At 43.8% G+C, this 72,089-nt stretch overlaps 1 protein-coding gene across 2 annotated transcripts; it reads right to left on the bottom strand.

Annotated features, from left to right (window-relative positions):
- Positions 1–23,751: 23,751 nt before the first annotated feature.
- Positions 23,752–49,449, bottom strand: LOC109880215 (follistatin-A). Of its 2 annotated transcripts, none has more exons than XM_031816602.1 (6): positions 49,195–49,449; positions 47,594–47,785; positions 47,144–47,362; positions 46,482–46,706; positions 30,270–30,500; positions 23,752–25,409 (listed from the first exon to the last, which is right to left on the bottom strand). In XM_031816602.1, exons 1-6 carry the CDS (start codon positions 49,286–49,288, stop codon positions 25,303–25,305), a joined length of 1,068 nt encoding a protein of 355 aa, XP_031672462.1. In that variant the 5' UTR covers positions 49,289–49,449; the 3' UTR covers positions 23,752–25,302. The 2 variants fall into 2 exon arrangements, with proteins under 2 accessions (XP_031672462.1, XP_031672463.1); XM_031816603.1 differs by having other exon boundaries at positions 23,752–25,750; positions 49,195–49,405.
- Between the last annotated feature and the right edge of the window lie 22,640 nt (positions 49,450–72,089).

The raw sequence follows: 72,089 nt of genomic DNA, 5'->3' as shown, positions 1-72,089 counted from the left end.
CTCTACACTCTAACCACTAGGCTACCTGCCTCCTCTACACTCTAACCACTAGGCTACCCTGCCTCCTCTACACTCTAACCACTAGGCTACCCTGCCTCCTCTACACTCTAACCACTAGGCTACCTGCCTCCTCTACACTCTAACCACTAGGGTACCCTGCCTTCACACTCTAACCACTAGGCTACCTACCTCCTCTACACTCTAACCACTAGGCTACCCCCCAAGTGTTCAGTTGGCAACGCAACAATGATGTCATTGGAAACACTTATTTTCCTCTGTCTTTTTTTAGGCAGGGTAGCCTAGTGGTTAGAGTGTAGAGGAGGCAGGGTAGCCTAGTGGTTAGAGTGTAGAGGAGGCAGGTAGCCTAGTGGTTAGAGTGTAGAGGTGGCAGGTAGCCTAGTGGTTAGAGTGTAGGGAGGCAGGGTAGCCTAGTGGTTAGAGTGTAGAGGGGAGGCAGGGTAGCCTAGTGGTTAGAGTGTAGAGGAGGCAGGTAGCCTAGTGGTTAGAGTGTAGAGGAGGCAGGGTAGCCTAGTGGTTAGAGTGTAGAGGCGGCAGGTAGCCTAGTGGTTAGAGTGTAGAGGGGAGGCAGGGTAGCCTAGTGGTTAGAGTGTAGAGGAGGCAGGTAGCCTAGTGGTTAGAGTGTAGAGGGGAGGCAGGGTAGCCTAGTGGTTAGAGTGTAGAGGAGGCAGGGTAGCCTAGTGGTTAGAGTGTAGAGGAGGCAGGGTAGCCTAGTGGTTAGAGTGTAGAGGAGGCAGGGTAGCCTAGTGGTTAGAGTGTAGAGGAGGCAGGTAGCCTAGTGGTTAGAGTGTAGAGGTGGCAGGTAGCCTAGTGGTTAGAGTGTAGGGAGGCAGGGTAGCCTAGTGGTTAGAGTGTAGAGGGGAGGCAGGGTAGCCTAGTGGTTAGAGTGTAGAGGTGGCAGGTAGCCTAGTGGTTAGAGTGTAGAGGAGGCAGGGTAGCCTAGTGGTTAGAGTGTAGAGGAGGCAGGGTAGCCTAGTGGTTAGAGTGTAGAGGAGGAAGGTAGCCTAGTGGTTAGAGTGTAGAGGAGGCAGGTAGCCTAGTGGTTAGAGTGTAGAGGAGGCAGGTAGCCTAGTGGTTAGAGTGTAGAGGAGGCAGGTAGCCTAGTGGTTAGAGTGTAGAGGAGGCAGGGTAGCCTAGTGGTTAGAGTGTAGAGGGGAGGCAGGGTAGACTAGTGGTTAGAGTGTAGAGGTGGCAGGTAGCCTAGTGGTTAGAGTGTAGAGGAGGCAGGGTAGCCTAGTGGTTAGAGTGTAGAGGTGGCAGGTAGCCTAGTGGTTAGAGTGTAGAGGAGGCAGGTAGCCTAGTGGTTAGAGTGTAGAGGAGGCAGGTAGCCTAGTGGTTAGAGTGTAGAGGAGGCAGGGTAGCCTAGTGGTTAGAGTGTAGAGGAGGAAGGTAGCCTAGTGGTTAGAGTGTAGAGGAGGCAGGTAGCCTAGTGGTTAGAGTGTAGAGGAGGCAGGGTAGCCTAGTGGTTAGAGTGTAGAGGGGAGGCAGGGTAGACTAGTGGTTAGAGTGTAGAGGAGGCAGGTAGCCTAGTGGTTAGAGTGTAGAGGGGAGGCAGGGTAGCCTAGTGGTTAGAGTGTAGAGGGGAGGCAGGGTAGACTAGTGGTTAGAGTGAAGAGGTGGCAGAGTAGCCTAGTGGTTAGAGTGTAGAGGTGGCAGGGTAGCCTAGTGGTTAGAGTGTAGAGGTGGCGGGGTAGCCTAGTGGTTAGAGTGTAGAGGTGGCGGGGTAGCCTAGTGGTTAGAGTGTAGAGGAGGTAGGTAGCCTAGTGGTTAGAGTGTAGAGGGGAGGCAGGGTAGCCTAGTGGTTAGAGTGAAGAGGTGGCAGAGTAGCCTAGTGGTTAGAGTGTAGAGGTGGCAGGGTAGCCTAGTGGTTAGAGTGTAGAGGTGGCGGGGTAGCCTAGTGGTTAGAGTGTAGAGGTGGCAGGGTAGCCTAGTGGTTAGAGTGTAGAGGTGGCGGGGTAGCCTAGTGGTTAGAGTGTAGAGGTGGCAGGGTAGCCTAGTGGTTAGAGTGTAGAGGTGGCGGGGTAGCCTAGTGGTTAGAGTGTAGAGGGGAGGCAGGGTAGCCTAGTGGTTAGAGTGAAGAGGTGGCAGAGTAGCCTAGTGGTTAGAGTGTAGAGGTGGCAGGGTAGCCTAGTGGTTAGAGTGTAGAGGGGGCAGGGTAGCCTAGTGGTTAGAGTGTAGAGGCGGCAGGTAGCCTAGTGGTTAGAGTGTAGAGGAGGTAGGTAGCCTAGTGGTTAGAGTGTAGAGGGGAGGCAGGGTAGCCTAGTGGTTAGAGTGTAGAGGAGGCAGGTAGCCTAGTGGTTAGAGTGTAGAGGTGGCAGGTAGCCTAGTGGTTAGAGTGTAGAGGGGAGGCAGGGTAGCCTAGTGGTTAGAGTGTAGAGGAGGCAGGTAGCCTAGTGGTTAGAGTGTAGAGGAGGCAGGGTAGCCTAGTGGTTAGAGTGTAGAGGAGGCAGGGTAGCCTAGTGGTTAGAGTGTAGAGGGGGCAGGGTAGCCTAGTGGTTAGAGTGTAGAGGCAGCAGGGTAGCCTAGTGGTTAGAGTGTAGAGGCGGCAGTTAGCCTAGTGGTTAGAGTGTAGGGGCGGCAGGGTAGCCTAGTGGTTAGTGTAGGGGCGGCAGGGGTAGCCTAGTGGTTAGAGTGTAGAGGAGGCAGGGTAGCCTAGTGGTTAGAGTGTAGAGGAGGCAGGGTAGCCTAGTGGTTAGAGTGTAGGGGCGGCAGGGTAGCCTAGTGGTTAGAGTGTAGAGGAGGCAGGGTAGCCTAGTGGTTAGAGTGTAAGGGCGGCAGGGTAGCCTAGTGGTTAGAGTGTAGAGGAGGCAGGGTAGCCTAGTGGTTAGAGTGTAGGGGCGGCAGGGTAGCCTAGTGGTTAGAGTGTAGAGGAGGCAGGGTAGCCTAGTGGTTAGAGTGTAGAGGAGGCAGGGTAGCCTAGTGGTTAGAGTGTAGGGGCGGCAGGGTAGCCTAGTGGTTAGAGTGTAGAGGAGGCAGGTAGCCTAGTGGTTAGAGTGTAGAGGCGGCAGGTAGCCTAGTGGTTAGAGTGTAGAGGAGGCAGGTAGCCTAGTGGTTAGAGTGTAGAGGAGGCAGGTAGCCTAGTGGTTAGAGTGTAGAGGCGGCAGGTAGCCTAGTGGTTTGTGACGTAGAAGTCCGTCACTGGCCGCGGGCAGCATTTGGTTCTTGAACGCACACACATATTCATCACTCCTCCCTGCGCCATTATACCATAAGTTAACAATGTGGGTCGACACACAATTTAACTTCTGTCTTGGTGCATGCATTATTATACTTATCAATGTTGTGGATGAGCGCATTGTTTGTTTGTTCTGTTCCTCTCTCTCCATCTCTGTAGCTTCTGGGTATGCTGGAAAAGGACCCGAGCTAAGGGAATTGGGTTGGCTTTATAGTGCCTGTCCCAAATGGCTCATTAATGCATATGGGCATATTGAAAGATATTGTCAGTAGTGATGTAATGTTGTAAATGTTATGTTGTGATATTGTTTAAAACCGTGTTGCAATGTATATCCTTTAGTATGTTTAGTTCATGGAAAATGTAGGTTTGTATTGTTAATTGATTAATTAATTAGGGTTAATTGTTCTGAGGGGAGGGGCTAGCCCTACAAAAGGAGCCTCTCTCCAGTCTCTAAGGTTTTTTGGGGGGATTGAGCTGTGGATGGGGCAGCATTGTTGTTAAGCTGTCCCATAAGGTAGACGTTGATGGCAGTACTGTTGTTTTCTGTTCCGGAATCACTTGTAAATAAACACCTTTGCACAGAAGAACTTTTGCGGTTCCGCCATCTTTTTATTTTTATAGAGGTTAGGTTATCCAGTTTAGCCATCTGGCCTACTCTACGTGACATGGTTAGAGTGTAGAGGAGGCAGGGTAGCCTAGTGGTTAGAGTGTAGAGGAGGCAGGGTAGCCTAGTGGTTAGAGTGTAGAGGCGGCAGGGTAGCCTAGTGGTTCGAGTGTAGAGGAGGCAGGGTAGCCTAGTGGTTAGAGTGTAGAGGTGGCAGGGTAGCCTAGTGGTTAGAGTGTAGAGGCAGCAGGGTAGCCTAGTGGTTAGAGTGTAGGGTGGCAGGGTAGCCTAGTGGTTAGAGTGTAGAGGCAGCAGGGTAGCCTAGTGGTTAGAGTGTAGAGGAGGCAGGGTAGCCTAGTGGTTAGAGTGTAGAGGAGGCAGGGTAGCCTAGTGGTTAGAGTGTAGGGGCGGCAGGGTAGCCTAGTGGTTAGAGTGTAGAGGCGGCAGGGTACCCTAGTGGTTAGAGTGTAGAGGGGGCAGGGTAGCCTAGTGGTTAGAGTGTAGAGGCGGCAGGGTAGCCTAGTGGTTAGAGTGTAGAGGAGGCAGGGTAGCCTAGTGGTTAGAGTGTAGAGGTGGCATGGTAGCCTAGTGGTTAGAGTGTAGAGGGGGCAGGGTAGCCTAGTGGTTAGAGTGTAGAGGCGGCAGGGTAGCCTAGTGGTTAGAGTGTAGAGGCAGCATGGTAGCCTAGTGGTTAGAGTGTAGAGGCGGCAGGGTAGCCTAGTGGTTAGAGTGTAGAGGCGGCAGGGTAGCCTAGTGGTTAGAGGGTAGAGGCGGCAGGGTAGCCTAGTGGTTAGAGTGTAGAGGAGGCAGGGTAGCCTAGTGGTTAGAGCGTAGAGGCGGCAGGGTAGCCTAGTGGTTAGAGTGTAGAGGCAGCAGGGTAGCCTAGTGGTTAGAGTGTAGAGGCAGCAGGGTAGCCTAGTGGTTAGAGCATTGGACTAGTAATCAGTAGGTTGCAAGTTCAATTCCCCGAGCTGACAATGTACAAATCTGTCGTTCTGCCCCTGAACAGGCAGTTAACCCTCTGTTCCTGGGCCATCATTGAAAATAATCATTTGTTCTTAACTGACTTGCCTAGTTAAATAAAGGTAAAATAATAAATAAATACAATTTCAAATCTGTTTGATGACATGCAGTTTGTTGTTCTTCTACTGTCATCTTTAATTAGCTATATCTAGACTAGGAAATCTCCATGTACATGCGCCATATACACCTTTACCTTAAAGTATACTATTATACAATATGAGTTTATGAGTTTATTTTTTATTTTTACAGGGACAGTGCACATTAATCAACGTTTCAGTAAAAGTGCCGGTTTTAGCCAGCCGGCTAATTTTCAACCGCAGTCCCTGGGCAGGTTATTAAAAACAATTACAATATAGACAATAGCAACATAGAACAAGCAAGACATAGCAACATAGGACAAGCAAGACATAGCATACAGACAGAGCAACATAGGACAAGCAAGACGTAGCATACAGACAGAGCAGCATAGAACAAAAAGCAGCAAGTCAAAATTCATAAAAGCAACAAAGTGTTTCCACACCTCACAAGCTACAGACAACAGACAACATGGAGAGCGGCAACACACAGCTAGGGACCATGTTCACAAATCTGATTGACCTTTAGCCATGTCTTCAAGCATTTTGTGAAAGTGTGATATGTGGTGCGGTTATGTGTGTCTGATGGCAGTGTATTCCAGACATGGGAAGCTCTCACAGAGAATGCAGATTTACTAAAGGTGCTTTTCCTTAGGGGAACTATACAGTCACCTCTCATGGCAGACCTTGTGGATCTGCTGCCATATGTCTGGGTTTTCTGTTTAACAAAAATATTGAGTGGAGGGGGAGCCAGGCCATTAAGGATCTTGAATACAAGACATGCGTCGGTGTATTGCACAAGATTTTCCCAACTCAAGAGCTCATGCTTTTGATGTAGATGTGACAATGATGATGGCTATTGGGCTTCCTATCAAGCACTTTGAGAGCCTGTTTGTAGACAGACTGAATAGGTTTTAATGTTGTACAGCAAGCTTGGGCCCAACTAGTCAAGCAGTATATAACAACCCAATTCATCTCCATCGTTCATGGAAGTCGATGGGTTATTTATAGATTATTATTATTCATCGATAACATTTCAACGACTGTTTCAATAGTAGAAAGGGAAGAAAAAAAACTCAGAAGGGAAAATGGCAACATTGAACAGTGAACCGTTATATTTTTGTATAAAATATCAACATGTTTTTTCTTTAATTTAGTGTGGGAGAGGTCAAGAAAGTGTGGAAGAGGTGGAAAAACTATTGTTATCCATTACTAATGATAAGCCACGAGGTATAGACAACCTTGAAACTATTGAGAATATTAGCCACCCTTATTTAAAGCCTAAAGGAGTGTGTGATTAAAAATAGTAGGCCTTCGCTTGCTCTAAAAACCGCCCAACCAGTTTGCTAAATGTTATCAGTAAACTGATGGAGAGGATTGTGTTTGACCAAATACAGTGCTATTTTTCAGCGAACAAGTGAATTACTGACTTTCAGCATGCATATACAGAAAAGGGCACTCAACTGTACCGACTCAGATGACAAATGATAGTTTAAAATAAATTGTGAATAAGATCACAGTTGGAGCTGTATTTTTTGATTTCAGTGCAGCCTTTGATGTTATTTATCATAAATTGTTATTGAAGAAACTCACTTGATATGTCTTTACATCAACTGTCATCACATGGTTGGAGAGTTATTTATCCAACAGAACTCAGAGTGTTCTTCAATGGAAACTTTTCTAACATCAGATATGTACCGTGGGGTGTCCCTCAGGGCAGTTGCCTTGGGCCATTGCTATTCTCTATCATTAATGTATGATTTGCCACTGTTCTTATACACAAATGACTATGCATGTGATGATTCCACACTCAACATGTCAAATAAAAATCAAATCAAACTGTGTTGGTCACATGTCCCGAATACAGACGACGCATCAAACAGGCAAAGCGTCAATACAGGACTAAGATTGAATCCTACTACACCGGCTCTGACGCTCGTTGGATGTGGCAGGGCTAAAAAACTATTACGGACAACAAAGGTAAACCCAGTTGTGAGCTGCCCAGTGACTTGAGAAAACCAGACAAGCTTTGAGGCAAGCAACACTCAAGCATGCATGAGAGCACCAGTTGTTCCGTACAACTGTGAATTCACGCTCTCCGTAGCTGATTTGAGCAAGACCTTTAAACAGGTCAACATTCACAAAGCCACGGGGCCAGACGGATTACCAGGACGTGTACTCAAAGCATGCGCTGACCAACTGGCAAGTGTCGTCAATTACATTTTCAACCTCTCCCTGACCGAGTCCGTAATACCTACACATTTCAAACAGGCCACTACAGTCCCTGTGCCCAAGAAAGCGAAGGTGGATCCTCAGATCCTCACAAGATTCTACAGCTGCACCATTGAGAGCATCCTGACAGGTTGCATCACTGCCTGGGGCGGCAGGTAGCCTAGTGGTTAGCGCATGGAGCTTTGTGGGTTCTATGGTGCTGAACGTTAAGCTGTTGTCAATGAAAGGTTGTTAGATCAAATGCCTGAGCTGACAAGGTAAAACTCTGTCATTCTGCCCCTGAACAAGGCAGTTAACCCACTGTTCCTAGGGCATCATTGTAAATAAGATTTTTTTCTTAACCAACTTGCCTTAGTTAAATAAAAAAAAATTAAAAAGCAATTCTCAAGACATAAGACTGTTGAACAATTCATCAAATGGCCACCAGATTGTTTACATTGACCACCACACCTTGTTTTTACAGAGCTGCCCAGTCAGCTGCGCCGCCCAGTCAGACTAGAATAGAGTCCCAGAGTAGAGGCCCAGTCAGACTAGAATAGAGTCCCAGAGTAGAGGCCCTCTCAGACTAAAATAGAGTCCCAGAGTAGAGGCCCTGTCAGACTAGAATAGAGTCCCAGAGTAGAGGCCCTGTCAGACTAGAATAGAGTCCCAGACTAGAGGCCCTGTCAAACTAGAATAGAGTCCCAGAGTAGAGGCCCTGTCAGACTAGAATAGAGTCCCAGAGTAGAGGCCCAGTCAGACTAGAATAGGGAGGGAGGGAGGGAGGGAGGGAGGGAGGGAGGGAGGGAGGGAGGGAGGGAGGGAGGGAGGGAGGGAGGGAGGGAGGGAAAGGAGAGAGGGACAGACAGACAGGCTGTGATGATGTTCTTTCCCTGTAAGAGCCATGATGCATGCATAAAGTTGGAGTAGAAGAAGGTTAGGAGGGAGGGAGGGAGGGAGGGAGGGAGGGAGGGAGGGAGGGAGGGAGGGAGGGAGGGAGGGAGGGAGGGAGGGAGGGAGGGAGGGAGGGAGGGAGGGAGGGAGGGAGGGAGGGAGGGGAAAGTGAAAGACAGACAGACAGACGGAGGGAGGGGAAAGTGAAAGACAGACAGACAGACGGATTCTATTCCTTCCCCATCAGTTCTGTCTGGTGAGTTTCAGGCTCCTGCTTGTTGTTAACCCGACATGCAAGGGTGCAAACAGTATTTTCAAACATTGGGGCGCCAGGCAGCCTAGTGGTCAGCGCATAGCGCATTTGGCCAGTAACCGAAAGGTTGTTGATTCAAATACCGAGCCGACAAGGTGAAAACTCTTCGGTGTGCTCTTGAGCAAGGCACTTAACCCGTATTTTCTCCAGGGGCGCTGTACTACTACGGCTGGGCCTGTAAAACAACACATTGCCCCAATCCAGTGGATGTGACAACAAAATAAATCCATATCATTTACATCTTTCAAATACTTTAAGCGTTTGCATCCCAGCCTACCTGCAGCCTACCAGGAGCCTACCTGGAGCCTACCTGCAGCCTACCTGCAGTCTACCTGGAGCCTACCTGGAGCCTACCTGCAGCCTACCTGCAGCCTACCTGGAGCCTACCTGCAGCCTACCTGGAGCCTACCTGCAGCCTACCTGGAGCCTACCTGCAGCCTACCTGGAACATACCTGCAGCCTACCTGCAGCCTACCTGGAGCATACCTGGAGCCTACCTGCAGCCTACCTGGAGCATACCTGGAGCCTACCTGCAGCCTACCTGCAGCCTACCTGGAGCCTACCTGGAGCCTACCTGTAGCCTACATGTGAATGACAACGTAGGCTACTGGCTGATAGCTTGTCACGAAGCATTAAGGTGCACACCTCCCAGTGAGGGAAACTGGCTTTCCCAGTCCATGGAGGGGCAGCCGGGGCACAAAAAACCCAGTTAAATCCCACTGCACACTCAGATGAAAAAGGACAGTGTCCTGGTGAACCAGGCTGTCAGCAGGCTAATGACTACAACCAAGGCCCGGGCAGTGAACGTGCTGGATTGTCACGAAACAGCAACTTTCCCAGCCTGGCCAGAGAGCAAGTTAGGGAGACAAACCGGACGGTCAGTCGAGGACAGGCAGACCCACTGAACTCACCACCATTGTTTCTCTTCAGTCAGGCACAGTTCAGTCAGATTACACCAGGGTCATATTCATTAGTACAAACGGTAGCAAATCATTTTGCAATGGAAAAAGGAAAACAAGTGCTTCTTTTATGGTTCCAAATTCAGCTAGGTCCCTCCTTGTTAAGTCCCGTTTACTTCCTAGTGAATAGACCGAGCTGAGGTAGCAGGGTCCAGGGTCAACATGGGATAGAAATGAACAGCCATGGATGCTCACGCTATGGGTTCTTCTTCATGGGAGTCTTGGACTATCTAATATTAAAAAGGGGGAACACCTGGAACGTATCCCAAAGGTGGAAGCTACGTGAAATGCATCATCACTAGGCTACATTCAAAACAAATCTCCATCCCCCACATCCTATTTCCCAGTAGCATGGAGGAGACTCGCACTTGAGTCTTTTAGGGTGAAAGGGGAACACCTAGTTCTGACAAGGTAAAAATATGTTGTTCTGCTCTAGAACAAGGCAGTTAACCCACTGTTCCTGGACTGTCATTGTAAATACGAATTGGTTCTTAACTGACATACCTGGTTAATTCAAATGTCAAAAATAAATCCCACCTTTTTTTTACTAGACATGTCAGTTAAGAACACATTCTTGTTGATATCCCTAATATTCGATGAACATCGCTTTTTTGAACAGTTAAAGTTGATTAAAATACAAAAAAAATACAATTGGTGGTGGTGGCTTTATCAGTGTGGTGTTATGGTTGTTGTTGCATGGCTTCTATGAACATTTAGGAACATTTACAAACCTTTGTCTCCAAGACAGGTAGTTCCTGAGTGGCGGCAGGCACTCTAAGGCACTGCATATCAGTGCTAGAGGCATCAACACAGACCCTGGTTCGATCCCGTTCTGTATCACAACCGGCTGTTATCAGGAGTCCCACAGAGAGGTGTACAATTGGCCCAGCATCGACCGGGTTAGGAGAGGATTTAGCTGTTGTAGGCCGTCATTGTAAATAAGAATTTGTTCTTAACTGAGTTGCCTTGTTAGATAAAATGCAGAGAGAGAAAAAGGCAATCAGGGTTGAAGATAACAGGTACAGAAGACCTGTAAGTGTTAGATAGCAAATGAGGGACAAGAAGATGATTATTGGGCAACTGCTCATGCACATTTGGGTGCAGGTGTTGCCCTTCATTCATCCAGATGATTGTGATTTTGGGTCCACCACCTGCACCTTGTTAATACAGTAGAGATTTTGTAACAGTCTCCAGACAGGCTTTAGGAAGACACGTTGAACAAATTAACAACAATAGCAGTTACAGGAAATGTGAATCAGCTTTCAGATAATGTATTAAAAGTTGTGTGGTGTTCTGGTCATTGTTGCATGGCTTCTTATCCACAGAGGACCAGTGTGGTGTTATGGTCTGGTCATTGTTGCATGGCTTCTTATCCACAGAGGACCAGTGTGGTGTTATGGTCATTGTTGCATGGCTTCTTATCCACAGAGGACCAGTGTGGTGTTATGGTCTGGTCATTGTAGCATGGCTTCTTATCCACAGAGGACCAGTGTGGTGTTATGGTCATTGTTGCATGGCTTCTTATCCACAGAGGACCAGTGTGGTGTTATGGTCTGGTCATTGTTGCATGGCTTCTTATCCACAGAGGACCAGTGTGGTGTTATGGTCATTGTTGCATGGCTTCTTATCCACAGAGGACCAGTGTGGTGTTATGGTCTGGTCATTGTTGCATGGCTTCTTATCCACAGAGGACCAGTGTGGTGTTATGGTCATTGTTGCATGGCTTCTTATCCACAGAGGACCAGTGTGGTGTTATGGTCTGGTCATTGTTGCATGGCTTCTTATCCACAGAGGACCAGTGTGGTGTTATGGTCATTGTTGCATGGCTTCTTATCCACAGAGGACCAGTGTGGTGTTATGGTCTGGTCATTGTTGCATGGCTTCTTATCCACAGAGGACCAGTGTGGTGTTATGGTCATTGTTGCATGGCTTCTTATCCACAGAGGACCAGTGTGGTGTTATGGTCTGGTCATTGTTGCATGGCTTCTTATCCACAGAGGACCAGTGTGGTGTTATGGTCATTGTTGCATGGCTTCTTATCCACAGAGGACCAGTGTGGTGTTATGGTCGTTGTTGCATGGCTTCTTATCCAGAGGACCAGTGTGGTGTTATGGTCTGGTCATTGTTGCGTGGCTTCTTATCCGGAGGACCAGTGTGGTGTTATGGTCATTGTTGCATGGCTTCTTATCCAGAGGACCAGTGTGGTGTTATGGTTGTTGTTGCATGGCTTCTTATCCACAGAGGACCAGTGTGGTGTTATGGTTGTTGTTGCATGGCTTCTTATCCACAGAGGACCAGTGTGGTGTTATGGTTGTTGTTGCATGGCTTCTTATCCACAGAGGACCAGTGTGGTGTTATGGTCTGGTCATTGTTGCATGGCTTCTTATCCACAGAGGACCAGTGTGGTGTTATGGTCATTGTTGCATGGCTTCTTATCCACAGAGGACCAGTGTGGTGTTATGGTCTGGTCATTGTTGCATGGCTTCTTATCCACAGAGGACCAGTGTGGTGTTATGGTCATTGTTGCATGGCTTCTTATCCACAGAGGACCAGTGTGGTGTTATGGTCATTGTTGCATGGCTTCTTATCCACAGAGGACCAGTGTGGTGTTATGGTCTGGTCATTGTTGCATGGCTTCTTATCCACAGAGGACCAGTGTGGTGTTATGGTCATTGTTGCATGGCTTCTTATCCACAGAGGACCAGTGTGGTGTTATGGTCTGGTCATTGTTGCATGGCTTCTTATCCACAGAGGACCAGTGTGGTGTTATGGTCATTGTTGCATGGCTTCTTATCCACAGAGGACCAGTGTGGTGTTATGGTCTGGTCATTGTTGCATGGCTTCTTATCCACAGAGGACCAGTGTGGTGTTATGGTCATTGTTGCATGGCTTCTTATCCACAGAGGACCAGTGTGGTGTTATGGTCTGGTCATTGTTGCATGGCTTCTTATCCACAGAGGACCAGTGTGGTGTTATGGTCATTGTTGCATGGCTTCTTATCCACAGAGGACCAGTGTGGTGTTATGGTCGTTGTTGCATGGCTTCTTATCCAGAGGACCAGTGTGGTGTTATGGTCTGGTCATTGTTGCGTGGCTTCTTATCCGGAGGACCAGTGTGGTGTTATGGTCATTGTTGCATGGCTTCTTATCCAGAGGACCAGTGTGGTGTTATGGTTGTTGTTGCATGGCTTCTTATCCACAGAGGACCAGTGTGGTGTTATGGTTGTTGTTGCATGGCTTCTTATCCACAGAGGACCAGTGTGGTGTTATGGTTGTTGTTGCATGGCTTCTTATCCACAGAGGACCAGTGTGGTGTTATGGTCTGGTCATTGTTGCATGGCTTCTTATCCACAGAGGACCAGTGTGGTGTTATGGTCATTGTTGCATGGCTTCTTATCCACAGAGGACCAGTGTGGTGTTATGGTCATTGTTGCATGGCTTCTTATCCACAGAGGACCAGTTTGGTGTTATGGTCATTGTTGCATGGCTTCTTATCCACAGAGGACCAGTGTGGTGTTATGGTCATTGTTGCATGGCTTCTTATCCAGAGGACCAGTGTGGTGTTCTGGTCATTGTTGCATGGCTTCTTATCCACAGAGGACCAGTGTGGTGTTATGGTCTGGTCATTGTAGCATGGCTTCTTATCCACAGAGGACCAGTGTGGTGTTCTGGTCATTGTTGCATGGCTTCTTATCCACAGAGGACCAGTTTGGTGTTATGGTCATTGTTGCATGGCTTCTTATCCACAGAGGACCAGTGTGGTGTTATGGTCATTGTTGCATGGCTTCTTATCCACAGAGGACCAGTGTGGTGTTACGGTCTGGTCATTGTAGCATGGCTTCTTATCCACAGAGGACCAGTGTGGTGTTCTGGTCATTGTTGCATGGCTTCTTATCCACAGAGGACCAGTGTGGTGTTATGGTCTGGTCATTGTTGCATGGCTTCTTATCCACAGAGGACCACTGTGGTGTTATGGTCATTGTTGCATGGCTTCTTATCCACAGAGGACCAGTGTGGTGTTATGGTCTGGTCATTGTTGCATGGCTTCTTATCCACAGAGGACCAGTGTGGTGTTATGGTCATTGTTGCATGGCTTCTTATCCACAGAGGACCAGTGTGGTGTTATGGTCTGGTCATTGTTGCATGGCTTCTTATCCAGAGGACCAGTGTGGTGTTATGGTCTGGTCATTGTTGCATGGCTTCTTATCCACAGAGGACCAGTGTGGTGTTATGGTCATTGTTGCATGGCTTCTTATCCACAGAGGACAAGTGTGGTGTTATGGTCATTGTTGCATGGCTTCTTATCCACAGAGGACCAGTGTGGTGTTATGGTCTGGTCATTGTTGCATGGCTTCTTATCCACAGAGGACCAATGTGGTGTTATGGTCATTGTTGCATGGCTTCTTATCCACAGAGGACCAGTGTGGTGTTATGGTCATTGTTGCATGGCTTCTTATCCACAGAGGACCAGTGTGGTGTTATGGTCATTGTTGCATGGCTTCTTACCCACAGAGGACCAGTGTGGTGTTATTGTCTGGTCATTGTAGCATGGCTTCTTATCCACAGAGGACCAGTGTGGTGTTATGGTCATTGTTGCATGGCTTCTTATCCACAGAGGACCAGTGTGGTGTTATGGTCTGGTCATTGTAGCATGGCTTCTTATCCACAGAGGACCAGTGTGGTGTTATGGTTGTTGTTGCATGGCTTCTTATCCACAGAGGACCAGTGTGGTGTTATGGTCATTGTTGCATGGCTTCTTATCCACAGAGGACCAGTGTGGTGTTATGGTCTGGTCATTGTTGCATGGCTTCTTATCCACAGAGGACCAGTGTGGTGTTATGGTCATTGTTGCATGGCTTCTTATCCACAGAGGACCAGTGTGGTGTTATGGTCATTGTTGCATGGCTTCTTATCCACAGAGGACCAGTGTGGTGTTATGGTCTGGTCATTGTTGCATGGCTTCTTATCCACAGAGGACCAGTGTGGTGTTATGGTCATTGTTGCATGGCTTCTTATCCACAGAGGACCAGTGTGGTGTTATGGTCTGGTCATTGTTGCATGGCTTCTTATCCACAGAGGACCAGTGTGGTGTTATGGTCATTGTTGCATGGCTTCTTATCCACAGAGGACCAGTGTGGTGTTATGGTCTGGTCATTGTTGCATGGCTTCTTATCCACAGAGGACCAGTGTGGTGTTATGGTCATTGTTGCATGGCTTCTTATCCACAGAGGACCAGTGTGGTGTTATGGTCATTGTTGCATGGCTTCTTATCCACAGAGGACCAGTGTGGTGTTATGGTCATTGTTGCATGGCTTCTTATCCACAGAGGACCAGTGTGGTGTTATGGTCATTGTTGCATGGCTTCTTATCCACAGAGGACCAGTGTGGTGTTATGGTCATTGTTGCATGGCTTCTTATCCACAGAGGACCAGTGTGGTGTTATGGTTGTTGTTGCATGGCTTCTTATCCAGAGTACCAGTGTGGTGTTATGGTCTGGTCATTGTTGCGTGGCTTCTTATCCGGAGGACCAGTGTGGTGTTATGGTCATTGTTGCATGGCTTCTTATCCAGAGGACCAGTGTGGTGTTATGGTTGTTGTTGCATGGCTTCTTATCCACAGAGGACCAGTGTGGTGTTATGGTTGTTGTTGCATGGCTTCTTATCCACAGAGGACCAGTGTGGTGTTATGGTTGTTGTTGCATGGCTTCTTATCCACAGAGGACCAGTGAGGTGTTATGGTCATTGTAGCATGGCTTCTTATCCAGAGGACCAGTGTGGTGTTATGGTTGTTGTTGCATGGCTTCTTATCCACAGAGGACCAGTGTGGTGTTATGGTTGTTGTTGCATGGCTTCTTATCCAGAGGACCAGTGTGGTGTTATGGTCATTGTTGCATGGCTTCTTATCCACAGAGGACCAGTGTGGTGTTATGGTCATTGTTGCATGGCTTCTTATCCACAGAGGACCAGTGTGGTGTTATGGTCATTGTTGCATGGCTTCTTATCCACAGAGGACCAGTTTGGTGTTATGGTCATTGTTGCATGGCTTCTTATCCACAGAGGACCAGTGTGGTGTTATGGTCATTGTTGCATGGCTTCTTATCCACAGAGGACCAGTGTGGTGTTATGGTCTGGTCATTGTTGCATGGCTTCTTATCCACAGAGGACCAGTGTGGTGTTATGGTCATTGTTGCATGGCTTCTTATCCACAGAGGACCAGTGTGGTGTTATGGTCTGGTCATTGTAGCATGGCTTCTTATCCACAGAGGACCATTGTGGTGTTATGGTCTGGTCATTGTTGCATGGCTTCTTATCCACAGAGGACCAGTGTGGTGTTATGGTCATTGTTGCATGGCTTCTTATCCACAGAGGACCAGTGTGGTGTTATGGTCTGGTCATTGTTGCATGGCTTCTTATCCACAGAGGACCAGTGTGGTGTTATGGTCATTGTTGCATGGCTTCTTATCCACAGAGGACCAGTGTGGTGTTATGGTCATTGTTGCATGGCTTCTTATCCACAGAGGACCAGTGTGGTGTTATGGTCTGGTCATTGTTGCATGGCTTCTTATCCACAGAGGACCAGTGTGGTGTTATGGTCATTGTTGCATGGCTTCTTATCCACAGAGGACCAGTGTGGTGTTATGGTCTGGTCATTGTTGCATGGCTTCTTATCCACAGAGGACCAGTGTGGTGTTATGGTCATTGTTGCATGGCTTCTTATCCACAGAGGACCAGTGTGGTGTTATGGTCTGGTCATTGTTGCATGGCTTCTTATCCACAGAGGACCAGTGTGGTGTTATGGTCATTGTTGCATGGCTTCTTATCCACAGAGGACCAGTGTGGTGTTATGGTCTGGTCACTGTTGCATGGCTTCTTATCCACAGAGGACCAGTGTGGTGTTATGGTCATTGTTGCATGGCTTCTTATCCACAGAGGACCAGTGTGGTGTTATGGTCGTTGTTGCATGGCTTCTTATCCAGAGGACCAGTGTGGTGTTATGGTCTGGTCATTGTTGCGTGGCTTCTTATCCGGAGGACCAGTGTGGTGTTATGGTCATTGTTGCATGGCTTCTTATCCAGAGGACCAGTGTGGTGTTATGGTTGTTGTTGCATGGCTTCTTATCCACAGAGGACCAGTGTGGTGTTATGGTTGTTGTTGCATGGCTTCTTATCCACAGAGGACCAGTGTGGTGTTATGGTTGTTGTTGCATGGCTTCTTATCCACAGAGGACCAGTGTGGTGTTATGGTTGTTGTTGCATGGCTTCTTATCCACAGAGGACCAGTGAGGTGTTATGGTCATTGTAGCATGGCTTCTTATCCAGAGGACCAGTGTGGTGTTATGGTTGTTGTTGCATGGCTTCTTATCCACAGAGGACCAGTGTGGTGTTATGGTTGTTGTTGCATGGCTTCTTATCCAGAGGACCAGTGTGGTGTTATGGTCATTGTTGCATGGCTTCTTATCCACAGAGGACCAGTGTGGTGTTATGGTCATTGTTGCATGGCTTCTTATCCACAGAGGACCAGTGTGGTGTTATGGTCATTGTTGCATGGCTTCTTATCCACAGAGGACCAGTTTGGTGTTATGGTCATTGTTGCATGGCTTCTTATCCACAGAGGACCAGTGTGGTGTTATGGTCTGGTCATTGTAGCATGGCTTCTTATCCACAGAGGACCAGTGTGGTGTTATGGTCTGGTCATTGTTGCATGGCTTCTTATCCACAGAGGACCAGTGTGGTGTTATGGTCATTGTTGCATGGCTTCTTATCCACAGAGGACCAGTGTGGTGTTATGGTCTGGTCATTGTTGCATGGCTTCTTATCCACAGAGGACCAGTGTGGTGTTATGGTCATTGTTGCATGGCTTCTTATCCACAGAGGACCAGTGTGGTGTTATGGTCATTGTTGCATGGCTTCTTATCCACAGAGGACCAGTGTGGTGTTATGGTCTGGTCATTGTTGCATGGCTTCTTATCCACAGAGGACCAGTGTGGTGTTATGGTCATTGTTGCATGGCTTCTTATCCACAGAGGACCAGTGTGGTGTTATGGTCTGGTCATTGTTGCATGGCTTCTTATCCACAGAGGACCAGTGTGGTGTTATGGTCATTGTTGCATGGCTTCTTATCCACAGAGGACCAGTGTGGTGTTATGGTCTGGTCATTGTTGCATGGCTTCTTATCCACAGAGGACTAGTGTGGTGTTATGGTCATTGTTGCATGGCTTCTTATCCACAGAGGACCAGTGTGGTGTTATGGTCTGGTCATTGTTGCATGGCTTCTTATCCACAGAGGACCAGTGTGGTGTTATGGTCATTGTTGCATGGCTTCTTATCCACAGAGGACCAGTGTGGTGTTATGGTCATTGTTGCATGGCTTCTTATCCACAGAGGACCAGTGTGGTGTTATGGTCATTGTTGCATGGCTTCTTATCCACAGAGGACCAGTGTGGTGTTATGGTCATTGTTGCATGGCTTCTTATCCACAGAGGACCAGTGTGGTGTTATGGTCATTGTTGCATGGCTTCTTATCCACAGAGGACCAGTGTGGTGTTATGGTCATTGTTGCATGGCTTCTTATCCACAGAGGACCAGTGTGGTGTTATGGTTGTTGTTGCATGGTTTCTTATCCAGAGTACCAGTGTGGTGTTATGGTCTGGTCATTGTTGCATGGCTTCTTATCCACAGAGGACCAGTGTGGTGTTATGGTCATTGTTGCATGGCTTCTTATCCACAGAGGACCAGTGTGGTGTTATGGTCGTTGTTGCATGGCTTCTTATCCAGAGGACCAGTGTGGTGTTATGGTCTGGTCATTGTTGCGTGGCTTCTTATCCGGAGGACCAGTGTGGTGTTATGGTCATTGTTGCATGGCTTCTTATCCAGAGGACCAGTGTGGTGTTATGGTTGTTGTTGCATGGCTTCTTATCCACAGAGGACCAGTGTGGTGTTATGGTTGTTGTTGCATGGCTTCTTATCCACAGAGGACCAGTGTGGTGTTATGGTTGTTGTTGCATGGCTTCTTATCCACAGAGGACCAGTGAGGTGTTATGGTCATTGTAGCATGGCTTCTTATCCAGAGGACCAGTGTGGTGTTATGGTTGTTGTTGCATGGCTTCTTATCCACAGAGGACCAGTGTGGTGTTATGGTTGTTGTTGCATGGCTTCTTATCCAGAGGACCAGTGTGGTGTTATGGTCATTGTTGCATGGCTTCTTATCCACAGAGGACCAGTGTGGTGTTATGGTCATTGTTGCATGGCTTCTTATCCACAGAGGACCAGTGTGGTGTTATGGTCATTGTTGCATGGCTTCTTATCCACAGAGGACCAGTTTGGTGTTATGGTCATTGTTGCATGGCTTCTTATCCACAGAGGACCAGTGTGGTGTTATGGTCATTGTTGCATGGCTTCTTATCCACAGAGGACCAGTGTGGTGTTATGGTCTGGTCATTGTTGCATGGCTTCTTATCCACAGAGGACCAGTGTGGTGTTATGGTCATTGTTGCATGGCTTCTTATCCACAGAGGACCAGTGTGGTGTTATGGTCTGGTCATTGTTGCATGGCTTCTTATCCACAGAGGACCAGTGTGGTGTTATGGTCATTGTTGCATGGCTTCTTATCCACAGAGGACCAGTGTGGTGTTATGGTCTGGTCATTGTTGCATGGCTTCTTATCCACAGAGGACCAGTGTGGTGTTATGGTCATTGTTGCATGGCTTCTTATCCACAGAGGACCAGTGTGGTGTTATGGTCTGGTCATTGTTGCATGGCTTCTTATCCACAGAGGACCAGTGTGGTGTTATGGTCATTGTTGCATGGCTTCTTATCCACAGAGGACCAGTGTGGTGTTATGGTCATTGTTGCATGGCTTCTTATCCACAGAGGACCAGTGTGGTGTTATGGTCATTGTTGCATGGCTTCTTATCCACAGAGGACCAGTGTGGTGTTATGGTCATTGTTGCATGGCTTCTTATCCACAGAGGACCAGTGTGGTGTTATGGTCATTGTTGCATGGCTTCTTATCCAGAGGACCAGTGTGGTGTTATGGTTGTTGTTGCATGGCTTCTTATCCACAGAGGACCAGTGTGGTGTTATGGTTGTTGTTGCATGGCTTCTTATCCACAGAGGACCAGTGTGGTGTTATGGTTGTTGTTGCATGGCTTCTTATCCACAGAGGACCAGTGAGGTGTTATGGTCATTGTAGCATGGCTTCTTATCCAGAGGACCAGTGTGGTGTTATGGTTGTTGTTGCATGGCTTCTTATCCACAGAGGACCAGTGTGGTGTTATGGTTGTTGTTGCATGGCTTCTTATCCAGAGGACCAGTGTGGTGTTATGGTCATTGTTGCATGGCTTCTTATCCACAGAGGACCAGTGTGGTGTTATGGTCATTGTTGCATGGCTTCTTATCCACAGAGGACCAGTGTGGTGTTATGGTCATTGTTGCATGGCTTCTTATCCACAGAGGACCAGTTTGGTGTTATGGTCATTGTTGCATGGCTTCTTATCCACAGAGGACCAGTGTGGTGTTATGGTCATTGTTGCATGGCTTCTTATCCACAGAGGACCAGTGTGGTGTTATGGTCTGGTCATTGTTGCATGGCTTCTTATCCACAGAGGACCAGTGTGGTGTTATGGTCATTGTTGCATGGCTTCTTATCCACAGAGGACCAGTGTGGGTGCTTTTTTTGTTTTTATAACAAAGCAGTAACACACCTGATTCATGCCTTTCTTGAAGTCTATGATTAGCTGATTAGTTGAATCAGGTGTGTGTGTACTGGTTGGCAAGAACAAAACTCTTAAGTCCACATTGATCTCTTTAGATACTATTGGACTTGTGGATACCCTGTTATAAGTGCTATTTTCACGATGAATAGTAATGATCAGTTGTTTTTAATAACTGTTGGGGATTTAGGGGAGATTACATGTAATCATGTAATCTTACATTCCGACGAAGATCAGCAAAGGTAAGTGAAGATTTATAATGCTATTTATGACTTTTGTTGACTCCACAATTTGGCGGGTGACTGAGGTAGTGAGGTCTGCACAACGCATCACCGGGGGCAAACTACCTGCCCTCCAGGACACCTACACCACCCAATGTCAGAGGAAGGTCATAAAGATCATCAAAGACAACAACCGCCCGAGCCACTGCCTGTTCACCCCGCTATCATCCAGAAGGCGAGGTCAGTACAGGTGCATCAAAGCTGGGACCAGAGAGAGGCTGAAAAACAGCTTCTATCTCAAGGCCATCAGACTGTTGAACAGCCATCACTAACATTGAGTGGCTGCTGCCAACATACTGACACAACTCCAGCCACTTTAATAAATGGAAAAATTGATGTAATAAATGTATCACTATCCACTTTAAACAATGGTACTTCATATAATGTTTACATACACTACATTACTCATCTCATATGTATATACTGTACTCTGTACCATCTACTGCATCTTGCCATCTTGATGTAATGTATCACTATCCACTTTAAACAATGCCACTTTATATAATGTTTACATACCCTACATTACTCATCTCATATGTATATACTGTACTCTATACCATCTACTGCATCTTGCCTATGCCGTTCTGTACCATCACTCATTCATATATCTTTATGTACATATTCTTTATCCCTTTACACTTGTGTGTATAAGGTAGTAGTTTTGGAATTGTTAGGTTAGATTACTCGTTGGATATTACTGCATTGTCGGAACTAGAAGCACAAGCATTTCGCTACACTCACATTAACATCTGCTAATCATGTGTATGTGACCATTAACATCTGCTAACCATGTGTACGTGACCATTAACATCTGCTAACCATGTGTATGTGACCAGTAACATCTGCTAACCATGTGACCATTAACATCTGCTAACCATGTGTATGTGACCAGTAACATCTGCTAACCATGTGACCAGTAACATCTGCTAACCATGTGACCATTAACATCTGCTAACCATGTGTATGTGACCAGTAACATCTGCTAACCATGTGACCATTAACATCTGCTAACCATGTGTACGTGACCATTAACATCTGCTAACCATGTGACCATTAACATCTGCTAACCATGTGACCATTAACATCTGCTAACCATGTGTATGTGACCAGTAACATCTGCTAACCATGTGACCATTAACATCTGCTAACCATGTGTATGTGACCAGTAACATCTGCTAACCATGTGACCATTAACATCTGCTAACCATGTGTATGTGACCAGTAACATCTGCTAACCATGTGACCATTAACATCTGCTAACCATGTGACCATTAACATCTGCTAACCATGTGTATGTCGCAAAAACCATCAAGTGCTATGATGAAACTGGTTCTCATGAGGACCGCCACAGGAAAGGAAGACCCAGAGTTACCTCTGCTGCAGAGGATGAGTTCATTAGAGTTACCATCCTCAGAAATTGTAGCCGAAATAAATGCTTCACAAAGTTCATGTAACAGACACATCTCAACATCAACTGTTCAGAGGAGACTGCGTGAAACAGGCCTTCATGGTCAAATTACTGCAAAGAAACCACTACTAATGGACTAAATCTGCGATTTTTGGTTCCAATCGCTGAGTCTTTGTGAGACACGTTGTGGGTGATTGGATGATCTCAGCATGTGTATTTCCCACCGTGAGCCATGGAGGAGGAGGTGTAATGGTGTGGGGGTGCTTTGCTGGTGACACTGTCTGTGATTTATTTAGAAATCAAGGCACAGGATTCTGCAGCGATAGGCCATCAAAACTGGTTTGGGCTTATTGGGACTATCATTTGTTTTTCAACAGGACCATGACCCAACACACCTCCAGGCTGTCTAAGGGTTATTTTACCTAGATGGAGAGTGATGGAGTGCTGCATCAGATGACCTGGCCTCCACAACCCCCCGACCTCAACCCAATTGAGATGTTTTGGGATGAGTCGGACCGCAGAGTGAAGGAAAAGCAGCCAACAAGTGCTCAGCATATGTGGGAGATCTTTCAAGACTGTTTGAAAAGCATTCCAGGTGAAGCTGGTTGAGAATATGCCAAGAGTGTGCAAAGCTGTCATCAAGGCAAAGGGTGGCTGTTTGAATAATGTCAAATAGAAAATATTTTTGATTTGTTTAACATTTTCTTTGGTTATTACACGATTCCATATTGTGATATTTCATAGTTTTGATGTCTTCACGATTATTCTACAATGTAGAAAATAGTACTTTTGACATCAAGTCCTCTACACTTTATACCTCCTTAACGAAGAGGAACATGTCGTCCATGTCGTCATATTCATTATAGATTATTATGATATTCATTATGATTTAAAAAGCAATACAGAACCTATATCAAGATCAGCACTCCAACTCTGAGATGCTTAAATGAATATAGGCCCCCGATCATGGGATATTAGACAAAGAAGAAGAAGTAGAAGAAGAAGGAGAAGACTGGAAACTTCATTAAATAGGACCCACAAAACATCTCAACGTCAACAGTGAAGAGGCGACTCCGGGATGCTGGCCTTCTAGGCAGAGTTGCACAGAAAAAAACATATATCAGACTGGCCAAAGAAAAGAAAAGATTACGATGGGCAAAAGAACACAGACACTGGACAGAGGAACTCTGCCTAGAAGGCCAGCATCCCGGAGTCGCCTCTTCACTGTTGATGTTGAGACTGGTGCTTAGCATGTACTATTTAATGGAGCTGCCAGTTGAGGACTTGTGAGGCGTCTGTTTCTCAAACTAGACACTCTAATGTACTTGTCCTCTTGCTCAGTTGTGCACCGGGGCCTCCCACTCCTCTTTCTATTCTGGTTAGAGGCAATTTGCGCTGTTCTGTGAAGGGAGTAGTACACAGTGTTGTACGAGATCTTCAGTTACTTGTCAATTTCTCACATGGAATAGCCGTCATTTCACAGAACAAGAATAGACTGATGAGTTTCAGAAGAAATGTCTTTTGTTTCTGGCCATTTTGAGCCTGTAATCAACCGTTCAACCGAATGCTGATGCTCCAGATACTCAACTAGTCTAAAGAAGGATAGTTTTATTAATTCTTTAATCAGAACAACAGTTTTCAGCTGTGCTAACATAATTTCAAAAGGGTTTTCTAATGATCATTTAGCCTTTTTAAATGCTAAACCTGCATTAGCTAACACAACGTGCCATTGGAACACAGGAGTGATGGTTGCTGATAATGGGCCTCTGTACACCTATGTTGATACTCCATAAAAAATCTGCTGTTTCCAGCTACAATAGTCATTTACAACATTAACAATGTCTACACTGTATTTCTGAGCAATTATTTTATTTTAATGGACAATTTTTTCCAACTTTTCTTTCAAAAACAAGGACATTTCGTAGTGACCCTACACTTTTGAACGGTTGTGTAAATATCTAATATGAGGAACGATTTGGAAAAAGACATAGTTGTTTTGGTATCATTGGTTGTAAAATATCTAATGATTGTCATCACAAAACCCCTTGATATAGACTCCAGTAATCAGTAAATACAAACATATGGGAACGTTATATTTTATTGTTTCACTCTTTCATATCTGTACAAATACCATCACCCTTTGTATGTACATATGACATTTACATTAAAAAAAAATACAAAACTATATACGTCTAATTGTATTTCTCTTGTGATGTTTGAACATAAAAAATGCATTCTGAAAACAACAACAACAGCATTGACAGTGGAAAAAGAAAGCAAAGTGATATGTTTGATATGCTACATAAGTCTCTGTAGCATCCTAGTCAGGTGATCTCTGCAAGAGCAATATGGAACAAAACATTGGCAGCACACAACATTTGTTCACGGCACATTTTCGGACAAAATCAAGTGTTGTCCCAAAAAAAAAACATATATTTTCTAACATGTAAAATATATAAAATACTACTAGTGAGTGACGTCTGGGTAAAACACTCCATTGGGAAAGAATTTGTAGAGGAGTAGCCTCACTAATATCACCATATCCTGATTGCCAGGTGGTTTCTGCTCTTTTGCCAACTCATGTACTTGTCATGCCAAACAATAGCTTGACAATAATGGAGTAAGGCGAAAGATCTGGGACCAGGGGCTTACCAGCTATAACCACGTTGCACCATACAAAAGCACCGTTCCACTGCAGAACAGACAAGAATTCCCTTTGGCCAGTTACAACGAGGTGTAAACAAGAAAGCAGAAACATTTCTGGATATAAACGATTGACAGATAAGATAGATAAATAAACACATAGGAAGATTAAACATGGAGTTAATGTGTGAATGATAAAACATCTGTGATAATAAACGTTCACGTGAAAGTGAGAACATAAAGCTCAGGGAAAAACGATGCCATTTACAGAAAGAAGATGGATACTTAATAAATAACACTCTGCTTCTCTTTGGACAAATATATTTCTTCATAATATAAAAACATAATGAAAACTAAAAAGAACCATGATAAAAAAAAAAAATTAAAAAAAAATGGTGTGTAGAAATAGTAGATAGTAAGTACAGTGTTTAACTGTATAAATTATAAAAACACAAACCAAATGTATAAATAAAACATCTAGAACTGAACTAAATGTTTTTCTAACTTTTGTCTCTTTAAAAAATATATAAGCACAAACATGTGGACTGTACAGTATGAACATGGTTCCAGGCCCTTGGACTGTCCTTCTAGTGCAGACCAGGCAGGCAGATAGATAGACAGTCTATCCAACCAATAAGGAGGGGAGGAAGATAGACTATCCACCAATGAGGAGGACAGGTGGATATGATAGACAGCCTATCCATCCAATAAGGAGGACAGGTGGATATGATAGACAGCCTATCTATCCAATAAGGAGGACAGGTGGATATGATAGACAGCCTATCTATCCAATAAGGAGGACAGGTGGATATGATAGACAGCCTATCCATCCAATAAGGAGGACAGGTGGATATGATAGACAGCCTATCCATCCAATAAGGAGGACAGGTGGATATGATAGACAGCCTATCCATCCAATAAGGAGGACAGGGGGATATGATAGACAGCCTATCCATCCAATAAGGAAGACAGGTGGATATGATAGACAGCCTATCCATCCAATAAGGAGGACAGGTGGATATAAATCGTGTAGTCCTGATCTTCCTGCTCCTCCTCCTCCTCCTCCTCCTCCTCTTCCTCCGGGGCTTCTGTAATGGCTAGATGGGAGAATATATGGTAGCTGTTGTATAAATAAGGACCACAACAGCAATGTAGCAGAAGAGTATTTATCTGAATGTTCTCAAAAGCCCCATATCCCTCCACGAAGCCCCAGTATAGCCTCGTGGTGCTGTTATGTTTCAGGGCAGAGAGGGGACATGGCACTGAGTCATCCCATCCCATAATGATTAAACACTGTTTACATAATCTAGGACGCCAGGGCTATGACAGCAGAGCAGCGGGTGACGCAGGGTGGGAATGGGGGGGGGGGGGGGTTGGGGGCAGGGCAGGGCGATCTGAGGGGTTGAATGGATCAGGTCTTTTTTTTGGCAGCAGAATCCTGAAAGCAGACAGTCAGACACACAGAAGTGTTTTTTGTTTATGTTGTAGGGTTTTTGCTGGTTTTCGTTCTCATTTTCCTTTATGTTTCTCCGTTTGTCTCAGACACAGTACAGTTGCTGCCATTGGGCGGAGAGTCTCTATGTGTCGCAGCAGTTTGACCTACGACCTCTACCAAGCAGGGGGGGGGGGGAATAAAAAAGCAACACAAGCGACAGACAGTCCCTCATCATCCAATCCAAATGGATGTTCGTGTTTGATAGGCAACAACACATTCACTACAATTAGCACACAGAGAAGTCAATGCATATAGATGGTATACATGTTAATTGACTACTGGCAGACAGAGAGAGACTGAGGCGAAGTATGAGTCGTGATTATTCATTCTCATTTCCATTCCTTTCAATTCAGGAAGCACACTGACATTCCAATTCCAATTCACTTCAAGGCTTTTCAATAAAACAACATTTGGAATTTTAATTTAGTTAATTTTCTTTAATTGACTGGAATTTTAATGGATTTGACCGCAAACCTGGCATCCTCTGTTTATTATCTGCAAATTGTAAAGTGCCACTTTCCTCTGCCCCATGAGGTGATCATGACATTGGTCCTTTTTTGGGAGTTGTACTCCACACATACTTTCAGTTCCTTTTACATTTAGCAGGCCAGTCAGACCATATCATAGTGTAGTGGAGGATATCCAGACTTATTCATCATGATGAAAATTCAATTCAATCATCTTTGACATATAGTGACTTGGCATGTAACTCATATCCTTTTAGTCATATCGACTATGTAACTGTTGTCATTCTGACTCTATATTACATGTTATAGCAGAGTGGTGTGTGTTTTCATTCTGACTCTATATTACATGTTATAGCCGAGTGGTGTGTGTTGTCATTCTGACTCTATATTACATGTTATAGCAGATCTATGTGTGTTGTCATTCTGACTCTATATTACATGTTATAGCAGATCTATGTGTGTTGTCATTCTGACTCTATATTACATGTTATAGCCGAGTGGTGTGTTTTCATTCTGACTCTATATTACATGTTATAGCCGAGTGGTGTATGTTGTCATTCTGACTCTATATTACATGTTATAGCCGAGTGGTGTGTGTTGTCATTCTGACTCTATATTACATGTTATAGCAGATCTATGTGTGTTGTCATTCTGACTCTATATTACATGTTATAGCAGATCTATGTGTGTTGTCATTCTGACTCTATATTACATGTTATAGCCGAGTGGTGTGTTTTCATTCTGACTCTATATTACATGTTATAGCCGAGTGGTGTATGTTGTCATTCTGACTCTATATTACATGTTATAGCCGAGTGGTGTATGTTGTCATTCTGACTCTATATTACATGTTATAGCCGAGTGGTGTGTGTTTTCATTCTGACTCTATATTACATGTTATAGCCGAGTGGTGTATGTTGTCATTCTGACTCTATATTACATGTTATAGCCGAGTGGTGTGTTTTCATTCTGACTCTATATTACATGTTATAGCAGATCTATGTGTGTTGTCATTCTGACTCTATATTACATGTTATAGCCGAGTGGTGTGTTTTCATTCTGACTCTATATTACATGTTATAGCCGAGTGGTGTATGTTGTCATTCTGACTCTATATTACATGTTATAGCCGAGTGGTGTGTGTTGTCATTCTGACTCTATATTACATGTTATAGCCGAGTGGTGTATGTTGTCATTCTGACTCTATATTACATGTTATAGCTGAGTGGTGTGTTTTCATTCTGACTCTATATTACATGTTATAGCCGAGTGGTGTATGTTGTCATTCTGACTCTATATTACATGTTATAGCCGAGTGGTGTATGTTGTCATTCTGACTCTATATTACATGTTATAGCCGAGTGGTGTGTGTTGTCATTCTGACTCTATATTACATGTTATAGCCGAGTGGTGTATGTTGTCATTCTGACTCTATATTACATGTTATAGCCGAGTGGTGTGTGTTGTCATTCTGACTCTATATTACATGTTATAGCCGAGTGGTGTGTGTTGTCATTCTGACTCTATATTACATGTTATAGCCGAGTGGTGTGTGTTGTCATTCTGACTCTATATTACATGTTATAGCCGAGTGGTGTGTGTTGTCATTCTGACTCTATATTACATGTTATAGCCGAGTGGTGTGTGCCAATACAGTGCATTTTTAATTACTGATTGATTACAGCCAAATAGCCAAAAGAAAAATGTAAATGCATGATTAATATATAATTAGCAAAGTGACCATGGGATTTACAAGATGTAAAGATGTGACCTCTATTTGGCTGTCTAGAATTTTTTTGTTTTAAATAAAAACTATAATATTGAGAGAAAAAAACTGCATCAAAATTAAAAAGTAACTGTCCAGTGTTTAAAGATTTCATTCAGTCATTTTACTTCCCCCCAAAAAGTAGCTTGTTCTGTGTAGGAATGTTGCGGGACGTACCCCAACAACAGAATGTTACGGGACGTACCCCAACAACAGAATGTTACGGGACGTACCCCAACAACAGAATGTTGCGGGACGTACCCCAACAACAGAATGTTACGGGACGTACCCCAACAATAGAATGTTACGGGACGTACCCCAGCAACAGAATGTTACGGGACGTACCCCAGCAACAGAATGTTACGGGACGTACCCCAACAACAGAATGTTGCGGGACGTACCCCAACAACAGAATGTTACGGGACGTACCCCAACAACAGAATGTTACGGGACGTACCCCAACAACAGAATGTTACGGGACGTACCCCAACAACAGAATGTTACGGGACGTACCCCAACAACAGAATGTTACGGGACGTACCCCAGCAACAGAATGTTACGGGACGTACCCCAACAACAGAATGTTGCGGGACGTACCCCAACAACAGAATGTTGCGGGACGTACCCCAACAACAGAATGTTACGGGACGTACCCCAACAACAGAATGTTACGGGACGTACCCCAACAACAGAATGTTACGGGACGTACCCCAACAACAGAATGTTACGGGACGTACCCCAACAACAGAATGTTACGGGACGTACCCCAACAACAGAATGTTACGGGACGTACCCCAACAACAGAATGTTACGGGACGTACCCCAACAACAGAATGTTACGGGACGTACCCCAACAACAGAATGTTGTGGGCGTATACTGGTCATACATTTTTTTTTATGCGAGTAGACAGCTGATTGGCCAGCTCATCTTCCTCAGTAGTATGACATCACACTCTGTGAGGAAATGGAGAGCCATTTTAAAACGGTCAGTTTGAGACAAGTTTTAGGTGGCATTTAAAAAAAAAGTGTTTCATCTCAAATGTATGCTTTGGGAAAATAAGCGTGTAGGATGAGTTAACAACATTATTTTGGTATGAGTTAACAGAATTTTAACTTTTAAAAGTGAGATTTTCACTGGACAGTTACTCTAAGGTAACCTGCTTGAGTATAGCAGATCACTATGGGATGTCTATGACCACTAACTCATCTAGACTTCAAATACAATGATTGTTTTAATTGCAAATGTTAGTCTCCATCAATGCTTGTTAGTGTAATGACGTTAGCATATAATCTCAACAATTTGCAAGAAATAGTTTTCTTTTGAACTATCTTTACCTATTGATATATTTTGTTTATTCACTTTTTTGTTTATTATTACTTTTTTGGGCTGAAAAAAATGCTGAAAGTTAAAGAAGCCAGCAACACAGACAAAATCATGCAGGTTCTCTCATCTCAAGTCCTTTCAGATGTGTAAGGTGAGCTGTGCCGGGTGGGTGGGCAGGGAGGTGGGGGGTTAGAGGGGAGGGGGCTCAAGAAGTGTCAGGAGTCAGGGGTGACTTGGTGTCAGAGGGATTGGTGTCAGCAAGGATTGGTGTCAGAAAAGACTTCATGTCAGCGAGGATTGGTGTCATGGGGGGGATTGGTGTCAGGGTGGGATTGATGTCAGGGTGGGATTGATGTCAGAGAGGGATTGGTGTCATGGGGGGGAAGGATTGGTGTCAGGGAGAGATTGGTGTCAGGGGGGGATTGGTGTCAGGGAGGGATTGGTGTCAGAGATGGGGGGAGGGATTGGTGTCAGGGCGGGATTGGTGTCAGGGAGGGATTGGTGTCAGATATGGGGGGAGGGATTGGTGTCAGGGCGGGATTGGTGTCAGGGCGGGATTGGTGTCAGCTAGGATTGATGTCAGGAGGGGATTGGTGCCACAGAGGGATTGGTGTCAGAGATGGGGGGAGGGATTGGTGTCAGGAAGGGATTGGTGTCAGGGGGATTGGTGTCAGATAGGGGGGAGGGATTGGTGTCAGGGCGGGATTGGGGTCAGAGTGGGGGTAGGGATTGGTGTCAGCTAGGAATGATGTCAGGAGGGGATTGGTGTCAGGGGGGGATTGGTGCCATGGAGGGATTGGTGTCAGAGGTAGGGGGAGGGTTTGGTGTGAGGGAGGGATTGGTGTCAGGGTGAGATTGTTGTTGGGAAAGAACATGGAATTGTCTCGCTCGGTGGTGATTACTTACAGTTGCAAGATCCTGAATGCTTAACCTCCAGGAGTGTTCCCAGAGAGCAGGCAGTCTGCTTCATAACACACTCTGAGGGGTAGGTGGTGTTGTCGCTGGCGCACACCGCCTCGTCCATCCGGCTCTCTGGACACGCCTCCTCACAGAGGGAGCAGCGGCCTCGGCTCATCCTGGCATCCCACAGACACTTCTTCCCCACACTGCATTGGATGTCCTCGCACGACTTGGCCTCTGGAGCCAGAGAGAGGAGAGGAGAAGAAAGACAGAACTTATCAGACTGACGCCTCGTTGGTGCTGCTTGGCATATCACCATGAAACTGTAGTGGTTAATGAGTCATGTCCTATGTTTCAAGTATCCATGTAGTAGGGAGTGAAACGCATCCCAGGAAAACACCCCGGCTGTGGTGTGGGTGATGTTGCCAACTTCTAAACAGCAGCAACTACAAAGTAGTACCAGCCTTGTATACTGAAATGAACCTCCAAAGCAAATGGAGAATCTCTGCTCTGAGAACCTCAATTTATGTGGAATATTGGCCGAGTAGACAGAAAAAGTAATGGAATGTTGGCAGAGTGGACACGTGAAATAATGGAATGTTGGCAGAGTGGACAGAAAAAGTAGTGGAATGTTGGCATAGTGGACACAAAAAGTAGTGGAATGTTGACAGAGTGGACACAAGAAGTAGTGGAATGTTGGCAGAGTGGACACAAAAAGTAGTGGAATGTTGGCAGAGTGGAAACAAAAAGTAGTGGAATGTTGGCAGAGTGGACACAAAAAGTAGTGGAATGTTGGCAGAGTGGACACATGAAGTAATGGAATGTTGGCAGAGTGGACACAAAAAGTAGTGGAATGTTGGCAGAGTGGACACGAAAAGTAGTGGAATGTTGGCAGAGTGGACACAAAAAGTAGTGGAATGTTGGCAGAGTGGAAACAAAAAGTAGTGGAATGTTGGCAGAGTGGACACAAAAAGTAGTGGAATGTTGGCAGAGTGGACACATGAAGTAATGGAATGTTGGCAGAGTGGACACAAAAAGTAGTGGAATGTTGGCAGAGTGGACACAAAAAGTAGTGGAATGTTGGCAGAGTGGACACAAAAAGTCGTGGAATGTTGGCAGAGTGGACACAAAAAGTAGTGGAATGTTGGCAGAGTGGACACAAAAAGTAGTGGAATGTTGGCAGAGTGGACACATGAAGTAGTGGAATGTTGACAAAGTGGACAGAAAAAGTAGTGGAATGTTGGCAGAGTGGACACAAAAAGTAGTGGAATGTTGGCAGAGTGGACAGAAAAAGTACTGGAATGTTGGCATAGTGGAACAAAAAAGACTGGAATGTTGGCAGAGTGGACACAAAAAGTACTGGAATGTTGGCAGAGTGGACAGAAAAAGTAGTGGAATGTTGGCAGAGTGGACACATGAAGTAGTGGAATGTTGACAGAGTGGACAGAAAAAGTAGTGGAATGTTGGCAGAGTGGACACAAAAAGTTGTGGAATGTTGGCAGAGTGGACAGAAAAAGTAGTGGAATGTTGGCAGAGTGGACAGAAAAAGTAGTGGAATGTTGGCAGAGTGGACAGAAAAAGTAGTGGAATGTTGGCAGAGTGGACAGAAAAAGTAGTGGAATGTTGGCAGAGTGGACACAAAAAGTAGTGGAATGTTGGCAGAGTGGAAACAAAAAGTAGTGGAATGTTGGCAGAGTGGACACATGAACTAGTGGAATGTTGACAAAGTGGACAGAAAAAGTAGTGGAATGTTGGCAGAGTGGACAGAAAAAGTAGTGGAATGTTGGCAGAGTGGACACAAAAAGTACTGGAATGTTGGCAGAGTGGACAGAAAAAGTACTGGAATGTTGGCAGAGTGGACAGAAAAAGTAGTGGAATGTTGGCAGAGTGGACAGAAAAAGTAGTGGAATGTTGGCAGAGTGGACACAAAAAGTAGTGGAATGTTGGCAGAGTGGACACAAAAAGTAGTGGAATGTTGGCAGAGTGGACACAAAAAGTAGTGGAATGTTGGCAGAGTGGACACAAAAAGTAGTGGAATGTTGGCAGAGTGGACACAAAAAGTAGTGGAATGTTGGCAGAGTGGACACAAAAAGTAGTGGAATGTTGGCAGAGTGGACACGAAAAGTAGTGGAATGTTGGTAGAGTGGACACGAAAAGTAGTGGAATGTTGGCAGAGTGGACACAAAAAGTAGTGGAATGTTGGCAGAGTGGACACAAAAAGTAGTGGAATGTTGGCAGAGTGGACACATGAAGTAGTGGAATGTTGACAAAGTGGACAGAAAAAGTAGTGGAATGTTTGCAGAGTGGAAAGAAAAAGTAGTGGAATGTTGACAGAGTGGACAGAAAAAGTAGTGGAATGTTGGCAGAGTGGACACAAAAAGTAGTGGAATGTTGGCAGAGTGGACACAAAAAGTACTGGAATGTTGGCAGAGTGGACAGAAAAAGTAGTGGAATGTTGGCAGAGTGGACAGAAAAGTAGTGGAATGTTGGCAGAGTGGACACAAAAAGTAGTGGAATGTTGGCAGAGTGGACACAAAAAGTAGTGGAATGTTGGCAGAGTGGACACGAAAAGTAGTGGAATGTTGGCAGAGTGGACACGAAAAGTAGTGGAATGTTGGCAGAGTGAACACAAAAAGTAGTGAAATGTTGGCAGAGTGGACACAAAAAGTAGTGGAATGTTGGCAGAGTGGACACAAAAAGTAGTGGAATGTTGGCAGAGTGGACACATGAAGTAGTGGAATGTTGGCAGAGTGGACACATGAAGTAGTGGAATGTTGACAAAGTGGACAGAAAAAGTAGTGGAATGTTTGCAGAGTGGAAAGAAAAAGTAGTGGAATGTTGACAGAGTGGACAGAAAAAGTAGTGGAATGTTGGCAGAGTGGACACATGAAGTAATGGAATGTTGGCAGAGTGGACACAAAAAGTAGTGGAATGTTGGCAGAGTGGACACAAAAAGTAGTGGAATGTTGGCAGAGTGGACACAAAAAGTCGTGGAATGTTGGCAGAGTGGACACAAAAAGTAGTGGAATGTTGGCAGAGTGGACACAAAAAGTAGTGGAATGTTGGCAGAGTGGACACATGAAGTAGTGGAATGTTGACAAAGTGGACAGAAAAAGTAGTGGAATGTTGGCAGAGTGGACACAAAAAGTAGTGGAATGTTGGCAGAGTGGACAGAAAAAGTACTGGAATGTTGGCATAGTGGAACAAAAAAGACTGGAATGTTGGCAGAGTGGACACAAAAAGTACTGGAATGTTGGCAGAGTGGACAGAAAAAGTAGTGGAATGTTGGCAGAGTGGACACATGAAGTAGTGGAATGTTGACAGAGTGGACAGAAAAAGTAGTGGAATGTTGGCAGAGTGGACACAAAAAGTTGTGGAATGTTGGCAGAGTGGACAGAAAAAGTAGTGGAATGTTGGCAGAGTGGACAGAAAAAGTAGTGGAATGTTGGCAGAGTGGACAGAAAAAGTAGTGGAATGTTGGCAGAGTGGACAGAAAAAGTAGTGGAATGTTGGCAGAGTGGACACAAAAAGTAGTGGAATGTTGGCAGAGTGGAAACAAAAAGTAGTGGAATGTTGGCAGAGTGGACACATGAACTAGTGGAATGTTGACAAAGTGGACAGAAAAAGTAGTGGAATGTTGGCAGAGTGGACAGAAAAAGTAGTGGAATGTTGGCAGAGTGGACACAAAAAGTACTGGAATGTTGGCAGAGTGGACAGAAAAAGTACTGGAATGTTGGCAGAGTGGACAGAAAAAGTAGTGGAATGTTGGCAGAGTGGACAGAAAAAGTAGTGGAATGTTGGCAGAGTGGACACAAAAAGTAGTGGAATGTTGGCAGAGTGGACACAAAAAGTAGTGGAATGTTGGCAGAGTGGACACAAAAAGTAGTGGAATGTTGGCAGAGTGGACACAAAAAGTAGTGGAATGTTGGCAGAGTGGACACAAAAAGTAGTGGAATGTTGGCAGAGTGGACACAAAAAGTAGTGGAATGTTGGCAGAGTGGACACGAAAAGTAGTGGAATGTTGGTAGAGTGGACACGAAAAGTAGTGGAATGTTGGCAGAGTGGACACAAAAAGTAGTGGAATGTTGGCAGAGTGGACACAAAAAGTAGTGGAATGTTGGCAGAGTGGACACATGAAGTAGTGGAATGTTGGCAGAGTGGACACATGAAGTAGTGGAATGTTGACAAAGTGGACAGAAAAAGTAGTGGAATGTTTGCAGAGTGGAAAGAAAAAGTAGTGGAATGTTGACAGAGTGGACAGAAAAAGTAGTGGAATGTTGGCAGAGTGGACACAAAAAGTAGTGGAATGTTGGCAGAGTGGACACAAAAAGTACTGGAATGTTGGCAGAGTGGACAGAAAAAGTAGTGGAATGTTGGCAGAGTGGACAGAAAAAGTAGTGGAATGTTGGCAGAGTGGACACAAAAAGTAGTGGAATGTTGGCAGAGTGGACACAAAAAGTAGTGGAATGTTGGCAGAGTGGACACGAAAAGTAGTGGAATGTTGGCAGAGTGGACACGAAAAGTAGTGGAATGTTGGCAGAGTGAACACAAAAAGTAGTGAAATGTTGGCAGAGTGGACACAAAAAGTAGTGGAATGTTGGCAGAGTGGACACAAAAAGTAGTGGAATGTTGGCAGAGTGGACACATGAAGTAGTGGAATGTTGGCAGAGTGGACACATGAAGTAGTGGAATGTTGACAAAGTGGACAGAAAAAGTAGTGGAATGTTTGCAGAGTGGAAAGAAAAAGTAGTGGAATGTTGACAGAGTGGACAGAAAAAGTAGTGGAATGTTGGCAGAGTGGACACATGAAGTAGTGGAATGTTGGCAGAGTGGACACAAAAAGTAATGGAATGTTGGCAGAGTGGACACATGAACTAGTGGAATGTTGACAAAGTGGACAGAAAAAGTAGTGGAATGTTGGCAGAGTGGACACAAAAAGTACTGGAATGTTGACAGAGTTTACAGAAAAAGTAGTGGAATGTTGGCAGAGTGGACAGAAAAAGTTGTGGAATGTTGGCAGAGTGGACACATGAAGTAGTGGAATGTTGGCAGAGTGGAAACAAAAAGTAATGGAATGTTGGCAGAGTGGACACATGAACTAGTGGAATGTTGACAAAGTGGACAGAAAAAGTAGTGGAATGTTGGCAGAGTGGACACAAAAAGTAGTGGAATGTTGGCAGAGTGGACACAAAAAGTAGTGGAATGTTGGTAGAGTGGACACAAAAAGTAGTGGAATGTTGGCAGAGTGGACACAAAAAGTAGTGGAATGTTGGCAGAGTGGACACATGAAGTAGTGGAATGTTTGCAGAGTGGACAGAAAAAGTAGTGGCATGTTGACAGAGTGGACAGAAAAAGTAGTGGAATGTTGGCAGAGTGGACACAAAAAGTAGTGGAATGTTGGCAGAGTGGACAGAAAAAGTACTGGAATGTTGGCAGAGTGGACACAAAAAGTAATGGAATGTTGGCAGAGTGGACACAAAAAGTAGTGGAATGTTGGCAGAGTGGACACAAAAAGTAGTGGAATGTTGGCAGAGTGGACACAAAAAATAGTGGAATGTTGGCATAGTGGACACGAAAAGTAGTGGAATGTTGGCAGAGTGGACACAAAAAGTAGTGGAATGTTGGCAGAGTGGACACAATAAGTAGTGGAATGTTGGCAGAGTGGACACAAAAAGTAGTGGAATGTTGGCAGAGTGGACAAATGAAGTAGTGGAATGTTGGCAGAGTGGACACATGAAGTAGTGGAATGTTGGCAGAGTGGACACATGAAGTAGTGGAATGTTGACAAAGTGGACAGAAAAAGTAGTGGAATGTTGGCAGAGTGGACACATGAAGTAGTGGAATGTTTGCAGAGTGGAAAGAAAAAGTAGTGGAATGTTGACAGAGTGGACAGAAAAAGTAGTGGAATGTTGGCAGACTGGACACAAAAAGTAGTGGAATGTTGGCAGAGTGGACACGAAAAGTAGTGGAATGTTGGCAGAGTGGACACGAAAAGTAGTGGAATGTTGGCAGAGTGGACACAAAAAGTAGTGGAATGTTGGCAGAGTGGACACAAAAAGTAGTGGAATGTTGGAAGAGTGGACACAAAAAGTAGTGGAATGTTGGCAGAGTGGACACATGAAGTAGTGGAATGTTGGCAGAGTGGACACATGAAGTAGTGGAATGTTGACAAAGTGGACAGAAAAAGTAGTGGAATGTTTGAAGAGTGGAAAGAAAAAGTAGTGGAATGTTGACAGAGTGGACAGAAAAAGTAGTGGAATGTTGGCAGAGTGGACAGAAAAAGTACTGGAATGTTGACAGAGTTTACAGAAAAAGTAGTGGAATGTTGGCAGAGTGGACAGAAAAAGTAGTGGAATGTTGGCAGAGTGGACACATGAAGTAGTGGAATGTTTGCAGAGTGGACACAAAAAGTAATGGAATGTTGGCAGAGTGGACACATGAACTAGTGGAATGTTGACAAAGTGGACAGAAAAAGTAGTGGAATGTTGGCAGAGTGGACACAGAAAGTAGTGGAATGTTGGCAGAGTGGACACAAAAAGTAGTGGAATGTTGGTAGAGTGGACACAAAAAGTAGTGGAATGTTGGCAGAGTGGACACAAAAAGTAGTGGAATGTTGGCAGAGTGGACACATGAAGCAGTGGAATGTTTGCAGAGTGGACAGAAAAAGTAGTGGAATGTTGACAGAGTGGACAGAAAAAGTAGTGGAATGTTGGCAGAGTGGACAGAAAAAGTAGTGGAATGTTGGCAGAGTGGACAGAAAAAGTACTGGAATGTTGGCAGAGTGGACACAAAAAGTAATGGAATGTTGGCAGAGTGGACACAAAAAGTAGTGGAATGTTGGCAGAGTGGACACAATAAGTAGTGGAATGTTGGCAGAGTGGACACATGAAGTAGTGGAATGTTTGCAGAGTGGACAGAAAAAGTAGTGGCATGTTGACAGAGTGGACAGAAAAAGTAGTGGAATGTTGGCAGAGTGGACACAAAAAGTAGTGGAATGTTGGCAGAGTGGACAGAAAAAGTACTGGAATGTTAGCAGAGTGGACACAAAAAGTAATGGAATGTTGGCAGAGTGGACACAAAAAGTAGTGGAATGTTGGCAGAGTGGACACAAAAAGTAGTGGAATGTTGGCAGAGTGGACACAAAAAATAGTGGAATGTTGGCATAGTGGACACGAAAAGTAGTGGAATGTTGGCAGAGTGGACACAAAAAGTAGTGGAATGTTGGCAGAGTGGACACAATAAGTAGTGGAATGTTGGCAGAGTGGACACAAAAAGTAGTGGAATGTTGGCAGAGTGGACAAATGAAGTAGTGGAATGTTGGCAGAGTGGACACATGAAGTAGTGGAATGTTGACAAAGTGGACAGAAAAAGTAGTGGAATGTTGGCAGAGTGGACACATGAAGTAGTGGAATGTTTGCAGAGTGGAAAGAAAAAGTAGTGGAATGTTGACAGAGTGGACAGAAAAAGTAGTGGAATGTTGGCAGACTGGACACAAAAAGTAGTGGAATGTTGGCAGAGTGGACACGAAAAGTAGTGGAATGTTGGCAGAGTGGACACGAAAAGTAGTGGAATGTTGGCAGAGTGGACACAAAAAGTAGTGGAATGTTGGCAGAGTGGACACAAAAAGTAGTGGAATGTTGGCAGAGTGGACACAAAAAGTAGTGGAATGTTGGCAGAGTGGACACATGAAGTAGTGGAATGTTGGCAGAGTGGACACATGAAGTAGTGGAATGTTGACAAAGTGGACAGAAAAAGTAGTGGAATGTTTGAAGAGTGGAAAGAAAAAGTAGTGGAATGTTGACAGAGTGGACAGAAAAAGTAGTGGAATGTTGGCAGAGTGGACAGAAAAAGTACTGGAATGTTGACAGAGTTTACAGAAAAAGTAGTGGAATGTTGGCAGAGTGGACAGAAAAAGTAGTGGAATGTTGGCAGAGTGGACACATGAAGTAGTGGAATGTTGGCAGAGTGGACACAAAAAGTAATGGAATGTTGGCAGAGTGGACACATGAACTAGTGGAATGTTGACAAAGTGGACAGAAAAAGTAGTGGAATGTTGGCAGAGTGGACACAGAAAGTAGTGGAATGTTGGCAGAGTGGACACAAAAAGTAGTGGAATGTTGGTAGAGTGGACACAAAAAGTAGTGGAATGTTGGCAGAGTGGGCAGAAAAAGTAGTGGAATGTTGGCAGAGTGGACACATGAAGCAGTGGAATGTTTGCAGAGTGGACAGAAAAAGTAGTGGAATGTTGACAGAGTGGACAGAAAAAGTAGTGGAATGTTGGCAGAGTGGACAGAAAAAGTAGTGGAATGTTGGCAGAGTGGACAGAAAAAGTACTGGAATGTTGGCAGAGTGGACACAAAAAGTAATGGAATGTTGGCAGAGTGGACACAAAAAGTAGTGGAATGTTGGCAGAGTGGACACAAAAAGTAGTGGAATGTTGGCAGAGTGGACACAATAAGTAGTGGAATGTTGGCAGAGTGGACACAAAAAGTAGTGGAATGTTGGCAGAGTGGACACATGAAGTAGTGGAATGTTGGCAGAGTGGACACATGAAGTAGTGGAATGTTGACAAAGTGGACAGAAAAAGTAGTGGAATGTTGGCAGAGTGGACACATGAAGTAGTGGAATGTTTGCAGAGTGGAAAGAAAAAGTAGTGGAATGTTGACAGAGTGGACAGAAAAAGTAGTGGAATGTTGGCAGAGTGGACACAAAAAGTAGTGGAATGTTGGCAGAGTGGACACAAAAAGTAGTGGAATGTTGGCAGAGTGGACACATGAAGTAGTGGAATGTTGGCAGAGTGGACACAAAAAGTAGTGGAATGTTGGCAGAGTGGACACAAAAAGTAGTGGAATGTTGGCAGAGTGGACACAAAAAGTAGTGGAATGTTGGCAGAGTGGACACATGAAGTAGTGGAATGTTGGCAGAGTGGACACATGAAGTAGTGGAATGTTGGCAGAGTGGACACATGAAGTAGTGGAACGTTGGCAGAGTGGACACAAAAAGTAGTGGAATGTTGGCAGAGTGGACACAAAAAGTACTGGAATGTTGGCAGAGTGGACACAAAAAGTAGTGGAATGTTGGCAGAGTGGACAGAAAAAGTACTGGAATGTTGGCAGAGTGGACACAAAAAGTAATGGAATGTTGGCAGAGTGGACACAAAAAGTAGTGGAATGTTGGCAGAGTGGACACAAAAAGTAGTGGAATGTTGGCAGAGTGGACACAAAAAATAGTGGAATGTTGGCATAGTGGACACGAAAAGTAGTGGAATGTTGGCAGAGTGGACACAAAAAGTAGTGGAATGTTGGCAGAGTGGACACAATAAGTAGTGGAATGTTGGCAGAGTGGACACAAAAAGTAGTGGAATGTTGGCAGAGTGGACAAATGAAGTAGTGGAATGTTGGCAGAGTGGACACATGAAGTAGTGGAATGTTGGCAGAGTGGACACATGAAGTAGTGGAATGTTGACAAAGTGGACAGAAAAAGTAGTGGAATGTTGGCAGAGTGGACACATGAAGTAGTGGAATGTTTGCAGAGTGGAAAGAAAAAGTAGTGGAATGTTGACAGAGTGGACAGAAAAAGTAGTGGAATGTTGGCAGACTGGACACAAAAAGTAGTGGAATGTTGGCAGAGTGGACACGAAAAGTAGTGGAATGTTGGCAGAGTGGACACGAAAAGTAGTGGAATGTTGGCAGAGTGGACACAAAAAGTAGTGGAATGTTGGCAGAGTGGACACAAAAAGTAGTGGAATGTTGGAAGAGTGGACACAAAAAGTAGTGGAATGTTGGCAGAGTGGACACATGAAGTAGTGGAATGTTGGCAGAGTGGACACATGAAGTAGTGGAATGTTGACAAAGTGGACAGAAAAAGTAGTGGAATGTTTGAAGAGTGGAAAGAAAAAGTAGTGGAATGTTGACAGAGTGGACAGAAAAAGTAGTGGAATGTTGGCAGAGTGGACAGAAAAAGTACTGGAATGTTGACAGAGTTTACAGAAAAAGTAGTGGAATGTTGGCAGAGTGGACAGAAAAAGTAGTGGAATGTTGGCAGAGTGGACACATGAAGTAGTGGAATGTTTGCAGAGTGGACACAAAAAGTAATGGAATGTTGGCAGAGTGGACACATGAACTAGTGGAATGTTGACAAAGTGGACAGAAAAAGTAGTGGAATGTTGGCAGAGTGGACACAGAAAGTAGTGGAATGTTGGCAGAGTGGACACAAAAAGTAGTGGAATGTTGGTAGAGTGGACACAAAAAGTAGTGGAATGTTGGCAGAGTGGACACAAAAAGTAGTGGAATGTTGGCAGAGTGGACACATGAAGCAGTGGAATGTTTGCAGAGTGGACAGAAAAAGTAGTGGAATGTTGACAGAGTGGACAGAAAAAGTAGTGGAATGTTGGCAGAGTGGACAGAAAAAGTAGTGGAATGTTGGCAGAGTGGACAGAAAAAGTACTGGAATGTTGGCAGAGTGGACACAAAAAGTAATGGAATGTTGGCAGAGTGGACACAAAAAGTAGTGGAATGTTGGCAGAGTGGACACAAAAAGTAGTGGAATGTTGGCAGAGTGGACACAATAAGTAGTGGAATGTTGGCAGAGTGGACACATGAAGTAGTGGAATGTTTGCAGAGTGGACAGAAAAAGTAGTGGCATGTTGACAGAGTGGACAGAAAAAGTAGTGGAATGTTGGCAGAGTGGACACAAAAAGTAGTGGAATGTTGGCAGAGTGGACAGAAAAAGTACTGGAATGTTAGCAGAGTGGACACAAAAAGTAATGGAATGTTGGCAGAGTGGACACAAAAAGTAGTGGAATGTTGGCAGAGTGGACACAAAAAGTAGTGGAATGTTGGCAGAGTGGACACAAAAAATAGTGGAATGTTGGCATAGTGGACACGAAAAGTAGTGGAATGTTGGCAGAGTGGACACAAAAAGTAGTGGAATGTTGGCAGAGTGGACACAATAAGTAGTGGAATGTTGGCAGAGTGGACACAAAAAGTAGTGGAATGTTGGCAGAGTGGACAAATGAAGTAGTGGAATGTTGGCAGAGTGGACACATGAAGTAGTGGAATGTTGACAAAGTGGACAGAAAAAGTAGTGGAATGTTGGCAGAGTGGACACATGAAGTAGTGGAATGTTTGCAGAGTGGAAAGAAAAAGTAGTGGAATGTTGACAGAGTGGACAGAAAAAGTAGTGGAATGTTGGCAGACTGGACACAAAAAGTAGTGGAATGTTGGCAGAGTGGACACGAAAAGTAGTGGAATGTTGGCAGAGTGGACACGAAAAGTAGTGGAATGTTGGCAGAGTGGACACAAAAAGTAGTGGAATGTTGGCAGAGTGGACACAAAAAGTAGTGGAATGTTGGCAGAGTGGACACAAAAAGTAGTGGAATGTTGGCAGAGTGGACACATGAAGTAGTGGAATGTTGGCAGAGTGGACACATGAAGTAGTGGAATGTTGACAAAGTGGACAGAAAAAGTAGTGGAATGTTTGAAGAGTGGAAAGAAAAAGTAGTGGAATGTTGACAGAGTGGACAGAAAAAGTAGTGGAATGTTGGCAGAGTGGACAGAAAAAGTACTGGAATGTTGACAGAGTTTACAGAAAAAGTAGTGGAATGTTGGCAGAGTGGACAGAAAAAGTAGTGGAATGTTGGCAGAGTGGACACATGAAGTAGTGGAATGTTGGCAGAGTGGACACAAAAAGTAATGGAATGTTGGCAGAGTGGACACATGAACTAGTGGAATGTTGACAAAGTGGACAGAAAAAGTAGTGGAATGTTGGCAGAGTGGACACAGAAAGTAGTGGAATGTTGGCAGAGTGGACACAAAAAGTAGTGGAATGTTGGTAGAGTGGACACAAAAAGTAGTGGAATGTTGGCAGAGTGGGCAGAAAAAGTAGTGGAATGTTGGCAGAGTGGACACATGAAGCAGTGGAATGTTTGCAGAGTGGACAGAAAAAGTAGTGGAATGTTGACAGAGTGGACAGAAAAAGTAGTGGAATGTTGGCAGAGTGGACAGAAAAAGTAGTGGAATGTTGGCAGAGTGGACAGAAAAAGTACTGGAATGTTGGCAGAGTGGACACAAAAAGTAATGGAATGTTGGCAGAGTGGACACAAAAAGTAGTGGAATGTTGGCAGAGTGGACACAAAAAGTAGTGGAATGTTGGCAGAGTGGACACAATAAGTAGTGGAATGTTGGCAGAGTGGACACAAAAAGTAGTGGAATGTTGGCAGAGTGGACACATGAAGTAGTGGAATGTTGGCAGAGTGGACACATGAAGTAGTGGAATGTTGACAAAGTGGACAGAAAAAGTAGTGGAATGTTGGCAGAGTGGACACATGAAGTAGTGGAATGTTTGCAGAGTGGAAAGAAAAAGTAGTGGAATGTTGACAGAGTGGACAGAAAAAGTAGTGGAATGTTGGCAGAGTGGACACAAAAAGTAGTGGAATGTTGGCAGAGTGGACACAAAAAGTAGTGGAATGTTGGCAGAGTGGACACATGAAGTAGTGGAATGTTGGCAGAGTGGACACAAAAAGTAGTGGAATGTTGGCAGAGTGGACACAAAAAGTAGTGGAATGTTGGCAGAGTGGACACAAAAAGTAGTGGAATGTTGGCAGAGTGGACACATGAAGTAGTGGAATGTTGGCAGAGTGGACACATGAAGTAGTGGAATGTTGGCAGAGTGGACACATGAAGTAGTGGAACGTTGGCAGAGTGGACACAAAAAGTAGTGGAATGTTGGCAGAGTGGACACATGAAGTAGTGGAATGTTGGCAGAGTGGACACATGAAGTAGTGGAATGATGACAAAGTGGACAGAAAAAGTAGTGGAATGTTGGCAGAGTGGACACAAAAAGTAGTGGAATGTTGGCAGAGTGGACACATGAAGTAGTGGAATGTTTGCAGAGTGGAAAGAAAAAGTAGTGGAATGTTGACAGAGTGGACAGAAAAAGTAGTGGAATGTTGGCAGAGTGGACACAAAAAGTAGTGGAATGTTGGCAGAGTAGACACAAAAAGTACTGGAAGTTGGCAGAGTGGACACATGAAGTAGTGGAATGTTGGCAGAGTGGACACAAAAAGTAGTGCAACGTTGGCAGAATGGACACAAAAAGTAGTGGAATGTTGACAGAGTGGACAGAAAAAGTAGTGGAATGTTGGCAGAGTGGACACAAAAAGTAGTGGAATGTTGGCAGAGTGGACAGAAAAAGTACTGGAATGTTGGCAGAGTGGACAGAAAAAGTAGTGGAATGTTGGCAGAGTGGACAGAAAAAGTAGTGGAATGTTGGCAGAGTGGACACATGAAGTAGTGGAATGTTGGCAGAGTGGACACAAAAAGTAGTGGAATTTTGGCAGAGGGGACACAAAAAGTAGTGGAATTTTGGCAGAGTGGACACAAAAAGTAGTGGAATGTTGGCAGAGTGGACACAAAAAGTAGTGGAATGTTGACAGAGTGGACACAAAAAGTAGTGGAATGTTGACAGAGTGGACACAAAAAGTAGTGGAATGTTGGCAGAGTGGACACAAAAAGTAGTGGAAGGTTGACAGAGTGGACACAAAAAGTAGTGGAATGTTGACAGAGTGGACACAAAAAGTAGTGGAATGTTGGCAGAGTGGACACAAAAAGTACTGGAATGTTGGCAGAGTGGACACAAAAAGTACTGGAATGTTGGCAGAGTGGACACCTGAAGTAGTGGAATGTTGGCAGAGTGGACACCTGAAGTAGTGGAATGTTGGCAGAGTGGACACAAAAAGTACTGGAATGTTGGCAGAGTGGACACCTGAAGTAGTGGAATGTTGGCAGAGTGGACACCTGAAGTAGTGGAATGTTGGCAGAGTGGACACAAAAAGTAGTGGAATGTCGGCAGAGTGGACAGAAAAAGTAGTGGAATGTTGGCAGAGTGGACACATGTAGTAGTGGAATGTTGGCAGAGTGGACACAAAAAGTACTGGAATGTTGGCAGAGTGTACACAAAAAGTACTGGAATGTTGGCAGAGTGGACACCTGAAGTAGTGGAATGTTGGCAGAGTGGACACCTGAAGTAGTGGAATGTTGGCAGAGTGGACACAAAAAGTACTGGAATGTTGGCAGAGTGGACACCTGAAGTAGTGGAATGTTGGCAGAGTGGACACCTGAAGTAGTGGAATGTTGGCAGAGTGGACACATAAATTAATGGAATGATGGCAGAGTGGACACAAAAAGTAATGGAATGTTGGCAGAGTGGACACGAAAAGTACTGGAATGTTGGCAGAGTGGACACAAAAAGTAGTGGAACGTTGGCAGAGTGGACACAAAAAGTAGTGGAATGTTGGCAGAGTGGACACAAAAGGCAGAGTGGACACAAAAAGTAGTGGAATGTTGACAGAGTGGACACATGAAGTAGTGGAATGTTGTCAGAGTGGACACAAAAAGTAGTGGAATGTTGGCAGAGTGGACACAAAAAGTAGTGGAATGTTGGCAGAGTGGACACAAAAAGTAGTGGAATGTTGGCAGAGTGGACACAAAAAGTAGTGGAATGTTGGCAGAGTGGACACAAAAAGTTGTGGAATGTTGGCAGAGTGGACACAAAAAGAACTGGAATGTTGTCAGAGTGGACACAAAAAGTAGTGGAATGTTGTCAGAGTGGACACAAAAAGTACTGGAATGTTGGCAGAGTGGACACAAAAGGCAGAGTGGACACAAAAAGTAGTGGAATGTTGACAGAGTGGACAAATGAAGTAGTGGAATGTTGTCAGAGTGGATACAAAAAGTAGTGGAATGTTGGCAGAGTGGACACAAAAAGTAGTGGAATGTTGGCAGAGTGGACACAAAAAGTAGTGGAATGTTGGCAGAGTGGACACAAAAAGTTGTGGAATGTTGGCAGAGTGGACAGAAAAAGTAGTGGAATGTTGTCAGAGTGGACACAAAAAGTAGTGGAATGTTGTCAGAGTGGACACAAAAAGTACTGGAATGTTGGCAGAGAGAAGCAGCCTATGAGGTACAGCCTACATTCAGACAATATTGTTTAAGATCACTGTATTTGTCCAATTATACACATGGTATAAAGTACATTTGACAGAAAGACCCCTAACCCCCTAACTCTAGATCTCTGTGGGAAACACTTCAAACACAGGATTGGGCAGCCTCTGTAAAGTTAGTGTTTAGAGGTTTGGACAGGTTTAAGCCATATGGTTAAGTGTCTAGGGGGTAGAATCTAGGGTACAGAGTCTAGGGGATTGTGTCTGAAGGGAATTGTCTATAAGGTAGTGTCTAGGTGGTAGTGTCTAGGGGGTAGTGTCCAGGGGGTAGTGTCCAGGGGGTAGTGTCCAGGGGGTAGTGTCCAGGGGGTAGTGTCTATAGGGTAGTGTCCAGGGGTTAGTGTCTAGGGGTTAGTGTCTAGGGCAGGGGTGGGAAACTCCTTAGCAAACACACCTGATTAATCAAATTGCATTCTAAACTGAAAATCATGATTAGGTGATTGGAGTCAGATGTGTTAGCTGGGGCAAAAGTGTGACACCAATCAGACCCTCGAGGACTGGAATTGCCCACCCCTTGTCACTGTAAGGTCTACACCTGTTGTATTCGGCGCACACTACAAATACACTTTGATTTGATGTTTAGGCCTACTGACCGATGGTCCCAGGAGACAATACTGACCGATGTTCCCAGGAGACAATACTGACTGATGTTCCCAGGAGACAATACTGACTGATGTTCCCAGGAGACAATACTGACTGATGTTCTCAGAAGACAATACTGACCGATGTTCCCAGGAGACAATACTGACCGATGTTCCCAGGAGACAATACTGACTGATGTTCCCAGGAGACAATACTGACTGATGTTCCCAGGAGACAATACTGACTGATGTTCCCAGGAGACAATACTGACCGATGTTCCCAGGAGACAATACTGACCGATGTTCCCAGGAGACAATACTGAACGATGTTCCCAGGAGACAATACTGACTGATGTTCCAAGGAGACAATACTGACTGATGTTCCCAGGAGACAATACTGACTGATGTTCCCAGGAGACAATACTGACCGATGTTCCCAGGAGACAATACTGACTGATGTTCCCAGGAGACAATACTGACCGATGTTCCCAGGAGACAATACTGACTGATGTTCCCAGGAGACAATACTGACTGATGTTCCCAGGAGACAATACTGACCGATGTTCCCAGGAGACAATACTGACTGATGTTTCCAGGAGACAATACTGACTGATGTTCCCAGGAGACAATACTTACTGATGCATTTCCCCTGATATGCTACTCCTATGGATCTGCCCAGGAGACATGTCGCCCTCCTCAGATGGCATGCACTGGCATAGATGATCCCGTCGTTGCCACACAGGAACTGATCCGGTGACCTCTGTTCAGGGCAGATCCGATTACACATCACACAATATGCGTTATTTGTCTGGTCCACGACGCACGTGGAGCTTCCTGGGCATAAAACGTCACGGCAGGTCTCTGTCAGAACAAGAAGTTGTAAAATGAATGCAATGCTTAATATCTGCAGAGTTAGAAACTAACCATATCTATACTTAGATGTCTAGTAGACAACTGCTTTGAATCAACTAGGGTAGCATAGTGGTTAGAGCGTTGGACTAGCAAATAGTAAAGGTTGCAAGTTCGAATCCCCGAGCTGACAAGGTGTAAATCTGTTGTTCTGGGCCATCATTGAAAATAAAAATGTGTTCTTAACTGACCTGCCTAGTAAAATAAAGGTAAAACACAATTCATACACAGCAATGGAGCGTGTTTTACGTACTTATGTGCAGATCCAATTTTGGAATGCGCCGTGTTTGCTTGCCCTTTATCCAACACCAGAATTAATCCAATTGATTGTTCTATATGAATAATACGGCTGTGTTCTGTTTTACGCATCGGACTGCTGGTTTACTTACTCTTGCATTTGCCCTGGTACTGCACTTCCAGGTCCAGATGGACTTTACATTTGAACTTGAGCAACGCGCACTCGTCTTTGTATGTCTTTCCATCCGATCCGCACACAGGGCCTTTCCAAGTGACATTGGAGCAGTCTGGCGCGCAGACGCAGCGCGGCTTGCTTCTCCTGTTAATCTTGCATCTCTTTCCGGGTCCACAGTCCACGTTGTCGCACGTTTCTGGAGTGGAATAAATGTCGATGTTCTTCAATTATATTAAATAAATGGAGAACAGCCATTGCTAAGATGCAATTAGGTTTATTAACGAGAAAATGTGTCTAATTTAGTTTCACTTACATTTAAACGAAGTTAAACATTATTTCATCGGACATGCTTTCACTCTAAAACGACGATGTGAAATATAATTATTAGCCATATTATGTGAGCCATATCATATAAACATCCCTGTACCTTTGCAGGGTATGCAGTTGGGGGCTCCGCCGTTAAAGATCATCCACCGGAACAAGGTGCTGTTGGGTACATCCTCCTCGGTCCATGACGTTCCCAGCCTCCCGCTTCTACAGCATTCCTCTCGGCTCATCCCCGGTACGTAGAGCACCTGACACCTCCCGTTCTTCCCCTGCTGTAACCAGCAGTTACCAGCTGGAAACAAACACAAATTAGCCCAGTCTTTTTAAAGTCTGAAGCCATGCCGCTTACTGACTAACCTGATCCAGACGCAACACGTCAGTCACACTCTCGCTCTCTCAGTTTTTTTCCCTCCAATATCATGCAACAGTTTTAACACTTTCTTATTCAGTCACCAATACATGTTCAACACTGACAGCTGGCCAGTAGGATACAGCATTGAAGAAAATACTGACCTTTAACTGAGATGTTTTATTGATTTGTATAGATAGTGTTGAGTTCTCCATGTTCACAGAGCAAACAGTTGAACAATCTTGTTCTATCGCCTATCACATAATGTCACAAGTTATAACAGTCATCGACTTTCTTCCTCTTGGCCTCGTCCAGAACATAACTGTATTCTTGAGATGCTTGATTTATCAACGCTCGAACAGTAAAAAAAACCATGATCTTTACGAATACAGTAGCTGTATACACTTTTGTTCCGAATATCTACGAGCATCCCTGGTCTCACAGCACCCGTGAGACACGTCGATCATAGCATTATTTATAATGAATAGCTACCATAACAAGACTTGGCCAAAATACACATAAAGACACTAATAGGTGACAAGTGATTTAGAACTTCTTTTTTTAAGGATGCACTTAACTCGCAGGCTACGTTGTTGATATTTATGTCGATGGCAGAAAAGGGACCGTTTCTGTTGTATGAGGTCAACTATATGTATCGTTATCAGCACCAACTGTATTTGATTCTTATCAATGTAACAAATGCAAAAAAATATATAAAAGAATCTCCATATGGCAAACATATCATAAATCCTGTCCTTGCAGATATACAAGTAAACGTTTAGCAAAATGTTTAGATACATTACATTCTTATACGTCACAATAATATGCGGTCACAAATTTCAAACCACTAAATCTCTGACTTGCACTCCAACTCGATCTCAGTTTGAGGTAAATGTTATTATACAAGGCGCATTGCTATGACACTCAGTTATACTGTTACATTTTCAAAGTCTTTTTATAAATGACTACAATGTTCGTTTCCCGGAATGTTATATTGAGACCTTCCACACCAACACATTTTTGTCATGAAATTAATCAACAAACAAACAACAACAACACAAATAATTCCATGTGGCTCGATTGTATGGGTTACAAAACTATTACAATCATTTCACTTTTAAACATTCTGGCACCTGTTTGGTTGGCAGTCGTTTTCTACACGCTCTGTCTAATAGTAGCCAACTTCAAACCAAATGGAAAGAATGTTGAAATGTCCCTTTGAAAATTCTTGAACTCTGCCAACGTTTCAATTTACACCAGGACGCAGACAGCTACACTGGTAAAAACACGTTAAAAAATAAAAATAAAATAAAAACTATTTTATCGAAAGATTTGGAAAATAAATAACATACCTTGTACTTTTTGATCTTCCATGAAATGACAGAGCCATATCAATAATAGACTCATCCCTGGCTGGAGACGGAGTTTCTGTAGCATCCTGAGCATGGTGCTGGAGACGAAGTGAAGTGAACAAGGTATCGGGAATTGACACTAGCAGCTAAGCGAACAGAGTAAATCTGTTTAAAAGGTGTCAGTGAGTGCTGAATGAATGTCAGTCTGAGAATGCAGCGTCTCTTTTTAAATCTATAAGGGGTCTCGGGTCGTCTATCTGTGGTAGGCGGTCTTCTGGTCCGTAGAGGAGGGGGTGAGGGGAAAGGGAGAGGGGGGGGGGGATTTTTACATTACACGTAAACTTCTTTCAATGCTAAATCAGGTGATTAGTCTCAACTTTCTCTGTCTGATCACAGCAGTTCGGTAAAAGTACACTTTATAGCAGATTAATAGTACACTTGCTTAATTGCTGTGGTGCAAATTTAAAAATGAATAGCAGAGGATCAATTGGACGAGGATACACTGAGGTGGCAAATAAATTCATTAAAAAAAGAACAACGAAATATCAAAATCTTAAAATAATCTATCATGTTTATTAATGTACATTAACTGTTTATTTCAATGTGACCTCTTAATCATTCATTGATATTTTTTAAAATTTGATTTCATTTATTGATAGGTGTGACATAGCGATTATAATGATATTGCTCCTTTATATGAGCGGTTATGGCTATAGACTAAATACAACTATCGGCCCATTAGGCAGCCATACATTATTTATAACAGCCTACCAAAACTCTCTCTATGTTTGGGGACCGCCAATTCCCCAAACATCAAATGACTTGGTGATAACTGATATTTTTTCCATCAACTGCGGATGGGAGGTGTTAATCTTTTAATAAGAGTCCTCTATTGGAATGAATGACCTCTCTCCGTGCCGCATGACAATAATAGATTGCAGTGTACAGGGAGGGACGCTAATATTAGAGGAGACAGTTGTTTGGGTTTCTCTGTCAGGTCAAGCTGATAAATATAACCAACCCTGTTTCCGAAGAGGCTTCAGAGTGAAGGAGAGTATTACATTTCATTGAATGAAATAGTCTCTAGGCTAGACTAGACCGTCAACTCTCCCCCACAATGGAACACAGAACGGTCTTTACAGAGGTCCACGGGCGACCTCTTCTGCAGACCGTCGGCGATACAACTGTCTTGGCAAGACACGTGCAATGAGGGAAGATTGTGGTTTGGCATTTGTCCTCTCATTTACAAGATACTAGAATATTAATTGTGTAATTACTCGATGTTCTAGCGCTAAGTATTTTTTTTCCCGAAAAACACCGACACACATTTAATTATTGGAATACTTGACACTGATGTTAACCCATCGAAATTAACATTCATGCGGAGGATTTGGATTGAGGGTAATTTGAGGTATCCAATTAAATATATATTAAAACTATTTTTAAAAAGCAGCAATCATTTTCTAACTAACCTGCCTAACCATATACCATAACATATTATATTAAGGTTCAGCTGATAATTGACTTCCCCGGATATCCTAGAAGGCTACTGAACACACAATTAAGTTGTGCCTACTTGATTGGCGAGCGAAACATAACGATGTTATAATCATGGACATCGGGTTAAAGTGTGATGTTGACAACATAACTCCTACAACTTCTAACCATTTATTTCGGTTCACTGAGCTTTTTTTTCACACGCACACCTTTCCCAATGCGTCCATCCATCGCTACATAGGTAGCCATCTAAGAGCGCAAACGCTTTTGCTATATTGTACCTAATATGATGTTGAAACCTGTCAAAAACGACCACATCTCGGCCAACTATGTCCTTATTTAGTCTCCGCCTAGTTATCAGTAATTCCAGAAAGGTCAGTACAGGTGCATCAAAGCAGGGACCGAGAGAGACTGAAAAACAGCTTCTATCTTATGGCCATCAGACTGTTAAACAGCCACCACTAACACAGAAAGGCCAATGAAATCATAACTAGTCACGAGTCACTTTAATAATGTTTACATATCTTGCATTTCTTATCTCATATCTATATACTGTATTCTATACTTTCTACTGTATCTTAGTCTATACCGCTCTGACATTGATCTTCCATATATTTATATATTCCCTTCCTGTACTTACATTTGTGTGAAATTATGTTGTGAAATTGTTCGATATTACTTGTTAGATATTGCTGCACTGTCGGAACTAGAAGCGCAAGCATTTCGCTACATCCACAATAGCATCTGTTAACCACGTGTATGTGACCAATAACATTTGCTAAACAGTGTATGTGACCAATAACATTTGATTTTGATTTGAACTTTATGTAAATTGTTAGGTAATTAAATCACAGACTCTTTAAAATACTGATTGTGGCAGAACACAGTAATCAATATCTTCAGTCCTAAGATATCCTCTTTTGATCAATATCTCTATTACATCCTATGAAAAAGACATCATATACACACATCACCTATACTATACATAATTACCAGAGTAGACCAGCTTATCTAGGATCAGGTCCTCCCTGTCCATATAGTCATATTCATTATGATCTAGGATCAGGTCAGCTCTGTCCATATCATCATATTCATTATGATCTAGGATCAGGTCCTCCCTGTCCATATAGTCATATTCATTATGATCTAGGATCAGGTCCTCTCTGTCCATATCATCTTATTCATTATGATCTAGGATCAGGTCCTCTCTGTCCATATAGTCATATTCATTATGATCTAGGATCAGGTCCTCTCTGTCCATATCATGTTATTCAGTATGATCTTAGGATCAGGTCCTCCCTGTCCATATCATCTTATTCATTATGATCTAGGATCAGGTCCTCCCCGTCCATATGGTCATATTCATTATGATCTAGGATCAGGTCCTCCCTGTCCATATAGTCATATTCATTATGATCTAGGATCAGGTCCTCCCCCTGTCCATATCATCATATTCATTATGATCTAGGATCAGGTCCTCCCCCTGTCCATATCATCTTATTCATTATGATCTAGGATCAGGTCCTCCCTGTCCATATAGTCATATTCATTATGATCTAGGATCAGGTCCTCCCTGTCCATATAGTCATATTCATTATGATCTAGGATCAGGTCCTCCCTGTCCATATAGTCATATTCATTATGATCTAGGATCAGGTCCTCCCTGTCCATATCATCTTATTCATTATGATCTAGGATCAGGTCCTCTCTGTCCATATAGTCATATTCATTATGATCTAGGATCAGGTCCTCTCTGTCCATATCATGTTATTCAGTATGATCTTAGGATCAGGTCCTCCCTGTCCATATCATCTTATTCATTATGATCTAGGATCAGGTCCTCCCCGTCCATATGGTCATATTCATTATGATCTAGGATCAGGTCCTCCCAGTCCATATAGTCATATTCATTATGATCTAGGATCAGGTCAGCTCTGTCCATATAGTCATAGTCATTATGATCTAGGATCAGGTCAGCTCTGTCCATATCATCTTATTCATTATGATCTAGGATCAGGTCCTCCCTGTCCATATAGTCATATTCATTATGATCTAGGATCAGGTCCTCCCTGTCCATATAGTCATATTCATTATGATCTAGGATCAGGTCCTCCCCCTGTCCATATCATCATATTCATTATGATCTAGGATCAGGTCCTCCCCCTGTCCATATCATCTTATTCATTATGATCTAGGATCAGGTCCTCCCTGTCCATATAGTCATATTCATTATGATCTAGGATCAGGTCCTCCCTGTCCATATAGTCATATTCATTATGATCTAGGATCAGGTCCTCTCTGTCCATATAGTCATATTCATTATGATCTAGGATCAGGTCCTCTCTGTCCATATCATGTTATTCAGTATGATCTTAGGATCAGGTCCTCCCTGTCCATATCATCTTATTCATTATGATCTAGGATCAGGTCCTCCCCGTCCATATGGTCATATTCATTATGATCTAGGATCAGGTCCTCCCAGTCCATATAGTCATATTCATTATGATCTAAAATGCCAAACTGATCCTAGATCACTCCTACTCCAAGACTGTGATACGGGCCCTGATCCTCACCTTCCACAGCAGCCCCACCAACAGAGACAGTAAGAGCAGGCCTCCGATCACACTGCCCACAATCACCTGACGTACTGACATTACCCCCACCTGGATGGGAGAGGGAAGAACATCACCTGACGTACTGACATTACCCCCACCTGGATGGGAGAGGTTAGAGGGAAGGACATCACCTGACTTACTGACATTACCCCCACCTGGATGGGAGAGGTTAGAGGGAAGGACATCACCTGACTTACTGACATTACCCCCACCTGGATGGGAGAGGTTAGAGGGAAGGACATCACCTGACTTACTGACATTACCCCCACCTGGATGGGAGAGGGAAGAACATCACCTGACTTACTGACATTACCCCCACCTGGATGGGAGAGGTTAGAGGGAAGGACATCACCTGACTTACTGACATTACCCCGACCTGGAAGGGAGAGGTTAGAGGGAAGGACATCACCTGACTTACTGACATTACCCCCACCTGGATGGGAGAGGTTAGAGGGAAGGACATCACCTGACTTACTGACATTACCCCCACCTGGGTGGGAGAGGGAAGGACATCACCTGACTTACTGACATTACCCCCACCTGGGTGGGAGAGGGAAGAACATCACCTGACTTACTGACATTACCCCCACCTGGATGGGAGAGGTTAGAGGGAAGGACATCACCTGACTTACTGACATTACCCCCACCTGGATGGGAGAGGTTAGAGGGAAGGACATCACCTGACTTACTGACATTACCCCCACCTGGAAGGGAGAGGTTAGAGGGAAGGACATCACCTGACTTACTGACATTACCCCCACCTGGATGGGAGAGGTTAGAGGGAAGGACATCACCTGACTTACTGACATTACCCCCACCTGGATGGGAGAGGGAAGAACATCACCTGACTTACTGACATTACCCCCACCTGGATGGGAGAGGTTAGAGGGAAGGACATCACCTGACTTACTGACATTACCCCGACCTGGAAGGGAGAGGTTAGAGGGAAGGACATCACCTGACTTACTGACATTACCCCCACCTGGATGGGAGAGGTTAGAGGGAAGGACATCACCTGACTTACTGACATTACCCCCACCTGGGTGGGAGAGGGAAGGACATCACCTGACTTACTGACATTACCCCCACCTGGGTGGGAGAGGGAAGAACATCACCTGACTTACTGACATTACCCCCACCTGGATGGGAGAGGTTAGAGGGAAGGACATCACCTGACTTACTGACATTACCCCCACCTGGATGGGAGAGGTTAGAGGGAAGGACATCACCTGACTTACTGACATTACCCCCACCTGGAAGGGAGAGGTTAGAGGGAAGGACATCACCTGACTTACTGACATTACCCCCACCTGGATGGGAGAGGTTAGAGGGAAGGACATCACCTGACTTACTGACATTACCCCCACCTGGGTGGGAGAGGGAAGAACATCACCTGACTTACTGACATTACCCCCACCTGGATGGGAGTGGTTAGAGGGAAGGACATCACCTGACTTACTGACATTACCCCCACCTGGATGGGAGAGGTTAGAGGGAAGGACATCACTTGACTTACTGACATTACCCCCACCTGGATGGGAGAGGTTAGAGGGAAGGACATCACCTGGTTAACTGACTGTTAACCACACCTGGATGGGAGAGGTTAGAGGGAAGGACATCACCTGGTTAACTGACTGTTAACCACACCTGGATGGGAGAGGTTAGAGGGAAGGAGAGCCAAATAGTCCATCTAAACGTGACCCGATTCTCCATTGCACGTACAGTTCTAGAAACATAAAACCCTCAACTTCCATATCACACCAAAATTATTTCACGGTAGCAAAATATACACTTACTGCACGGTTTTAACAGGTTTAAACACAGTTGTACCCGGCAGTATGTTTCCACTGACAACACGTCTGTGACATCCGTCTTGTGTTTACACACAGGTGATGCAGAGCGCTAATTAGGACAGGACCGCTTCTCTCCTCATCTGTCCTTCTTCTGTCTTACGTAAACACGCGCTGTAAAATGGAAATATGACCGTGTGGGAATCCTAACTCTTTATAGGTGTGTAGTAATTTAACTTTTTTTTTTTTTTCGTAAATAATTTCATGCTCACATTAAATATACATTCCGTATGTTTCCAAAACCAAACCGCAAATCTTTTAACGTTCAGAACATGGGTCGGGGCTCTTAAAACAAGACTTAACACATTCTTAAACCCTTACCATGCAGTGTTTGTCTTTCTCTAGCTGCGTGCCTTTCTTTGTTTGCTGAAATCCATACTTTTTAATAAAACGTTAATAAAACGGTCAACTCTTTCCTCGTTGAGTTTCAATTGGCGCATTAACGTTAATATGGCAGCGAAAAAAAGAGTCGGTGGTTGTATTTGATCAAAAGTCAAAATGAAAATGACAAAAATATTACTATTACTGCATTTAAAAAACTATTTCCATAAATAATTTTATGAAATTGTACATAGCATGATTAGCCTAGGCCGGATACGGAGTGACTGGCAAGTTACTATATAAAGTTAATGTTCTAGAACCAACCATTCCAACTGTCAAATTCTCATAAGATATTCAGACACTTCTGTTGATATCTTTTGAGTTTATCAAGATGTTGGGTACAGATTGGTACACAGAGTTTAGGGGAGTAGAGGCCTGTCCCAAGTCCCCCCCCCCCAAAAAGCATATCCTTAGCTCAAGTGTTAAAAAAATATATATATAATAAATCATGTTTTTTTTACATAAGATTTGCTTTAGCTACTATAGAAGCTATGATACTATTTATAAGAAGATGTCTCTTGTATTATTATCAAGGTCCATGATCAGTATGTTTTGTGTTGCTTGTCAGATGAAAGATATTTACTGTTATCAAATATTTTCCTGTCATTTACAAAGAATAAAATTAGGCCTACTCTAATATTCACTGTCCATGTGAAGTACATAGAGTTGCCAGATGATGGCAGTATTGGTCTAGGTTTGCTTCGACCTTGACTAGATCAGGGTCTTTATTTTTTTACCTTTATTTAACTAGTCAAGTCAGTTAAGAACACATTCTTATTTTCAATGACATCCTGGGAACAGTGGGGTTAACTGCCTGTTCAGGGGCAGAATGACAGATTTGTACCTTGTCAGCTCAGGGGTTTGAACTCTCAGCCTTCCGGTTACTAGTCCAACGCTCTAACCACTAGGCTACGCTGCCGCCCCATGGGTCTCAGGAGACATTAGATGCACAAGCACTTTTTCCTGCGTGTGTGTGTGTGTGTGTGTATGTGTGTGTGTGTGTGTGTGTGTGTGTTTGGACACTCCAAGTACAGAGTGTTATCTGGATTCTCTTGGACTTTACAGGCACCCGCAACATTGATCAGAGAACTGAGGGCCTGTCCCCATGGTGTGTGTTTGCGTGCGTGAGTGAGGCCCATTCCCGTGGTGGTCTGCGTTGAATATCCAGTTTCAGAAAAAAAAACTTAAACTAGCTAAAAATCAATCTGGGTCATCTGTCAGTTCTGCCCGGCTGTAGCAACAGGTCAATAGTGAAGGAATAGCCACGGTCGGAGAAGCCATGAAAGCCAATAACACAAGTCAAATTGTAATGGCTGCAATCCATGTTATGGGCTGTATGCTATACATGAGAAGGACTGGCCATGGTCGGAGAAGCCAAGCCAAATTACAACAGTGGCAGCCAACTTCTAAAAACCAACAACGGTACATTCTCACTTACTCTCACTTAGTTCTCTCCGTCATATGACCACAGCATCTTCTCTGACTTGTGTCTGTCTTTGGCCTCAGCTGTTACCTTGTCTCAGGTGTCAATAACAGTAGCTAACTTCAAACCAAAATCAAATTGTATTCATCACATGCTTCACAAACAACAGGTGTAGACCAACAAGTGAAATGCTTACTTGTTGGCCTTTCCCAACAATGTAGAGAGAAAAATAGAAACATAATAACACAAGGAATAAATACACAATGAGTAAAGATAACTTGGCCACGGTGTTCAAGTATTGAGGCTATGTACAGGGGTACGAGGTAATTGAGGTAGATATGTACATATAGGTAAAGGTAAAGTGACTAGGCAACAGGAAAGATAATAAATAGTAGGAGCAGTGTATGCTCTAAATAGTTATCCATTAATTACCCAGACAAACTATTTAGCAGTCTTATGGCTTGAGGTTAGAAGCTGATTCCAGAGTTGGTGCATCGGTACCACTTGCCATGCGGTAGCAGAGAGAACAGTCCATGACTTTGGTGGCCGGAGTCTTTGGCAATGCTTAGGGCTTCACCGCCTGGTATAGAGGTCCTGGATGGCAGGAAGCTTGGCCCCAGTGATGTACTGGGCCGTACACACTACCGGATGTCGATCATTATACCCTGATGAAGACAGCTTGGCTAGAGTGTGTGGCTCTCTTTTATTTTCAAGTTTTCTGCTCCGCTAGCCAGCACCTCTAGCCAGCACCTCTAGCCAGCACCTCTAGCCAGCACCTCTAGCCAGCACCGCTAGCCAGCACCTCTAGCCAGCACCTCTAGCCAGCACCTCTAGCCAGCACCTCTAGCCAGCACCTCTAGCCAGCACCTCTAGCCAGCACCTGGCCTAAATAGGTGCGCGTTTCTTTTTCTTCTCGGATGCCGATCAGTTGCCATACCAGGCGGTGATGCAGCCAGTGAAGATGCTCGCGATGGTGCAGCTGTAGAACTCTTTGGAGGAACTGAGGGGCCAATGCCAAATCTTTTCAGCCTCCTGAGGGGAAAGAGGCGTAAGAGGCATTGTCGTGCCTTCTTCACATTTGTGTGGATGTGTGTGTGGACCATGTTAATGCCGTAGTGATGTCGTCACACCGAGGAACTTGAAGCTCTTGACCGTTCTCTACAACAAAACCCTTCGATGTGATTGGGGTCGTGCTCAGACCTCCATTTCCTGTAGTCCACATTCAGCTCCTTTGTCTTGCTGACGTTGACCTCCTCCCTATAGGCTGTTTCGTAATTTATTGGCTATCAGGCCTACCACCGTCGTGTCGTTAGCAAACTTAATGATGGCGATGGAGTCGTGCTTGGCCACGCAGTCGTGGGTGAACAGGGGGGGACTAAGCACGCAACCCTGAGGGGCCCCTGTGTTGAGGGTCAGCGTGGCGGATGTGTTCTTGCCTACCTTCACCACCTGGGGGCGGTCCGTAAGGAAGTCCAGGATCCAGCTGTAGAGGAAGGTGAGCTTTGTTGGGCACTATGGTGTTGAACGCTGAGCTGTAGTCAGTGAACAACATTGTTACATAAGTGGAAGAGGCAGTGTGAAGTGAGGTGAAATAGAGAATGTAATGGATGTGGTGTATAATGGAAGGTCTGTCTGTTCGTCTCTTTGCACTGACTTCGGAAGGTTTTTAAAGGCCCAATGCTGCCATTTCTATATCAAAATAAAATTATTTCTGGGTAGCAAATAAGTTCTATCCATTTCATACTAAGACGTTTTTCTGTCAACATTACCATACCATCAACTTTAACATTCCTTACCATACAGTCAACTTTACCACACTGCCAACTTTACCACACTGTCAACATTACTATACAATCAACTTTAACATTCCTTACCATACCATCAACTTTACCACACTGTCAACATTACTATTACATCCATATTACTATTCCATCAACATTACCATACTGCCAACTTTAGCCGGCAGGGATATCCTTGTCTCATCACACGCTATTGACTCCTATATCGGGCCGGGCTCAGTGCACGCTGACCAGGTCGCTAGGTGTATGGTGTTTCCTCCGACACATTGGTGCGGCTGGCTTCCGGGATGGATGTGCTTTGTGTCGAGAACCAGTGCTGTTGGGTTGTGTTTCGGAGGAAGCATGGCTCTTGACCTTCGCTGATGAGACAAGACTGTTACTACTACCAATTGGGGTAAAAAAACTTTACCATACTGCCAACTTTACCATACTGGTATCTTTACCATACTGTCATCTTTACCATACCGGTATCTATACCATACTGCCAACTTTACCATACTGCCAACTTTACCATACTGTCATCTTTACCATACCGGTATCTATACCATACTGTCAACTTTACCATACTGTCATCTTTACCATACCGTTATCTATACCATACTGTCATCTTTACCATACCGGTATCTATACCATACTGTCATCTTTACCATACCGGTATCTTTACCATACTGGTATCTTTACCATACTGTCAACTTTACCATACTGTCAACTTTACCATACTGCCAACTTTACCATACTGTCAACTTTACCATACTGCCAACTTTACCATACTGTCAACTTTACCATACTGTCAACTTTACCATACCGTAAACTCTACCATACTGTCAACTCTACCATACTGTCAACTTTACCATACTGTCAACTCTACCATACTGTCAACTTTACCATACTGTCAACTTTACCATACCGGTATCTTTACCATACTGGTATCTTTACCATACTGGTATCTATACCATACTGTCATCTTTACCATACCGGTATCTATACCATACTGTCATCTTTACCATACCGTTATCTATACCATACCGGTATCTTTACCATACCGTTATCTATACCATACTGTCATCTTTACCATACCGGTATCTTTACCATACCAGTATCTTTACCATACTGGTATCTTTACCATACTGTCATCTTTACCATACTGTCATCTTTACCATACTGGTATCTATACCATACTGCCAACTTTACCATACTGCCAACTTTACCATACTGTCATCTTTACCATACCGGTATCTATACCATACTGTCAACTTTACCATACTGTCAACTTTACCATACTGGTATCTTTACCATACTGGTATCTTTACCATACTGTCATCTTTACCATACCGGTATCTATACCATACTGCCAACTTTACCATACTGCCAACTTTACCATACTGTCATCTTTACCATACCGGTATCTATACCACACTGTCAACTTTACCATACTGTCATCTTTACCATACCATTATCTATACCATACTGTCATCTTTACCATACCGGTATCTATACCATACTGTCATCTTTACCATACTGGTATCTTTACCATACTGTCATCTTTACCATACTGGTATCTTTACCATACTGGTATCTTTACCATACTGGTATCTTACCATACTGTCAACTTTACCATACTGTCAACTTTACCATACTGCCAACTTTACCATACTGTCAACTTTACCATACTGTCAACTTTACCATACCGTAAACTCTACCATACTGTCAACTCTACCATACTGTCAACTTTACCATACTGTCAACTCTACCATACTGTCAACTTTACCATACTGTCAACTTTACCATACCGGTATCTTTACCATACTGGTATCTTTACCATACTGGTATCTTTACCATACTGTCATCTTTACCATACCGGTATCTATACCATACTGTCATCTTTACCATACCGTTATCTATACCATACCGGTATCTTTACCATACTGGTATCTTTACCATACCGTTATCTATACCATACTGTCATCTTTACCATACCGGTATCTTTACCATACCAGTATCTTTACCATACTGGTATCTTTACCATACTGTCATCTTTACCATACCGTTATCTATACCATACTGTCATCTTTACCATACCGGTATCTTTACCATACCGGTATCTTTACCATACTGGTATCTTTACCATACTGTCATCTTTACCATACTGGTATCTTTACCATACTGTCATCTTTACCATACCGGTATCTATACCATACTGTCATCTTTACCATACCGGTATCTTTACCATACCAGTATCTTTACCATACTGGTATCTTTACCATACTGTCATCTTTACCATACCGTTATCTATACCATACTGTCATCTTTACCATACCGGTATCTTTACCATACCGGTATCTTTACCATACTGGTATCTTTACCATACTGTCATCTTTACCATACCGGTATCTTTACCATACCGGTATCTTTACCATACTGGCAACTTCTTTTCACTTTTTCTTTATGTTTGAATGGTACTGCCGGTATCAAAACCAAAACTTGTGTTTCTGCCAAACAACCTCGTAATCGTTTGGGTAAAGTTCTGCCTACGGTTTAGTATGAAACATAGCCATATTTGGTTAATTGGTTTCTGTCTGGGCAAGGGGAGTTGGTATACCTTATCTATTTGTTGGTTCATCTATCTGATCAGGAACATTTAGCATGCTATAAATGTAGCCTTAATCACTGATCAGGAACATTTAGCATGCTATAAATGTAGCCTTAATCACTGATCAGAAACATTTAGCATGCTATAAATGTAGCCTTAATCACTGATCAGAAACATTTAGCATGCTATAAATGTAGCCTTAATCACTGATCAGAAATATTTAGCATGCTATAAAATGTAGCCTTAATCACTGATCAGAAACATTTAGCATGCTATAAATGTAGCCTTAATCACTGATCAGAAATATTTAGCATGCTATAAAATGTAGCCTTAATCACTGATCAGAAACATTTAACATGTGATAATGTAGCCTTAATCACTGATCAGAAACATTTAACATGTGATAATGTAGCCTTAATCACTGATCAGAAACATTTAGCATGCTATAAATGTAGCATAAGTCACTGATCAGAAACATTTAGCATGCTATAAAATGTAGCCTAAATCAAGTATTCATCTATCACTGATCAGAAACATTTAGCATGCTATAAATGTAGCCTTAATCACTGATCAGAAACATTTAACATGTGATAATGTAGCCTTAATCACTGATCAGAAACATTTTGCATGCTGTAATGTAGCCTAAGTCACTGATCAGAAACATTGAGCATGCTGTAATGTAGCCTAAGTCACTGATCAGAAACATTTAGCATGCTATAATGTAGCCTAAGATCTGATCAGAAACATTTAGCATGCTATAATGTAGCCTAAGATCTGATCAGAAACATTTAGCATGCTGTAATGTAGCCTTAATCACTGATCAGACACATTTAACATGCTATAATGTAGCCTAAGATCTGATCAGAAACATTTAACATGCTATAATGTAGCCTTAATCAAGGGTAGGCCTATTCATTTGCTCTATAATAGATAGGCAACTCCAAAAGCCTGTGCAGGTTGTGAAATATGAACATGAGACTCACAGGCTTATGAAAACATAGATTCCTATTATTTTCTATGGGTATCATGATGTAGGTAAGACTGCTCCCTGCTCCCTAACAATGTGGAGTGAAGGTTGGAATGGGCTGCCATCAGTGGCCCAGAAGTTAATTGACAGCATGCCAGGGTGGATTGCAGAGGTCTTGAAAAAGAAGGGTCAACACTGCAAATATTGATTATTTGCATCAACTTTATGTAATTGTCAATAAAAGCCTTTGACACTTATGAAACGCTTTGTAATTACACTTCAGTATTCCATAGTAACATCTGACAAAAATATCTAAAGACACTGAAGCAGCAAACTATGTGGAAATTAATATTTGTGTCATTCTCAGAACGTTTGTCCACGACTGTACACCTGCTCCCTAACAAAATGGACGTTAGGAAAGAGATGAAACATGGATGAAAAAAGGCTATTTCTTTCAAAATATGACTTTTATATTACAGCAGTTCCACAGTTCCTGTGTGGGAAAAACACAATTTGTATTTTTTTTCAGTATTATACCGTTATACTCTTGCTACAAATACAGTATATGTGTGTTGACTGTGATCTGGTAGGTGTGTCTTGTATATTTAATTAATAAAATAATAAACTCTTTGATTTCCTCAATTTTGACATAACGTAATTAAACTGAAAATATGTCATTCTATTGTTTGACAATACATTTTATTAGTCTCATGATGCTTCTTTGCCTAAACAAATACATAATGGAATCGTGTTTTATGTATATTCAATGCATTTATGAAAATAGACCCCAGCAACATCTGCACAGCACGGCATGCACACCAGAGGTATAATGTGGTGAACATAGGCCTGTTTGTAAGGGGGCCATATAAACATTGGCCTGTTTGTAAGGGGGCCATATAAACATTGGCCTGTTTGTAAGGGGGCCATATAAACATAGGCCTGTTTGTAAGGGGGCCATATAAACATAGGCCTGTTTGTAAGGGGGCCATATAAACATTGGCCTGTTTGTAAGGGGGCCATATAAACATAGGCCTGTTTGTAAGGGGGCCATATAAACATTGGTCAGTTTGTAAGGGGGCCATATAAACATTGGCCTGTTTGTAAGGGGGCCATATAAACATAGGCCTGTTTGTAAGGGGGCCATATAAACATTGGCCTGTTTGTAAGGGGGCCATATAAACATAGGCCTGTTTGTAAGGGGGCCATATAAACATTGGTCAGTTTGTAAGGGGGCCATATAAACATTGGCCTGTTTGTAAAGGGGCCATATAAACATAGGCCTGTTTGTAAGGGGGCCATATAAACATTGGTCTGTTTGTAAGGGGGCCATATAAACATTGGCCTGTTTGTAAGGGGGCCATATAAACATTGGCCTGTTTGTAAGGGGGCCATATAAACATTGGCCTGTTTGTAAGGGGGCCATATAAACATTGGCCTGTTTGTAAGGGGGCCATATAAACATTGGCCTGTTTGTAAGGGGGCCATATAAACATAGGCCTGTTTGTAAGGGGGCCATATAAATATTGGCCTGTTTGTAAGGGGGCCATATAAACATTGGCCTGTTTGTAAGGGGGCCATATAAACATAGGCCTGTTTGTAAGGGGGCCATATAAACATTGGTCTGTTTGTAAGGGGGCCATATAAACATTGGCCTGTTTGTAAGGGGGCCATATAAACATAGGCCTGTTTGTAAGGGGGCCATATAAACATTGGCCTGTTTGTAAGGGGGCCATATAAACATTGGCCTGTTTGTAAGGGGGCCATATAAACATAGGCCTGTTTGTAAGGGGGCCATATAAACATTGGTCTGTTTGTAAGGGGGCCATATAAACATTGGCCTGTTTGTAAGGGGGCCATATAAACATAGGCCTGTTTGTAAGGGGGCCATATAAACATTGGCCTGTTTGTAAGGGGGCCATATAAACATTGGCCTGTTTGTAAGGGGGCCATATAAACATATGCCTGTTTGTAAGGGGGCCATATAAACATATGCCTGTTTGTAAGGGGGCCATATAAACATTGGCCTGTTTGTAAGGGGACCATATAAACATTGGCCTGTTTGTAAGGGGGCCATATAAACATTGGCCTGTTTGTAAGGGGGCCATATAAACATTGGCCTGTTTGTAAGGGGGCCATATAAACATTGGCCTGTTTGTAAGGGGGCCATATAAACATTGGCCTGTTTGTAAGGGGGCCATATAAACATTGGCCTGTTTGTAAGGGGGCCATATAAACATAGGCCTGTTTGTAAGGGGGCCATATAAACATTGGTCTGTTTGTAAGGGGGCCATATAAACATAGGCCTGTTTGTAAGGGGGCCATATAAACATTGGCCTGTTTGTAAGGGGGCCATATAAACATTGGCCTGTTTGTAAGGGGGCCATATAAACATAGGCCTGTTTGTAAGGGGGCCATATAAACATTGGTCTGTTTGTAAGGGGGCCATATAAACATTGGCCTGTTTGTAAGGGGGCCATATAAACATAGGCCTGTTTGTAAGGGGGCCATATAAACATTGGTCTGTTTGTAAGGGGGCCATATAAACATTGGCCTGTTTGTAAGGGGGCCATATAAACATTGGCCTGTTTGTAAGGGGGCCATATAAACATAGGCCTGTTTGTAAGGGGGCCATATAAACATTGGTCAGTTTGTAAGGGGGCCATATAAACATTGGCCTGTTTGTAAGGGGGCCATATAAACATAGGCCTGTTTGTAAGGGGGCCATATAAACATTGGCCTGTTTGTAAGGGGGCCATATAAACATAGGCCTGTTTGTAAGGGGGCCATATAAACATTGGTCAGTTTGTAAGGGGGCCATATAAACATTGGCCTGTTTGTAAAGGGGCCATATAAACATAGGCCTGTTTGTAAGGGGGCCATATAAACATTGGTCTGTTTGTAAGGGGGCCATATAAACATTGGCCTGTTTGTAAGGGGGCCATATAAACATTGGCCTGTTTGTAAGGGGGCCATATAAACATTGGCCTGTTTGTAAGGGGGCCATATAAACATTGGCCTGTTTGTAAGGGGGCCATATAAACATTGGCCTGTTTGTAAGGGGGCCATATAAACATAGGCCTGTTTGTAAGGGGGCCATATAAATATTGGCCTGTTTGTAAGGGGGCCATATAAACATTGGCCTGTTTGTAAGGGGGCCATATAAACATAGGCCTGTTTGTAAGGGGGCCATATAAACATTGGTCTGTTTGTAAGGGGGCCATATAAACATTGGCCTGTTTGTAAGGGGGCCATATAAACATAGGCCTGTTTGTAAGGGGGCCATATAAACATTGGCCTGTTTGTAAGGGGGCCATATAAACATTGGCCTGTTTGTAAGGGGGCCATATAACATGGCCGTTGTAGGGGCCATATAAACATAGGCCTGTTTGTAAGGGGGCCATATAAACATTGGTCTGTTTGTAAGGGGGCCATATAAACATTGGCCTGTTTGTAAGGGGGCCATATAAACATAGGCCTGTTTGTAAGGGGGCCATATAAACATTGGCCTGTTTGTAAGGGGGCCATATAAACATTGGCCTGTTTGTAAGGGGGCCATATAAACATATGCCTGTTTGTAAGGGGGCCATATAAACATATGCCTGTTTGTAAGGGGGCCATATAAACATTGGCCTGTTTGTAAGGGGACCATATAAACATTGGCCTGTTTGTAAGGGGGCCATATAAACATTGGCCTGTTTGTAAGGGGGCCATATAAACATTGGCCTGTTTGTAAGGGGGCCATATAAACATTGGCCTGTTTGTAAGGGGGCCATATAAACATTGGCCTGTTTGTAAGGGGGCCATATAAACATTGGCCTGTTTGTAAGGGGGCCATATAAACATAGGCCTGTTTGTAAGGGGGCCATATAAACATTGGTCTGTTTGTAAGGGGGCCATATAAACATAGGCCTGTTTGTAAGGGGGCCATATAAACATTGGCCTGTTTGTAAGGGGGCCATATAAACATTGGCCTGTTTGTAAGGGGGCCATATAAACATAGGCCTGTTTGTAAGGGGGCCATATAAACATTGGTCTGTTTGTAAGGGGGCCATATAAACATTGGCCTGTTTGTAAGGGGGCCATATAAACATAGGCCTGTTTGTAAGGGGGCCATATAAACATTGGTCTGTTTGTAAGGGGGCCATATAAACATTGGCCTGTTTGTAAGGGGGCCATATAAACATTGGCCTGTTTGTAAGGGGGCCATATAAACATTGGCCTGTTTGTAAGGGGGCCATATAAACATTGGCCTGTTTGTAAGGGGGCCATATAAACATAGGCCTGTTTGTAAGGGGGCCATATAAACATTGGTCTGTTTGTAAGGGGGCCATATAAACATTGGTCTGTTTGTAAGGGGGCCATATAAACATAGGCCTGTTTGTAAGGGGGCCATATAAACATAGGCCTGTTTGTAAGGGGGCCATATAAACATTGGTCTGTTTGTAAGGGGGCCATATAAACATTGGCCTGTTTGTAAGGGGGCCATATAAACATTGGCCTGTTTGTAAGGGGGCCATATAAACATATATTGCCCTGTTCTTTATTTTCAGTGTGAAAGCAGTATATCTTAATATCTTACTGTAATAGATATAAATAAAAGGCTTTTCAGCAAAAACTGTTTCTCATTCAACTATTTTGTTATTGGCAGAGAGGTTTGGAACTTTCTTTCTTATTGGCCAATAAGGAAGAAAGTTCCAAACCTCTCTGCCAATAACAACTCGTTTTCATCCCCCCACTCAGATGACTCCCAGACAGTTAATAAATGCACTGCCTGGTGATGGAAAATACAAAAACTCCCGCTCATGCAAACCTGCTGATTGGTAGGTCCTGTGTGGATAGTGTTTTCAACCAGCAACTCCCAGGGAATAACACTGATCACATTTCTTCACACTTTTACAGTGTTAGTTAGCTGGTCTAAAACACAGACTTTGACCACAACTGGGCCTTTAAAAAAAAATGAAAGCTTCTAAAATTGTTCAGTCAAACAGAACCCGGAGTAGAAGAACCACCATTTTTTTTCATTGCTCACACCACACACACACACACATCTCATTAGCTTTTGATAATGACCTAGTGTTATTTTCACACTGCATGGCTTACTAGCCATCTAGCTGCGCCCCCTGGCCTTCGACCATGGTACAGTGGCTGAATATCTCAGAGACAGAGAGTTAATGATCCGGATAGTGGTTTTAAAATAGTAATAGCTTTTTAGGTTTTCAACTCGATGAATATTAACAATTGAAGGATGAAATGGAAGAAGAAAAATGTCAATCATATTCTCTTACTATTATTTTAACCAATGAAAACGTATATTTTAACCAACTTATATTTTGTTCTATTCGAAGGTATTCTATTAAATTATATTTGTATGAGGTGTACTGGGCTGCATGCTTGCTGACTGAATTTCATGTCAGACCAGACCTGACCTAGCTACAGTAACCTTACAGGGGGTCACTCACCATGTCAATGCTTCTCTCAGTCCTTTTGTTAGCTATGTGATGTACTGTGTGCCTGCTGGATCCGTCCTGCTGGTCTATACCCTCGTCTGTACTCAAGGAAGGAACAAAGAGAAGTCAGACCTTCTGGGTAGTCAGACAGTAAGCACTGAGGACCAGACCAGTCAGCTAGGAAACACTGAGGACCAGACCAGGCAGCTAGGAAACACTGAGGACCAGACCAGTCAGCTGGGAAACACTGAGGACCAGACCAGGCAGCTAGGAAACACTGAGGACCAAACCAGGCAGCTAGGAAACACTGAGGACCAGACCAGGCAGCTAGGAAACACTGAGGACCAGACCAGTCAGCTAGGAAACACTGAGGACCAGACCAGGCAGCTAGGAAACACTGAGGACCAGACCAGTCAGCTAGGAAACACTGAGGACCAGACCAGTCAGCTAGGAAACACTGAGGACCAGACCAGGCAGCTAGGAAACACTGAGGACCAGACCAGGCAGCTAGGAAACACTTAGGACCAGACCAGTCAGCTAGCCCTCAGACCAAACCAGGCTGACTCACACCCCAGGGCCTGTGTGTGTGTTTGTGTGTGTGTGTGTCTGTAAGGTCAGTCAAAGGGAGCCCGAGACTCGCAGGGCTTTTTTGCACTTCGTAAAATATCGACTGCCCAGGCCTCTGGCTTGTGCCATTGATTTGGACTTAAGCCGCGCTGCCGCCTGCGACTGACTGACTGCCTTTGTACTGGCGTGATTAATTAAAAACAAAACGGATGTTAGCATGGGTGGCTGCTTTTCACCGTAGGGTGGAGAGTTGTAAAGAGGAGGGTGAGGAACACACACAACAAACACACATACTCTCGGGTAAAGTATTTATTTTATAGGGCAGAAAGCGTGAGTTCCGGGACATATCATCATCATCATCATCATCATCATCACCACCCTCATCGTAAGACATCACAGTCAAATGGAGGGAGGTATTGCAAAAGGAAATCACTCAATGGCATTATACTGGGACAGATGGGTTAATCTGTGGACATCAGAGGGTTAAAGTTCAGATCAGAATGAATGGTGGATTGGCAACCTTATGTGAAAATCCAGCACTTGATGAAAGAACAACTAGGAATATTTGTCTAATTATTTAACCAGCGTAGATGTGAGAGAAGTACATGGCCTTCAGAAAGCAACCACACCCCGTGATTGAATCACATTTAGTTGTGTTACAGCCTGAAGTAAAACTAATTCTCACCCCACTACACACAATAACCGATCATTTGGAAACATGTTTTTTTTAAACGTTCGCAAATATATTGAAAATGAAATACAAAAATAGAACATGTTAGAATCACTTTTGACAGTGATTACTGTCGAGTGTTTCTGGGTATTCACTAAGACCTTTCCTCACCTGGACCTTTCCTCACCTGGACCCTTCCTCACCTGGACCCTTCCTCACCTGGACCCTTCCTCACCTGGACCCTTCCTCACCTAGACCGTTCCTCACTAAGACCTTTCCTCACCTGGACCCTTCCTCACCTGGACCTTTCCTCACCTGGACCGTTCCTCACCTGGACCGTTCCTCACCTGGACCGTTCCTCACCTGGACCCTTCCTGGACCCTTCCTCACCTGGACCTTTCCTCACTAAGACCTTTCCTCACTAAGACCTTTCCTCACTAAGACCTTTCCTCACCTAGACCCTTCCTCACCTGGACCCTTCCTCACCTGGACCCTTCCTCACCTGGACCCTTCCTCACCTAGACCTTTCCTCACCTGGACCCTTCCTCACCTGGACCGTTCCTCACCTGGACCCTTCCTCACCTGGACCGTTCCTCACCTGGACCCTTCCTGGACCCTTCCTCACCTGGACCTTTCCTCACCTAGACCCTTCCTCACCTAGACCCTTCCTCACCTGGACCCTTCCTCACCTGGACCTTTCCTCACCTAGACCCTTCCTCACCTAGACCCTTCCTCACCTAGACCCTTCCTCACCTGGACCCTTCCTCACCTGGACCTTTCCTCACCTAGACCCTTCCTCACCTAGACCCTTCCTCACCTAGACCGTTCCTCACCTGGACCCTTCCTCACCTGGACCTTTCCTCACCTGGACCCTTCCTCACCTGGACCGTTCCTCACCTGGACCGTTCCTCACCTGGACCCTTCCTCACCTGGACCCTTCCTCACCTGGACCGTTCCTCACTAAGACCTTTCCTCACCTGGACCCTTCCTCACCTGGACCGTTCCTCACCTGGACCCTTCCTCACCTGGACCTTTCCTCACCTGGACCGTTCCTCACCTGGACCGTTCCACACCTGGACCTTTCCTCACCTGGACCATTCCTCACCTGGATTGCAAACAGGATCCATGTTTTGGAAATATTTGTATTCTGAACAGGCTTCCTTCTTTTCACTCTGTTAATTAGGTTATTAGTATTGTGTAAAAATAGTCAAGGGGTGTGACTACTTTCTGAAGACACTGTAGCTGTACGTAGCATTACAAGTATTGTTGTCCATTATTTCTGCTCCAATTAGGGGATGGTAGACTAGAGGGGGGAAAAGTATAGAGATACATTTTTTGGGGGGCAACAATTAAATTGATGGAACCTACAATCTATCTGCAATATTAAATCTGATCAACCCCTCCCTCAAAAAATATAAAAAATGACAATAAAAAAATACACACACATATACCCCTCCCATACATACTGTGTGCTGTGGGGGCAGCTGTGTGTGTATGTCTTCTGCCTTCAAGCTCATAGAGCGCACAGGCAGGAGGGAGGGGTGCTCTACTCTACATTAGCCATTGGTGCTGAGTTTGGACAGTTCGTGCTCCGGGGGGCCTGACTTTATGAGCCATTAGGCGTTGCAGTGAGGGATGTAGTTGGTGCAGTGTGTTCCGTGTCACCACCCTTTAGCCTGGCCAGACCCTGATGTCCATTGAGAAAGCTACTTCTGCTCCACATCATCCCTTCATGTGTTTTTTAATGTGTCCCAATTGGTGCCCTTATTTCCTATATAGTGCACTACTTTTGACCAGGGTCCACAGGGCACTATATAAGGATAAGTGCCCTGGTTAAAGTAGTGCACTACATAGAGAACAGGGTTTCATTTGGGATGTAAGCAAGCGGTGATCTGATAGGAGACTAATGATCGTACAGCCAGGCCACATTACAGTGTTCTGTTATTTCCAACAGTGTACGGGGTGGCTGGACGGGGACAGACAATCCTTGTGTTCTGTAGTGTAGTGTAGTGTTGTGTTGTGTATTGTATTGTGTATTATAGGGTATTTTAGTGCAGTGTGTTGTGTATTATTGTATTGTAGTGTTGTGTTTTGTAGTGTAGTGTTGTGTATTGTATTGTGTATTATAGGGTGTTTTAGTGTAGTGTTGTGTAGTGTGGTATAGTGTAGTGTATTGTTGTGTATTATTGTAGTGTAGTATATTTTAGTGTATTGTTTTGTAGTGTGTTGTGTATTATAGTGTATTATGGTGTATTATAGTATATAGTAGTGTATTGTTGTGTATTATAGTGTAGTGTGGTGTATTATAGTATATAGTAGTGTATTGTTGTGTATTATAGTGTAGTGTGGTGTATTATAGTATATAATAGTGTATTGTTGTGTATTATTGTAGTGTAGTATATTTTAGTGTATTGTTTTGTAGTGTGTTGTGTATTATAGTGTAGGGTGGTGTATTATAGTATATAGTAGTGTATTGTAGTGTAGTGTGGTGTATTATAGTATATAGTAGTGTATTGTTGTGTATTATAGTGTATTATGGTGTATTATAGTATATAGTAGTGTATTGTAGTGTATTATAGTGTAGTGTGGTGTATTATAGTATATAGTAGTATATTGTTGTGTATTATAGTGTAGTGTGGTGTATTATAGTATATAGTAGTGTATTGTTGTGTATTATAGTGTAGTGTGGTGTATTATAGTATATAGTAGTGTATTGTTGTGTATTATAGTGTAGTGTGGTGTATTATAGTATATAGTAGTGTATTGTTGTGTATTATAGTGTAGTGTGGTGTATTATAGTATATAGTAGTGTATTGTTATGTATTATAGTGTAGTGTGGTGTATTATAGTATATAGTAGTATATTGTTGTGTATTATAGTGTAGTGTGGTGTATTATAGTATATAGTAGTGTATTGTTATGTATTATAGTGTAGTGTGGTGTATTATAGTATATAGTAGTGTATTGTTGTGTATTATAGTGTAGTGTGGTGTATTATAGTATATAGTAGTGTATTGTTGTGTATTATAGTGTAGTGTGGTGTATTATAGTATATAGTAGTGTATTGTTGTGTATTATAGTGTAGTGTGG

Source organism: Oncorhynchus kisutch, linkage group LG3, assembly GCF_002021735.2.
Source record: "Oncorhynchus kisutch isolate 150728-3 linkage group LG3, Okis_V2, whole genome shotgun sequence".
NCBI lineage: Eukaryota > Metazoa > Chordata > Actinopteri > Salmoniformes > Salmonidae > Oncorhynchus > Oncorhynchus kisutch.
This window is presented reverse-complemented; position numbering and strand designations above follow the sequence as displayed.

What these genes read in the sequence shown, in the direction of transcription:
- LOC109880215 (XM_031816602.1), bottom strand. Translation starts at nt 49,288, where the DNA reads ATGCTCAGGATGCTACAGAAACTCCGTCTCCAGCCAGGGATGAGTCTA. An exon ending in GGAAGATCAAAAAGTACAAG is followed by an intron (nt 47,786 to 49,194) that starts GTATGTTATTTA and finishes GTTTGTTTCCAG; the next exon opens with CTGGTAACTGCTGGTTACAG. An exon ending in GCATTCAGGATCTTGCAACT is followed by an intron (nt 25,410 to 30,269) that starts GTAAGTAATCAC and finishes TCTCCCATCTAG; the next exon opens with CCATTACAGAAGCCCCGGAG.